The 72089-nt window shown below is 35.0% G+C and overlaps 2 protein-coding genes and 1 long non-coding RNA gene across 7 annotated transcripts; all 3 read left to right on the top strand.

Moving 5' to 3' along the window:
* The first annotated feature begins 26967 nt into the window (after positions 1-26967).
* LOC110908573 lies at positions 26968-30160 on the top strand. 4 transcript variants are annotated; one of them, XR_002574724.2, is made up of 6 exons: positions 26968-27244; positions 28092-28174; positions 28612-28745; positions 29065-29141; positions 29218-29346; positions 29662-30160. It is a non-coding gene; the product is annotated as an uncharacterized LOC110908573 (long non-coding RNA). The 4 variants fall into 4 exon arrangements; XR_004878893.1 differs by having other exon boundaries at positions 28616-29141; XR_002574723.2 differs by having other exon boundaries at positions 28612-29141.
* Positions 30161-44448: 14288 nt separating this feature from the next.
* LOC110908575 (cyclin-dependent kinase inhibitor 4) lies at positions 44449-47931 on the top strand. 2 transcript variants are annotated; one of them, XM_022153516.2, is made up of 3 exons: positions 44449-44931; positions 46513-46716; positions 47479-47931. In XM_022153516.2, the coding sequence occupies exons 1-3, from the start codon at positions 44561-44563 to the stop codon at positions 47561-47563; spliced, it is 660 nt and encodes a 219-aa protein (XP_022009208.1). In that variant the 5' UTR covers positions 44449-44560; the 3' UTR covers positions 47564-47931. The 2 variants fall into 2 exon arrangements, with proteins under 2 accessions (XP_022009208.1, XP_022009207.1); XM_022153515.2 differs by having other exon boundaries at positions 44452-44931; positions 46510-46716.
* A 23184-nt stretch (positions 47932-71115) lies between these two features.
* LOC110906860 lies at positions 71116-71613 on the top strand. The gene has a single exon (XM_022151928.1). It carries the CDS (start codon positions 71116-71118, stop codon positions 71611-71613), a length of 498 nt encoding a protein of 165 aa, XP_022007620.1.
* Positions 71614-72089: the final 476 nt, after the last annotated feature.

Below are 72089 nucleotides of genomic sequence, written 5' to 3'. Positions count from 1 at the left end.
GGTGGCCATCTTCCATGATATGATAGAAAAGACAATGGAAGTCTTCATGGACGACTTTTCTATCTTTGGGGATTCATACGACCAATGCCTCGATAACCTTGAACGAATGCTATCCCGCTGTGAGGAAACTAACCTCGCCCTTAACTGGGAAAAATGCCATTTCATGGTAACGGAGGGAATAGTACTCGGACACAAAATCTCAAGCGAAGGAATGGAGGTTGATCGAGCCAAAATAGACACTATTTCTCGATTGCCACCCCCATCCTCCGTTAGAGCTATCAGAAGTTTCCTAGGGTATGCCGGATTCTATAGACGGTTTATCAAGGACTTTTCAAAAATTTCAAGACCTCTAACAAAATTATTTGGAAAAGATGCCCCTTTCATCTTTGACAAGGATTGCAATCAAGCATTTCTAACCCTCAAGGAAATGCTAGTCAATGCACCTATCATGATAGCGCCTGATTAGAAATTACCTTTCGAAATTATGTGCGATGCAAGTGACTTTACAATTGGAGCTGTCTTGGGACAACGAAAAAAAAGGCATTTTCACCCAATTTATTATGCTAGTAAAACACTTAACGATGCACAAGAAAATTACACAACAACTGAAAAAGAATTACTAGCTGTGGTATTTGCTTTTGATAAATTTTGTTCTTATCTTGCTCTTTCTAAAACTATAGTCTATACAGATCATGCAGCCATTCGATATCTCTTCAAAAAGCAAGACGCAAAACCCCATTTGATTCGGTGGATTCTACTCCTCCAAGAATTTGATATTGAAATCAAAGACAAAAGAGGAGCAGAAAACACCATAGCAGATCACCTTTCACGCCTAGAAGACCCAGCTTTGGAGGCAACCAGGGACGAGCAAATCAATGAAAAGTTTCCAACGGAGTCCCTGGAAATGGTGGAGTACAAAGAAGAACCATGGTACGCCGACTATGCTAACTAGCTAGCGGTATAGTCACAAAAGGTTGGCCACATCATCAAAGAAAAAAAATTCTTTGCTAATGTAAAACATTATTTTTGGGAAGATCCTTATCTTTTCAAAATGTGTGCCGACCAACTCATCCGACGGTGCGTACATGGTATCGAAGCAAGAAGAATTCTCCGCCATTGTGATGAAGGTCCATACGGAGGACATCATGGTGCCGCTAGTAACGAAAGGTATTTGATTCAGGATTTTATTGGCCTTCCATTTACAAAGATGCCCAAAGTCTTATCAAGACATGTGATGCTTGCTAAAGAACAGGTAATATTTCTTCCAAAAACGAAATGCCCCAAAGTGGCATTCTTGTTTGTGAAATTTTTGATGTGTGGGGACTCGACTTCATGGGACCTTTCCCACCGTCAAAGGGAAACAAATATATACTTGTGGCGGTCGATTACTTGTCTAAATGGGCCGAGGCCGAGGCACTTCCAACAAATGATGGAAGAGTCGTGGTAAGATTTCTGAAAAAATTATTCTCTCGTTTTGGAACACCTAAAGCATTAATAAGTGATAGAGGTACCTATTTTTGTAATCATCAACTTGAAAAAATCTTAACAAGATATGGGGTCTATCACCAGGTCTCAACAGCATATCACCCTCAAACAAACGGACAAGCCGAAGTGACTAACAGAGGTTTAAAACGAATACTTGAAAAAACCGTATGGTTAAATAAAAAGGAATGGGCTGATAAATTAGATGACGCTTTATGGGCTTTTCGAACTGCTTATAAAACAACAATAGGTACAACCCCATATAAGCTCGTCTATGGAAAAAGCTATCACTTGCCGGTAGAAATAGCTCACAAGGCCTACTGGGCAATTAAAAATGTAAACTTAGATTTAGAATTTGCAGGTAAAAATCGATTTTGTCAATTAAATGAATTAGACGAATTAAGGAATTATGCATACTCTAACTCTGAAATTTATAAAGAAAGAATGAAAAATTTGCATGATAAACATATAAAACCTAATGAATTTCGAGTAGGGGATCAAGTTCTTTTGTTTAATTCACGACTTCGATTATTTCCTGGAAAATTAAAGTCTAGGTGGTCAGAACCTTTTTCTATCACCCATATTTTTCCCACACGGTGCAGTAGAAATTAAATCTCGGAATGGAATTCCATTCAAAGTCAATGGCCAACGGCTGAAACTCTACCAAGGATTCATTGAGGATGAGGAAGAAGAGATCTCGCTTCAAACAGTCGAAGAGTAAAAACATCAACATCATACCTGGTAAGTTACGAACAAGCGGATAAACATCAAAACCGGTAAGTCTTCTAACCAAGTTTTGGGAAAACAGGGCACTCACACGAGCACTTTAATAACTAAAAAAAAACTTTGCTCGGCATGGGGCAGTGTCCGCGTAACTGTCGGGATAAAACCCCTTTTCAAAACAGTTTCTTCTTTCCACACGCCCCGTTTCCCCACAAAACGCTCTGGTCCAGGCGATTTTCCGCAGAAATTCGACGTCTCCTCTCGTACATCAAGGTATGATTCTATCACCATTAGTAGTTAGATTAGTTACTTGCATGTAGTTAAAACATTAAAAATTTGGGGAAAAATCTAGGGTTCTTGAAGTTCATCCGGATCGAACCTCAAATTTTTGCTTAAATCTGTTAGCATTAGTTTAGATTAGTGTAATGGGAAGTAAATCCACTTGTATTGTTCATAGATTTGCCCGATTTCTCACAAAAACCCCAAACTCTTGTTTTTGAATCGAAAAAGATAAAATTGAAGGGGTAAACGGTTTGTTTTGGGAAAAACGGCACTCGGGGTTTCATTTTCAGGGGAAACCGCACCTACTTGACCAAAAATTTTCAAGTTTTCAGGACCGGGTCGAAAAATGAAAATTTTGAGTAACAGACGCCTAGACACGGGGTCGTGCCCGCTGAGCACGGGGCCGTGTCCAGCCCACTGTTTTCAGTTTTCTCCGAAAATTTCACCGTTTCATACTAACTTTTGGTGTATTCTTTCATATGTCGAAGAAATTCACAAGGTTCAACGCAAGTGAGCTCGATGCCAAGGCAAGATATGATTCACTTCGAACAAGACCGGAAGAATACCCAAGACAAGTGTGTTCGGATCTTTTGGGATTAGTAAATCAATGGGACCGCTTCAACAATCTAGTCACTGGGCCGCTGAGAGTCGCCCTTGCTACTCGCCTTCGTTCGGTTCCCGAATACACTTTGGAATTCTATAGCACATTTGTGTTCAACTCAAGGTGCGAGCCATTTGACAATAATGGTGTGGAGTTCCGATGTGGGGGAACCAAGTACTCAATTTCAATGGCGCAGTTTGGGTCAATGGAGGGGTTGTATGAGGAGGAAGATGCGGGCAATGAAGAAAACACTGGCGGGTTACGTGAACTTGATAAAACGAACGCCAAGCTGCATGGGGACAAATTGGAGATGGGCACTACAACCCAAGCAGCACTAAGAGTACTAGGTTGAGGGACCCTCTTTACCGTTACATCCATCGAGTCCTCACCTACTCTCTTAGTCAAAGGCATGATAGCAGTGGCGTCGTTGGGCTGCGAGATCTGATAGTTCTTCATTGCATCCATACCCGCAAACCTCTCGATGTTCCTTTCCTCCTACTCCGAAACATGCACTGGAACCGGCTTGCTGTTCCACCAACCCCTATATTCTTTGGGGGTTGGATATACCGTCTCTTCAAGCGCTTCGTGAACATGCCTCGATCTTTTGAAAGGAGTCCATGGTCGGGGAGAGTGGATATACACATCTGCCGATCCATGAACCTAATTTATGAGGTTGAAGACGGGTCAGTTAGCTTCCAGAGAATGCAGGGGCATGCATGGAACCCGCAAGAGGCGCTAGTCCTCCACTCTCCATAGTTTCAACAACCTCCCCATTACCAATACCAGCCTCACGGTGATCCGGGCCAATCCTCCTCACAAGGAGGTGGTTTTCCTAACTTCCAAAGTTTACATGATTTGTTGCAGGAAAACCTTATGTGCACTAGGAACACCTACAACCTCGCCAACAACACATACAACCGGGTCGGAGCCATTGAAAGAAATATCTCTGATATCCAAGATGACATCAGGAACATCCGGGAGTACATGGCAGGGCATGGAGGAGGAGGTGATAACGAGGATGAGGACATGGACTAGGCGGGTGGAGTAGGAGCAGGAGTAGCTGGTTGGTGATCCCACAGGTTAACCCCCTTTTCTATCGAACAATTTCCGGCCCGCGTGCCGAGTGTTGAACAATTTACTTTCCCTTTTACTCTTTTTATTTTCTGCTTTTGTTTTTATTTTTAACTTTGTGGTTTGGATGTTAAACTTGGTAATCTAGGATGTTTGCTATGGTTTGGTGTGGTGTTTATTGATAGAACAGGTACATACGAGGCTTAGAGTACTAAATATTAGTACTACTAAAGACGGGACAGGAAAACCGAAGCCAGAAACCTGTTTTTCACCACTGCAGATTGTCTACACGGGGTCATGTCCGGCCGACAAGCCCCCGCGCCCACCTCCCAGATCTGCTGTTTGTTTAAATTCTACAGATTTTTGCCAGACACGGGGTCGTGCCCAGCCAACACGCCCCTGTGTCCACCTTCTGTAAGTTTTCATTACTGGCACTCTGAACACGTGGTTGTGTTCACCCGACACGGGGCCGTGTCCAGACCACTAGTAACACAAATTTTTGTTTTTCACACCTTTTCACACATTCAATCAACCTAAAAACTTATTTTGGGACACAATGAGGACAATGTGTAATTTAAGTGTGGGGGGATGCTAAAACCTTGAATCTTGCAAGTCCTAATTAACAAGCCTTACACAAAACTCTATTGGAATCGCTAATCACCCCAATTTTTTTTCAAAAATTTTCATTTTTTTTACTTGTCTAAGTTTAAGTTGGGAATTTCAAAATTCTAAAAAAGTTATATTTTTACAAATTTACAACCGATAGCGTCGTGATAAAAAGAACCAACATAAGAAAATTATGAAACAGCATGACAAACTTAGTTAAAATTTGATTATATATACTTGATCACATAAAACCATTCCCACAAAAGTGAGTTTTGAGCCTTTATTGAGCATACAAATACATATCTTTAAACTAAATGCTCATTTTTCATTTCTTTTGTGAATAGCCGCTTGGTTCTTGCGACTGTAGAACTTGCCACGACGATACATTCCCGGTCCTTACCAACTTAAACCCGAGTAAGTAAATGATGGAGGCATTAGGACTAACCCTTTTTATTTCTACACCATTATTTTTCTTTTTTTTTTACCACCTACCCAAAATCCCCCTAGTTAACCCCTTTGAGCCTAAACCTTTTCATTTCATAACCCAATTCAAACACCCTTTACCCACCTAACCCTTTTTCCTTTTAAACCCTTTATTTTTAGTAACAAAGCTCGGTTTTCAGTATGACTTGAAAAAAATAATAATGATGAAGTCAAAGAAATAAACAAACAAGTTTATCAAAAATAACTTTGTTTGAAGGAAATACTTCATCAAAATAAAAAAAGTTTTGAAAAATATCGAGTCTTACGAAAACTGACGCTTTTTACGCTTTTCGCCCTTTTACTAACTACTAACCCAACCACCCACCTTTAGCCCAAGCCTAACCCTTCACCCAAAAAGTCCTCTTCATATTTACAAATGTATATATTTAAAAAGGAGGAGGATTGATTGCTTGGCAAGCCTATGGTAGAAGTAAGTTCCATGCCGCTCTCGAGTGATTCACTAAAAATACACCTTCGACCGAGTGTTGAGTGATCCCCCGTGAGGTATGTGAACTCGTATATAAATGGAATTTTAAAAAGGCATGTTATGCCCTAATAAGTAATTTCTCTTATGAAACGTTTTTAATAAATCATGACGAATAGGATTGTAAATAAATAAAAATAAAACTTAATAAAGAATCTTGGAAATCCCGACACTCTATGACAAGCCTAAAAACCTTCTCTTCTACCCATTCCATTTGGGAGTGTAAAGCCACATTATAAAGAGTTTTGCTTGAGGAGAAGCAAAGATTCAAGTGTGGGGATATTTGATGTGCACAAAATGCAACATATAAATTACATCAATTGTGGCGTAAAACTAACCCTTTTTAGTACTAATGTTGGAAAAAGTGTGTTTTTGTCTTCCTTTTGTATTTTCAGGATTAAATGAGCTCAAATGAACAAAAGAAGCAAAAAGGCAACTAAATCTAACACAGATACAAGAAAAGGAACAAACGTGGCATGCCCGACCCCCCGACAGTATCTTCCCAAGCAAAACAAAGAGAACAGAAGGCTGAACACGCCCCGTACTCAGTGAGCACGGGGGCGTGCCCAAGTGTCAGCAGAAAAGACAAAGTTGTAGAAGCTTCAATCGCCCACCACGGGGCCGTGCTCAGCGAACACGGGGCCGTGGTCAACTATAAGATTCGCAGAATCCAGGCAAATCTTGATAGTACAGATACGCTTCTGCACACGGGGTCGTGCTCAGCGGACACGGGGGCGTGGTCAACTAATGCAGACAAACTGCAATTAATGAAGAAAGAGAATAGGATGGACACGGGGCCGTCACCGAGCTTCTGTTCAGCCTATAAATAGGAGTGCTTGGATCACTTGCAACTCATCCCTTGGCACACCACCTCTCTCACACTTCACCCACCACCATCACAACACCATCATCCACCACCATCATCCATTGTCCATCATAGAGTGTGTGAGCCGTCTCGGGATCCAAGATTGATCGTAAGAGTTCTTGACAATCAAAGGCCATGTTTGCCTAAGTCTCTTACATCACTTGGTGAAGACAAGTGTCTAGTGTAATACTTTTTATTTTTAATCTTTTCGCACTTTTTACTTGGTTATGTATTAATGACTTTAATAACTAGTTTCTTATGTTGAAGGTGATTCTTCCTTATCGTTTTTCCGTGGTGTCTTGGCATTATTTTACTGTCTATATAAAATAATAAATTTTCACCATTCATATCTCCACGGTCTATATGGAGGTATGTTGGCTACCTGGTCGGGGGTTAAGGGAACGGTTTGGTAAGAGTCTTGCCATTGTTCAGTGTATAGATCCTGCAAAGGACCTGGGTCAAATTTAGTAGGACCTCCTTCAATACCCACCGGTATTGGATGGCGGGGGTCCAAACTCTTTGATCCCCTCCAAGTTAAACTACTATTAATATTTTAACCCGGCTACTTAGGACTGTATCCCTGCTGACTCAGGCTACTTAGCCGAGGGTAACGTCACCTTCAAAAGAGGGGCCTACCATAATATGCATTAATAACTTAATTAATTATCTTTCAATAATCCGACCCTTTAGGATTGTATCCTTGCTGACTCAAACTACTGGGTTGAGGGTAACGTCACCATCAAAAGAGGGGCCTACTACAGTAACTAAGATAATCTCTTAACATGTGCAAAAGTGCGGAAATAATCAAAGGTTACACTATACACGAGTCGGAGCCAAGTGATTCATCTTGTCTATCTGTTTTTATTTTTATTTTATTTTTCAGCATTTTAGTTAGTTTTTATTTTTCTAGTTTAAAACCTTTTTCTAAACTTTTGATTTGATTAGATGTTGAGGATAAACCGGTACTAAAAGCTCTTGTGTCCTTGGACGACCTCGGTATCTTGCCAACACTGTACTACGCTCACGATGGGTGCACTTGCCCATATGTGTGTTTGGTGTTAGTAAAATATCGTGTTTTATAAATTTAAAACTTGACTGACGTGTAAAAAGGTCTTAAAATATACTTAATTCCATATACACACCAACCCACATCAATAATCTTGATCTACAAAACGCCATTAAAATACAAAACGCCAAACTTGAAAGATGGGATGTGTTACATCCTTAATAAATAAAGCTGAACATACAGTAAATACAAAGACTAACTGAAACGACGGATACTTTATTACTAACATTTATTATAATAAAATCACCTAAACTATGCGCCAAAAACATCTTATATAAACAAATCTCTCAGGACCTTCCATTGGTCACACCCAAAAACAAACGTCATGTTTCCTAAACACCACTCACTTTAAAACGACAAAAAAGTTAACACAAGCACACTAATACTTAAATATTATTTACTGGATGAAAATGGTAAAATTTATAATCCCTATTTATGCAGTAACATCAATTTGAATCCATTCAAATTGAATTGGTATTTTCTGGCAAACGTCGTTTCTTGGATATTTAGTATTGTTCTGCATGAAGTTTCAATGAATGGATTCATAGTTGAGGGGTGTAACTCAATAAGATTTTGCTGAATGAGATGGACAAATCTTCAAGAAAAATAAACTGCAGTGATATGTCATTTTGTGTGCTTTGTTCTTGAAGAAGGTTTGGATGAGAAGAAGAGGCCGATACTAGTGTAAATGTTATTTTGGACTCCATTGTTAATCATGAAGAGTGGGATGAAGATAAAGATGAAGACCAAAGATCAACCAAGCAAAAAAAAACCACTCACAATCACACCCAGAAAATAGCATCCACACATACGGCTTCCATATATGTCTCCAACCATCCACAAAACAACTTCAACAATCAACAACAATATATCACACCAAAAACCAAAACGCCATATTTTACTGACTGATCAGCTTCGTCTAGAGCCGGGAGTTTCAGCTGTGTAGGGAAATCGGCATCTATCTAAGGTATTCAAAGGTTCAACGCACAAAAACTTCAAGAAGAATAGACTGATGACATTGAAGATTTGGATGAGAAATTGGATTAGGATTTTTATTTTTTTTTCTTTTCTATTTTTTGGTGTCATTTCCTGTGGTTAATTTTCTGATAATAAAATTCATTATTTCTGTAAATTGCTTATAAAACGCCAAGATGCCATAAACGACAAACGCCAAAACTATAATAAAATTACTTTAAACAAGTATAATTAAAAAACTCCAAAAATTTACTGAAATGTATAAAACAATGTGCAAGAGAATAGAAAAAAAGGTGTCTTAAAAAAGTTTTATTTTGCCATCTTTATCTAAATGCCATTAACTACAAAACGCCAAAATATAAAAGATGGGACGTGTTACAGCCTTAACAGATAAAGCTGAACAAACACTAACTACAAACAGTAACTGAAACGATGAAAACTTTATTACTAACATTTATTATATTAAAAACCACGCCATGGCAATTGAATTTTTTTATATTTTCAAAACGCCACCTGTCATATTATAGGTCTGCATCCTACATCGCACGACGAAAGATACAAAAAATACATATAAAAAATATAATTACTATTGTTTTTTAGCGGCAAAAACATATATCTACCTCGCGCCAAGAAAAAGGTCATTATATAAGTAGAACAAGTAAACAAACTTAACACTCCACGGATTGTCTAAGCACGCCACACATTGTCTAAAATGCCATACAACTTCAAAAAAATGGCTCAGGTTATTGCATGGAGGTTTGAGAGGTCGGAGAAACATTTCGTCCTAACGTTCTCTGACAGGAGAAGGGTGAAGGTCAAGACCATCAAGGCCATACTTAGAATGGATGAAGCCGTTCAGAGGGATATTCTGGCCCTTGGGGTTCCAAGGGTCGACAATTGTGAAAGCACTCAAACGGCAATAAGAAGATTGAAGAGAAAATTTCTAGCAAATGATGATTGATGTTGACGATACCGATCAACCAACAGTTACCAGTTGGAGTTTGGATGAACAATCAAGAACGGTGAAAGTGACTTATCAACACGTGGTGGATTATTCATTGATGATAGACGAAGTGCTGAACACAGATAGACTACACCTTCTTGAACAAATCTGTGATTTAGCACCTTCGAATGATGCAACATCCAGAGTTGTGATGATATTTAAAAATAGGATGCAACAGAGACGAAAGGCATTGTTATGGGTGAAATTTATGACCCATATCCTGATGGCGTATCTTGATATTATATGATGCTGCGACCAGGATACTAAACTAGGATGTTCGTAACATCATGCGGGGGTATCCTACTCGCTACTAATGTTGTTCTTTGGCTGCAAGGTACGAACGACTATGAGGACTTAGTCTCCCTGAAGACTCACTCAAGGAAGTTAGAAGACAAATGTTGGAGCTGGAGAAGAAGTCCACAACGGTCACAAAGGGAATATTCATGGCATCCCTAGAATGTAGGATAGTTAGTTACTTTCGGTTACTATATATAAGGGGCTGAATCAGTAGTAAGACACATCTAATCTCGTACACTTTCACTCACTTATTGCAGCTACGATCACAAACACTCGCAACACTCACATTACACAGTTATTGTAACACTTAGAGTTGATCCAAGCATTATCCTGAAGTTGTATCCTGCATTTGCAATCAATAAGAAGAACAAGGTAGCCGACGATTGTCAGCTCACGAGGTTTTATGCTGAAGATCTAGATTGATCAAGGGCTTTCCTCGTATATCCTGTGTCCATTTTCACTTTTACAGCTCATTGTTTGATCATTGGTATAGCTTAATATCGTGAAGCTATATCCTGAAATTGTTTTCACAAACGACCAACTTAACATATATTTTTGCAAACACCATTAGCACACTACCTCACCAACTAATTTGATCACTTAATTGCTTCGGTAATTTTTGACCAAAACAGGCGTTATACGCCAATGAACAAGACGATGATGATGAGTCTGAAGAAAGTGATGACCAAAGCGATGGGTACAACTCTGATGTAATATGTAACAATCCTCAAGAAAACCGACACCCTTATAATTTTTCCGACATCCTAAAATATTTTAAAATATCCTAAAATGTCTGTAAATACACCCCGTATGTGAAAACTGAGCCCGAAATGTAACATAGCATTAAAAATAAATAAAGAATTGAAAATTTAAGTTGAGGCGGGCCGCATAGACCCACCCCAACATTTACGCGGGCGGTGGATCAGAACCTGATCCCGTTTGTCTTCTTTAGTTCAGGCGGGCCACGTAAGCTTAAGCTTACTTTACGCGGGCCGACAAAGTCTTAGAATGTGGCACAGCTCGATGACGACACGTGTCATCAACGTGTTGAACCTATGCGTGACCCGGATCAGCTACGCCTAGACCCCTAGGCCACGCGGGCCGCGTAAGCCTTGTGCTTGTTTTACGCGGGCCGCGAGAGACCCAGTTTTCAGCCCTATATAAAGAGGCCTCGGGATTTCATTTCCGATCGTCCAATTTTGAAATCTTTCTATCAATTCTGAATAGTAGAAGTTATAGTCGGGTATTATACCCCCTAAATAGCGAGGTTCTGCTACGATGTAAGTATCATAACCCCTGGAGACATATTAGATACTCTGCCCGATTGATCTAGGGTTCCGTAACGGCTGTCGTGGTTCTGCCCGATGTAGTCGTTGGAATGCCGTCTCGGGGAGGGTATTACTAATGTTAAAATGAGTTATTATACTATCACACGTGCATTTGTGTAAATTATAGATTATTCCCAGGAAATCCTTACTGAAAACCCTAAAACAGCAATGTGAGTAATCCTCTTTTTATTAAACGTTTTTACAAAACCTCACTCAATTTAATATATATACGAAGCAGTTATTGAGTATTTGTAAGAATACAATTATAGTGGGTATGTTGGGATTTTGTATACAAAATTTGTTACTGGCGTGGTAACATTCCACAAATTGAGTATGACAGTACCACTGATGTTAATTGTTATATCTTGGAAACAAATGTAATTGCGGATGCGCCCTCAATACTGTAAAATGATTGGTATTTCAACTTGATTAAACTGGGATTCACTCACCAGTATTTCCCACTGACAAAATGTTTTTAAAACGCGTTTCAGGTAACAAAATGTGAAAGCCAAATAGAAGCCAGCTGGACAGCACTGAAGGCTTGGAAAAGTGGCAATAAAGTTACCTAAAAAGAAATAAATGTTTTTCTTAAATAAAATAGGGTGTATCCCTATGAAATTATGTGTACTGAAAACTTTGGCTTTACCCATATGTTTAATATTATAAAATGTGGTGGTTTACTCTGATAAAATATTTCCTAACTACGATCCTGATGAAAATTTCCACTGCCAAATTAGACAATAACGTGATACCACCGAAACTGGCTCGCGGCCGCCCGTTCCCGGGGATTTGGGATCGGGGGCTGTGACAGAAGGTGGTATCAGAGCTATGCCACTGATTCAGCCACAGAAGTGTTCTACTGACATCAAAATCCAAAGTGTTAGGAACTAAATTACGGAAATACGTGCATAATTGTATTTTCTTGTTATGTGTTATCTGACTATCTGTTAGTTTACAGTATGAGCGACCAAGGACCATCTGACGCGTATCGTCAATTGTCTGGTTCGCCTAGAAGCGAAGGCACCTCCTCTTCTCAGCCTGCCCTCTCGGGGTACTCTGCTGATACGGAAGAAGGAATCTTTGTATTTAAGGCTCAATATGAAGAGCCATTTCCTGAGAAAAAGAGGGGATGGTTCAGTAGGGGAGCACATGAGCGTAGAAAGCGTATGAAAAAGTTACAGGAACAGCGAGTGTTAGCCGCAGCGAAAAGAGAAACCGATGCCTATGCCCAGGATATGCTCAATAGGGGTATAGCTAATATCCATATCTTAGCAACCACTGCAGCTGACCCAAACCTGGAGCAAATGTTAGCACCCCAACCACAATCACAAATTCCTGGTCAACCCATGGAAATAGAAAACCTTGGAAATCAAGTAGAAATGCATGATTTCAACCTGGAGGAGATACCTAGGGTACCTGCACCAAATCCCCTAGACCCAAATTACGATCCCTGGTGGGATGATGTTAGGGACTATGTGCAACGCTACCCGATTCATGAAGATGTGCCAATGCAAAACCTAGGAGCCTACCCAGGGTTAGATACTCTAGATCCCTATTTTAATAACGATGCATACATTAGGGAGATCTTAGAAAATCCTTACCCATACCAGGCCCCTATACCCCCAAACCAGGAACCCACACCCCAGATTCCGAACCCAGTCCTAGAACCTGCACCCCCAATGAGTGCAGAAAACGTACAAGAACTTAGGACTTTCGGTGAGGAAATTTTAGAAAGAAGTGAGAGAATGCGACAGGTGGGAGAGCGTCTCGTATGGAAATACGACGAGCGCAATATGGATTTTTGAATGAATCTATATCCATGAATGTGATGGTGGAAATGGTAGTAATAATAATATAATATGATATAATAATAAAATATGTGTGTATGTGTTAGAAAAAAAAACTACGGATGCATATTACTAGTATTGTAGCTTTACATTTTAGTCGGTATTGTAATATTAATTTCAGTACTGGTGTGTAATAGATGCATAGTATAAGAAAGAGTAAAAGTCACAATGCTCGACGCTTTTGACCAAAAGTGCGTATCATGTGATTGGCTATATTCAAATATTATTTGTGATATTAATATGTGGTAAATGTTTAAAATTCAGATGGACAACGAAGTGAATCAGGAAAACCAGAATGATAATATCCAAAACGACAACCACTCGAATAACGATAATCTGAATAATGAAAATCCGAACAACAATGGAAACCAAATGGATGATAATGTCGTTCAGCATATAGTGGCACAAGGAATTATAGATGCAATGCCATTTATTATTCAAACGGTTCAAGAAGCTAATAATAAAAGTAAGCATAGCAGTAAGCGACCAACTGAATCGGAACACAGCGTGAACAATGGACCCGTACTTCAGGTGCCCATTCCCAAAAGAAGAAGAACCATGCCATATGGTTGTTCTTATAAAGAATTCTGGTCCCGCAAACCAATAGAATTCTTAGGCAATGAAGGACCCATTGCAGCTCTACGCTGGATAGAGAAAACTGAAGCTGTTCTGAAAATAAGCAAGTGTGCTGAAGAAGATAAAATAATGTTTGCTTTGAATCTGTTTAAGAACTCAGCTCTAGAATGGTGGAACATTATCCTCCAGTCAAGAGGAAGTGATAGGATATATAACATGGAATGGGAGGAGTTCAAAAATATGGTAGAAAGGAAGTTCTGCCCTCCCAATGAAAAGGAACAGATAGCAAACAAGTTCCTGAATCTTAGAATGACCGGGGTAGATAGTAAGGGTTATACTACCACATTCTTTGAATATGCTAGAATAGTACCAACCCTTGCATCACCTGAACCGGTATTAATCTCCCATTACATCTGGGGATTAATCGGAGAGATTAGACATGTAGTCAAGGTAGCTAGACCTCAAACCATAGAAGAAGCTGTAGAACTAGCTAATACCTTGACAGATGAGTTAATCCGTACTAGAGAAGAAGACCAGAGGAGAAACCTAACCCAAAGGCTTACTCAAGAATTCCGTTCTGGGAATTTCAACCGTAGGAATGTAGGTTCTACCTCTGCACCGTACTGCAAAGCCTGCAGAAAGAAGCATTCTGGAAGATGCTCTACTTACTGCAATTTTTGCAAGGCCCCGGGACACAAGGAAGAAGATTGCAAGAAGAAATCCAGTAATGGAATGTGTTTCAATTGTGGAGAAAAAGGTCACATCAGGACAAATTGTCCGAAATTGGCTCCAGCTGCAAACAACAAGAATCCTAAAAATGCTAGAGCATTTATTCTAACTGCAGATGAAGCCAAGATGATCCCGGACGTCATAGCCGGTACGTTTTTAGTTAATGATATTTTTACTAAAGTATTATTTGACTCTGGTGCAAACCAAAGTTTTATCAATACTTCGTTTTGCAAACTTCTAAATCAATCATTAACTAAACTACCACAAGAATGTCTAATAGAGACAGCAAATGGAGAAACCGTTAGGATTTCTGAAATCTTGGAGGGAGCAAGAATAGAAATTTTTAATCAAAAGTTTATTGCAAACCTTTACCCAATGAATCTAGCTGGATTCGATGTTGTGTTAGGAATAGATTGGTTAATAGCCAATAAAGCCAGTATTTTGTGTGATCAAAAGTCAATTCAAGTAAATTCACCAAGGGGTGAAAAGATCACAATTAAAGGAGATAAACCATCTAGATCCACTAAATTCATCTCTGTGATGAAAACTACAAGTTATATAAGAAAAGGATCTATAGTGTATTTGATTTCTATAATCACTAACACTAAAGAAAAAGAACTAAAAGACATTCCAGTAGTGTCCCAGTTTTCAGATGTCTTTCCAGAAGAATTGCAAGGACTACCGCCAGACAGGGAAGTGGAATTCAGAATCCATCTGCTACCAGGGACAGCACCGATTGCCAAAGCACCTTACCATTTGGCACCCGCTGAAATGCAGGAACTAAAGAACCAATTAGACGAATTGTTGGAGAAAGGATTCATACAACCAAGCTCATCGCCATGGGGAGCGCCGATTTTGTTTGTTAAAAAGAAGGACGGATCAATGCGTATGTGCATTGACTACAGTGAATTGAACAAGGTCACGATTAAGAATCGGTATCCATTACCAAGGATCGATGATATGTTCGATCAACTTCAAGGAGCTCGATTTTTCTCTAAAATCGATTTAAGATCAGGATATCATCAATTAAAGGTACAGGAAGAGGACATTCCTAAAACCGCATTTAGAACAAGGTATGGTCATTATGAATTTACTGTCATGCCATTTGGTTTAACTAATGCCCCAGCCGCATTTATGGACATGATGAACCGAATATGTAAGCCATATTTGGATAAATTCATAATTGTCTTCATAGATGATATTCTAATTTACTCTAAGAGTAAAGAAGAGCATGCAAAGCATTTGCACTTACTTTTAAGTCTGTTAAGAAAGGAAAAGTTGTATGCTAAGTTTTCAAGTGCGAGTTTTGGTTAAAACGGGTACAATTTCTTGGACATTTAGTTAACCATGAAGGAATCCATGTGGATCCAACAAAGATCGAGGCAATTACCAAATGGAAAACCCCTGAATCGCCAACCGAGGTTAGAAGTTTCTTAGGATTGGCCGGTTATTATAGAAGATTTATTCGAGATTTTTCTAGAATAGCCATTCCCTTAACCAAGTTAACCTGTAAATCCATTAAGTTTGAATGGGGACCAAAATAAGAAGAAGCATTTAGAATCCTTAAGCAAAGACTAACCCATGCACCTATACTAGCGTTACCAGAAGGAACTGAAGACTTTGTAGTCTTTTGTGACGCTTCTAAGTTAGGTTATGGATGTGTGCTGATGCAACGTCAAAAGGTTATAGCTTACGCATCTAGACAGCTTAAGACTCATGAAGAGAATTATTCAACCCATGATCTAGAATTAGGAGCTATAATTTTTGCTCTTAAGATTTGGAGACATTACCTTTATGGTAGTAAATTTACCATATTCACCGACCATAAGAGTTTAAGGTATGTTTTTGGGCAAAAAGAGTTAAATATGAGACAAAGACGTTGGATGGAAATGCTTAGTGATTATGATTGTGATATCCAGTATCATGCAGGGAAAGCAAATGTAGTGGCTGATGCTTTAAGTCGAAAGTATCATGAAAAGCCAAAAAGGGTACGTTCTCTTAAAATAAATCTACAAGTAGATTTAAACGATCAGATTAGAAAAGCACAAGAATCAGTAATCAAGGAAGATACTGAAAAATTAAAAGGAATGATTAAGGAATTAGAACAAGGAACAGATGAAATTTGGAGATTCCATAAAAAGAGAATGTGGATACCTAAATTAGAAAACCTACGTCACCTTATATTAGAAGAAACTCATAAGTCTAAATATACGATGCATCCAGGAAGTGATAAGATGTACCAGGATTTAAGGAAAAATTTCTGGTGGATAGGAATGAAGAAAGATATAGCAGCTTATGTTTCTAAATGTTTAACTTGTTCACAAGTCAAAGCTGAACACCAGAAACCCTTAGGATTGTTACAGCAATTAGAAATGCCAGTTTGGAAATGGGAATTGATAACAATGGATTTTGTTACCAAATTACCCAAAACAAGAAAAAGGTAATGATACAATCTGGGTGATTGTAGATAGGCTAACTAAATCAGCTCATTTCCTACCAATGAAGGAAACTTTTAGTATGGAACAATTAGCTAAATTGTATGTAAATGAAATTGTTTCATTACATGGAATACCTTTATCAATTGTTTCTGATGGGGATAGCCGTTTTACCTCTCATTTTTGGTCAAGTTTCCAAAAGGCAATGGGAACCAAGCTGAATCTAAGCACAACTTACCATCCTCAAACGGACGGACAAGGTGAAAGGACAATTCAGACAATGGAGGACATGCTTAGAGCTTGTGTAATTGATTTTGGAGGTAATTGGGATGATCACTTACCTTTAATAGAATTTTCTTATAATAACAGTTATCACACAAGTATCAATGCTGCACCATTCGAAGCAGTTTATGGACGAAAGTGCAGAACCCCAGTCTGTTGGGCAAAAATTGGGGAAAAGCAACTATCTGGACCTGAGATAGTACAGGAAACAACCAATAAAATCATTCAAGTCAAGGAACGACTGAAAGCAGCACGTGATCGACAGAAAAGCTACGCTGATAATAGGCGTAAGCCGTTAGAATTCCAAGTAGGTGATAAGGTATTGTTAAAAGTCTCTCCTTGGAAAGGAGTGGTAAGATTCATCAAAAGAGGAAAGCTAAGTCCCAGGTATATTGGACCTTTTGAAATTATTAGAAGAATAGGACCTGTAGCCTATCAGCTACAACTTCCAGAGGAAATGGCAGGAATACATGATGTATTTCATGTATCTAATCTCAAAAAGTGCCTAGCTGATGAATCACTCGTAGTACCTCTTAAGGATATAGAGGTAAATGAACAACTCAAGTTTGTAGAAAGACCTCTACAGATTGAAGACAGAAAAGTTAAAAATCTTAAGCATAGGAGATTAGTTCTGGTCAAAGTGAAGTGGGACTCCAAAAGAGGACCTGAGTACACATGGGAGCTTGAATCAGAAATGCAAAGGAAATATCCACACTTGTTCTAGTAGATCTCGAGTACGAGCTCTAAAACAAGGTGGGGAGGATGTAACAATCCTCAAGAAAACCGACACCCTTATAATTTTTCCGACATCCTAAAATATTTTAAAATATCCTAAAATGTCTGTAAATACACCCCGTATGTGAAAACCAAGCCCGAAATGTAACATAGCATTAAAAATAAATAAAGAATTGAAAATTTAAGTTGAGGTGGGCCGCGTAGACCCACCCCAACATTTACGCGGGCGGTATTAGGATCAGAACCTGATCCCGTTTGTTTTCTTTAGTTCAGGCGGGCCGCGTAAGCTTAAGCTTACTTTTACGCGGGCCGCTAGAGTCTTAGAATACCACAAAATATACATATTCCGAAATCAATACGTGTTGAACCTATGCGTGACCCGGATCAGCTACGCCTAGACCCCTAGGCCACGCGGGCCGCGTAAGCCTTGTGCTTGTTTTACGCGGCCGCGAGAGACCCAGTTTTCAGCCCTATATAAAGAGGCCTCGGGATTTCATTTCTGATCGTTCAATTTCAAAATCTTTCTCTCAATTCTGAATAGTAGAAGTTATAGTCGGGTATTATACCCCCTAAATAGCGAGGTTCTGCTACGATGTAAGTATCATAACCCCTGGAGACGTATTAGATACTCTGCCCGAACTATCTAGGGTTCCGTAACGGCTATCGTGGTTCTGCCCGACGTAGTCGTTGGAATGCCGTCTCGGGGAGGGTATTACTAATGTTAAAATGGGTTATTATACTAACACACGTGCATTTGTGTAAATTATAGATTATTCCCACGAAATCCTTACTGAAAACCCTAAAACAGCAATGTGAGTAATCCTCTTGTTATTAAACGTTTTTACAAAACCTCACTTAATTTAATATATATACGAAGCAGTTATTGAGTGTTTGTAAGAATACAATTATAGTGGGTATGTTGGGGTTTTGTATACAAAATTTGTTACTGGCGTGGTAACATTCCACAAGTTGAGTATGACAGTACCACTGATGTTAATTGTTATATCTTGTAAACAAATGTAATTGCGGATGCGCCCTCAATACTGTAAAATGATTGGTATTTCAACTTGATTAAACTGGGATTCACTCACCAGTATTTCCCACTGACAAAATGTTTTTAAAACGCCTTTCAGGTAATAAAATGTGAAAGCCAAATAGAAGCCAGCTGGACAGCACTGAAGGCTTGGAAAAGTGGCAATAAAGTTACCTAAAAAGAAATAAATGTTTTTCTTAAATAAAATAGGGTGTATCCCTATGAAATTATGTGTACTGAAAATTGGGCTTTACCCATGTGTTTAATATTATAAAATGTGGTGGTTTACTCTGATAAAATATTTCCTAACTACGGTCCTGATGAAAATTTCCGCTGCCAAATTAGACAATAACGTGATACCACCGAAATTGGCTCGCGGCCGCCCGTTCCCGGGGATTTGGGATCGGGGGCTGTGACATAATACCATCAACAGACGACTAATAGTTTAGTTTGATTTCATCTTAGTTGCAATGTTTTGAATTATTAAAGAATTATAATGAATTAAAGAACGCCATGAACGCCAAGACATTTACCTTTATAAGATATAAGGGATTAATTCAAGTGGTCAGATCTACGAAAATGCTAAGAAAAATTGTAATGTTTGAATTATTAAAGATATATCATGAATTTGGGAACGGCATAGACGCCAAGATGTTTGAATTATTAATTGATTTTAATGAATTTGGGAACGCCATAAACGCCAAAATATTTACTTTGTAACACAAAAACGATTAATTCATCAAGGCAGATCTAAAAAAACAATAAAACGCCAGGTAGTTATTGTTTCTAACTACACGCCAAAAAAATCCTACACACCAAAAATGACTTGTAAGTGTTTTTAAACGGATCACTATCCAGTCAACTCTTTTTGTATCCCATTTGAATCTACCATATCTAATTGTGAGAAATGCATTGGAAAAGTAGATAAAAGGAAAAAAAAGCCCCTCCGCCTTGATTATATCGCACTCCATGTGTTCGGTCAGGATCCGTTTTCACACTTCCAAGTGTTTTCTCCTGATCCCGTTTCTATATATATATATTAACTACTCGCCAAAAATGACAACAGTGTTGTGAGAAATGCATTGGAAAAGAAGATAAAACGACAAAAAAGCCCCTTCGCCTTGATTATATCGCGTTCCACATGTTCGGTCAGGATCTGTTCTCACAGTTTTCACACTTCCAAGAGTTTTCTCATGATCCCGTTTATATATATACATATAGGGTTAGGATTTAGAGAAACGGTGGAAAGTGTGAACCGGAGAGAACGCTTATGGATCGTCAAATCAAAACAATCCATGGACTAGATTGCGCGGTAGCGTTTTCGTAAATAACATCAATTTTATTACGTGGGACGCGCTTCATTAAGGGTAAAAGGGTCTTTTACCGCTCAAATTCAAAACGCCTTCAAATGATAACACGCCAATCAAAAAAATAAAATGCCATTAAAAACAAAACGCCAAAATTAGTGATAAAACGCGTTGGATATTACAGGAAGAGGAAACAACACAGTAACTGAATTTCAGTTATTAGCATTTATTAGAAGAAATTCCCTCCTAAATTATGCGCCAAAAACATCATTATATAAACGACGTAAAAACATCGCTTCCATAATCACTTCAATCTATCCATTTCTGCAAAAACTTCTTTAACCAAAAACGCCAATTTAACCAAAACGCCAAAAATGGTAACAATCGTTTGATGGAGATACACTCTGGCAATCAGGCGATTCGTCCTTCGTTTTGACAACAGAAGAAGGGTGTATGTTAGGACAATCAAGGCAATTTTGAAGATGGAACAAGAGGTACAAAGGGGTATCCTATCCCTTGGTATCGCTCTGGACAACGAATGCCATGAAACACATATGCTTATGAAAGCATTAACAAGGAAATTTGGACCAATCAAAGCATATGTAAAGTCGGACCCTGTCATGACATCATGGCGTTTTGATGATGAAACAGACATGGTGACCATTATATACGACAGCGGAGAGCATGAAGTCTACTGGCTTGAAAACATCATGACAAAGCAGGGGTTTGGTTTCATGGAAGAATTGCATAACGCCACTTGTTTGAACACAGAAATGGACTCAAAATTGGAGTTAATGCAAAACATGTTCAAGTGGAGGCTTCAGAATCTTCAGGAACAAGAAGCCGATGAAGGTGAAGGTGATGACATGGATGAAGATCCAGATGAAGACTCCGAGGAAGAAGATGACGCAAGTGATGGATACTTTTTGGATAAAGTACCTTCTGACGATGGGTTTTAATTTTTGTCTTTTTTTTCTTCTGTGTAATCTTTTTTAAGATAATTAAACGATATATTTCTCTATTTATTTGCAAAACGCCAAAAAATACTAAAAAATGTTATTGCTTACAAAATGCCAGAAATAACAAATAATATTTTTCCTGCTTAATATTTTATTTTCTCCGTTATTGTATTTTGTCATCTTGGTCTGCATAACGCCATTTAAAAAACGCCTAACTTAGAAGATGGGACGTCTATCACCTATAAACTTATAAAGCTGATCAAAACAGTAAATACAAAAACAGTAACTGAAAAGACAGTTACTTTATTACTCCCATTTATTACAATAAATTTTTTTTGCCTAAACTACGCGCCAAAAAAACTCCTATAAGAGAGGGGTCTATACACAATGAGTTGATCACACCCAGAAAAACAAACACCATATCCTCTAGAAACCACTCAGTTTAAAACGCCAAAAAATGTTAGTTAAAATAACCACAGATGGCAAAGCTTTCACTGAATGGATTCTTCTTCTGAGAAGGTTATTTCAATAATATTTTGCTGAATGAAATGGACAAATATTCAAAAAAAAAAAGAGACTGATGACAGTGATATGCCATTATGTGAGCTTTGTTCTTGATGAATATCAGCACGGAATAAAGGGATCAACACAAGTGTAAAATGCTATTTTGGACTCCATTATTATAAATAGCATCAAGCAAGAGTTGATCTTCAATGACATGCCACAAACAAGAATATCACACCAAAACACAGGATGCCACTAAGCAGCTTCGTCTGAAAAAGATGGGGTTTATGTAGGAAAGTTGGCATCTAGCTAAGGTATTCAAAAAGGTTCAAAACGCCAAAACAAAATCAAGAAGAAGAGGCTGATGACAGTGAAGATTCGGAAGAGAAATTAGATTACCATTTTTATTTTTTTATTTTCATTTTATATTGTTTTGTTATCAAGTTATCTGTTGTTTTGTTATCTAATTCTCTACAAATAAAATACATTATTATATAAAACGCCAAAAACTACAAACACCAAAACGCTAGTAGTATGAAAACTGTGAGAACGGGTGATGGCAAAGCACCTTGTTAAATGTATTAAACGCCAAAAAAATCACTAAACGCCAAAAAAACATTTGGTCTTATTGTAATCTTATGAAAATATTAATGCCAAAAAAAATTAACCAGAGAACGCCATAACGCCAAAAAATTATCTATATGACACAAAAACAATTAATTCAACGCCAAAAAGTTTAATAAATACAATTAACGCCAAAATAATCTTAGACGCCATAAAATGTTATAACGCGTTGGGAAAATAAAAGAAGATTGAAAAGACAAAAAACCCCTCGGACCCTGATCATGTCTCGCGCCACATGTTTGGTCAGAATGCATTCTCACTGTTCTCACACTTTTGGGCGTTTTCTCCTGGTCCCATTTATATATATATATATATATATATATATATATATATATATATATATATATATATTAAAAAATAATTCAAGCCAATCGAGTTGAACAGAACTGAGCGGACCTTTTCTCGTGCTCGGTTCATTTCAAACCGAACCGATTCGAACCGAGCGCCTTTTTCAATCGAGCTGAATCGAACAAGCAAATTCCGATCATTTTTTGATCGAGCGTCGATCAATTTGAACACCCCTACTTTTAACACATAAAATCCTTTTAAAACTAATTTAAATCCTTAATTTGGTTTTTACAATGGAATAGAATGTCCCTACTGAAAAACCTAAACTCTGATTTCCCTTATTCTTTCGATTCGATGGCATCTAGGGGCAGGGCCAATGTAGTAATAGGGGTAGCACGGGCTACGGGTCAACCCCATATTCATAGTGTATTTTTGTTTTTGGTTTTATACAAAGGATAGCCCGAAATAAATACAAGGACATCCCTGACAAAAAATAGGATAGTTGATATTATTAAAATCCTAAGTTTTTATAAGCCCGAACCATTACGACCCAAAAGTTGTAAAATAAATTAAGCCCTAATTATATAGTAAGCCCAAATTAACAATGATATAATTGAAAGGAGTCCAATGAGTAAAAGACAAAGCTTAGTCCAATACCCAAAACATTAAAATAAACCTTTTTCATTACGGGCGGCAATTGGAAAGTGGAAACAAACGTCAAACTTGAACTATCGAACAGAAGCAAGCATTGAATCGCTGATCATCGACCCTGCTATAAATCGAGCATGCTGAAATCATCCCTTGACACTCCGTGCAGAAAATCGATTTCGTCTGATGTCCCTGCTGAAAATCGATTTCGTCCGACTCGTTTGTGAGCAATAGGTCAAAACGTAGACAAACTGAAAAGTACATAAAAATAACCACGAAAATGTATTAAATTTTATTAAACTTATTTGCGAAAGAAATTTATGGCGAAACGTTAACCAACTTGAATTTATATTACCCGACTTATTTGTAAAAGAAATTTACGTCAAAACGTTAACCAACTTGAACTTATACCGATACGTACATAATAATAAGCACGTAAGAAAATTACGTTTTTTTAAGTTAAAGAATGGCACAACGCGTTTATGAGTGCATAGTGTCTGCAGCTTACGTCAACGTATCGTGTCATGTTTATTGTATAGAATAGCGTGTTTGAAAGTGTCGGTTTGGATTGTAATTGTCCCTTCGCACGAAGGAGTCCTTCGTACGAAGGGAACTAGGTCACTTCGCACGAGAGAGCCCACTCACTCCTAGGTCTTTCGCACGAAGGGTTCTGGTGCGTGTCGAGCGTGCTATGATTTTATTAATATTTTAAGTTCGTTTTACGCATTAGTCAAGTTTTAAATTTATAAAACACGATATTGTACTAACACTAAACACACACTAGGGCAAGTGCACCCATCACGAGCGTAGTACAGTGTTGGTAAGATACCGAGGTCGTCTAAGGACACAAGAGCTTTTAATACCGGTTTATTGTCAACGTCTAATCGATCTAAATTTTTGATAAAAGTTTTTAAACATGAAAGTAAATCTAAAAATTAAAATATAAATAAAATGAAAAATAAATAGACAAGATAGAATATCCAACTCCTCTTTAATGTACCCTTTAATGATTTTTGCACTATCGGACTTTTTAAGAGATTATCTTAGTTATAGCAGTAGGCTCCTCTTTTGAAGGTGACGTTACCCTCGACTCAGTGGTTTTACCCTCGACTCAGTGGTTTGAGTCAGCAGGAATACAATCCCAAAGGGTCGGAATATTGAAAGATAATTAAATAAGTTATTAATGCGAAAAGTGGTAGGCCCCTCTTTTGAAGGTGACGTTACCCTCGGCTAAGTGGTTTGAGTCAGCAAGGATACAATCCCAAGAAGCCGGTTTAATGTTCTAATAGTAGTTTACATGTGAGGGGTTCAAGCTATTCGCACCCCCGCCATCCAATACCTTTGGGCATTGAAGGAGGTCCTAGTAAGCTTGAACCAAGTCCTCACAGGATCTATACACTGAACGAGACAAGAACTTTACCAAACCACCCTTCTAACCCCCTTCCAAGTAGTTATCGCGCTTTGAGCAAATCAAGGACATCGTGAAGAAATGGTTAGGAAAATTCACTTTCAACATAAGAAACTAATTATTAAAGTCATTAATACATACCCAATTAAAAAGTGCCGAAAGATTAAAAATCAAAAGTAATACATTAAAGACTTGTCTTCACCAAGTGATGTAAGAGATTAGCCAAGCATGGCCTTTGATTGACAAGAACTCTTACTATCAATCTTGGATCCCGAGACTACTACACACTCTAAAGATGAAAGATGGATGATGGTGGTGGGTGTCGGTGTTGTAGTGGTGGTGGAATGGTGGCAAAGTGAGAGAGAAGTGGTTTGCCAAGGGATGCCTTTGAAGTGAACCAAGCACCCCTATTTATAGTCAGAACAGTACCCTGGCAACGGCCCCGTGTCTATTGGGCATGACCCGTGGCTAGCTCCTTCTCTTCCTTCATTAATTGTAGCTGTCAGCAGAGGGCCCCACACGACCCCGTGGCTTCTGTACACGACCCCGTGGTCAACTCTTCGCTCTACTATCAAGATTCTACAAATCTGAGAGTTGACCACGCCCCATGGTGAGTTGGACACGGCCTCGTGGTGGGCGTAGAAGCTTCTGCAGTCTTTGTCTTGATGTGTGAGGTTTGACCATGGCCCATGCCTGGCTGGGCACGGCCCCGTGGTCATCTTCTGTTTTCTTGTTTTTGTCTTGGGAGATGCTGCCAAGGGGTCGGGCATGTCACGTTATTCCTTCTTCTTGTATTTATGTTGGTTTTTGGCTGCTTATTTGTTCCTTTTGTTCTTTTAAGCTCATTTGGTCCTGTAAATTCAAAAGGAAGATAGAAACACGATTTTTCCAACATTAGTACTAAAAAAGGGTTGGTTTTATGCTTCTATTGATGTAATTTATATGTTGCATTTTGTACACATCAGGTTCTCACTATAAATAGGTGAGTGAGTGTTGGCATTTGTAACTTTTGGCAAATTGGTTTCTCAGTAATTGAAATCTACCAATGAAACCAGTGTTTATGAATGATATCTTGTGTGTGTCATTTTTCTAATTGGATTCCGCACAATAGGGAGAGCTATTTGAATCGGCCGGAGCACTTACGAGAGCGAAGCGGTCCTCACAGCGTTGCAGCAGCATCAAAACATAAAGTAACAGCTTATACCATCTAATGAAAACTATTATATTTTACCGACTGACTTTAGAATAAAATTTATGTCGAAATGTAGACTAACTAAAAACTTACATAAAAATAATATCCGAGCCTTCTCATTTGCAAAAAGAAAAAGAAAAGAAAAATTGTCGAAACGTAAATCAACTTGAATTTATATCAACACTTATATAAAATAAACACGTAAAACTTGATTACATAATCTTTAGAAAGTTAAGTAGTTATAAGTGTCAATGCTGAAAGTTGAAAGGTAAAAATAAAGAAAAAAGTTAACCAACTTAGATTTATACCGACACGTACATAAAAAATAAGCATGTGAGATAATTATGTTTTTTTAGGTTAAAGAATGGTACGACGTGTTGCGGCGGCGTCGAAACGTAAAGTAACTCGAATTTATACCGTCTAATGAAAGCGTATTATACTTGACCCGACTCATTTTAGAATATTTTTTGTCAAAACATAGACAACTGAAAACGTACATAAAAATCCAAAAAACGTGTAATATCTAAGCCTACTCATTTGCAAAAAAATAAAAAATAAAAAAATAAATACATTAAAACGTAAATCAACTTAAATTTATACCAAAACTTATATAAAAATAATCACATAAAACTTGATTACAAATTCTTTATATAGTTGAGGGGTTGTAATTTTAATTATAATTATCCATACAACTAGTAGGTGAGTTTTAATTATACTCACTTCTATTAACAAAACTTCCTGGTAAGTTAATATTCAATTATTCATGGCTAAATATTTACTTTAATATACTATATATTTAGCTTTTTTTATATGTCATAAGTAATAAAACTAAATTATATTTATACATATTAACTTAAATCAAAATTGAATGAAAACAAAACTATGTTCCACATATTAGAGAATTTAAATTTAATGAATTTGATGATTAATCATCACATTATAAAATGTAATAAAGAACATAAGATATATACTGAAATAAGATTTAGTATACTTAGTTTTTTATATGTCATAAGTAAATATAATAAATTATATAATACTCTAATTTACAACAATTCTATGCAACAGAGGTTGTACATTTTGCTTCCAATGTTGTACAGTGGTTTTGAGAAAACTGTCTGCTGCTGGGCTGTTTGGGTTTTGCTTCTCTATCATCACTTCACCTTCATCACCACTCAGACACCACCCCTTCACCCCACATCAGCCAAAACACTCATCCCTTCCCTTCCTCCTCAATCTCTTGTCTGCGATACAAAACACCGGCGAAGGAGAGAGAGAACCATGTTTGAAGAGATACGCGCCGTGAGAGTAGATATAGAAAGAGGGAGCCAACAATCGACGACTAAGAAGGTCATAGCGGTGGTTCTATGTTTTGGCGATGGTGGTGACTTCAAGAAACGAAGACCCGATTAAGGTTCAAGCGACATTCCCGCTACCCCTTTTTACACTATAAGTTTGACGTTTTTTTGAAGGTTGAAGGACATTCTTCGTAATACATCTCCGTTCATCTCCACACATTTGCATTAGGCCTTTTTTCTATCCATAACCCTAATTATATTAGATATTATTCTGATATGGTTAACATTTAAAAAAATTAATAAACTATTTATTTAAATAAAAGTCTCATTAACGTAATAATGTGCTTGAAGCTGTATATTATTGATTGGAAATTTGGAATCAATTTCACAGAATCATTTTTTTTCGTGTAGGGCATATTTATTTCATATGCATTTAAATTAATTAGGCAGCTGGTATTGAATAAATTATAAAGTGGTGTTAGGCAGTGTTTGATTGGGCTGCCAAGAGAGAACCAAAACACAATAGATTAGGCAGTGTTTTTGACGGCAGAAGGTTTTCAAACTTCGAAGCTGTGAATCGAGTACGAGACGGAAAAGATTAAAACTATTTATTTTTTTTTTCGTTTTCGTTGTATGATCGATATAAGCGCTATGTCTATGAGACGGAAAAGATTAAAACTATTTACTTATTTTTCGTTTTCGTTGACTGCTGTGCTGTGAATCGAGTACGAGACGGAAAAGATTAAAACTATTTATTTATCGTGTTTCACCGAGTTACAAAGCTACTTATATTACAATGTTTCCAAAAATTGGTAATGTAGGAAACCAAGTGCTGCAAGTAGCATATGATATTTCCTTGATATGGCATTAACTGTTATTTTGACTTGATATGCATATGATATTTCCTTTAGTTATGCCTCTCGATTTAGATTATAACACTGTTCCTTCTACTTGATGTTCTAGATACCTTAACAAATTGAGCCGTTCTATGCTTTTTGGAGGTGTTTAATCGTGTTTTCATCTCGCCTTTGTGCTCGACTACTCATGTAAGTTCTCGATTTTTTTTCGTTTTCATAATTATGCAGTTTTACATTTTGGTTGCTGCACACCAACTGTTTGGTTTTATTTCTCAGAAACTGATACAAAGGATTTAAGTGTTCCGATGTTTAATTTGTGATTTGAGTTATGATTTTTCCGTTTTTGTATATGTCTTTTAGTTCTAAATTTTTAACTTCATGCAGGTTTTTCCCGATTTGCAATACTATATAAGCTTAAGTTATTACATGAGGTTATTGGGTTTTTACTTGGTTGAGATTGATTTGAGTTTACTTTTGATGATCTTGGGCTTTAAATGTTTTGGTGTTAACCCACTTAGAGCATGAGACACTTTCAGTTATCTTATTTATATATAATAAATAGTGAATGTAAGTTATGAACGGTAGTTGATGAATGTTGCTGATGATAGTATATCATGCTGCTGTAGTTAGTCAGATGTAGCAAGTCTTGACTTATAAAAGTGGACAATATAAAACAAAGCAAAAGCCACTTTCACAGTCATCTCGGGTTTACCGGCCAAGAGTTGATGATCTCTACTACTAAGAAATCCACGCCCGATAGGTTATAATTTTCTTTTCTAACTTACCTTTCATTAAAAGCACTTTCACATGTTTTTATTTGTAGCATACTGCTTTGCAACTTGGACTAGAAATGAGGGGTTTTTTTTTTGTATTTTTCTTGCTCAGTAATTTGGTATGTTTGGATACTGGATTGGGTACGAGTCGCTATAAAGATGAGATGCTATCAATATAACACAAGGGTTTTCGCTTTTCATGTAACAAGTGAAAATTCTGTAATTGTAATCTACTAGGCTGCTCATTCTGCTAAGGGTTACTGGGAAATATTTGATAATGTTTTGTTATTTAATTTTCATGTTTAGCGGAAGGTAAACATAGTTATCACATATGTTTGATGGAAGATTGAACAATATGGTGAAGGGTCCTCGCGTTTTTAGTTGTAAGTGTGTGAAAATTGTGAGAGAAAATGTGTAGCTTTTACTAATTTGTTATAACTAGATTTGATTCTGTTTTAGTTTGGGCAACTAGAAAAGCCGCAGGACGAGGACGACTAGCTCAACGATGCTAACGACTCAACGATGCTAACGACTCAACGATGCTAGCGGCGTGAATCGTCTACGACTTTCAAAGATTTCAATCAATAAGTAAGTGTGTAGGCACACTGTTTATGATTTCGATTAACATTAAATGTGTATCTGTTTGTATCCATTCGTTATTGTTTTTTCAAATAAATTGATCGATGATGGCAGGTAAAAGCCATCAATGATGGCATGTATAGAAATGAAAGTTTACATTGGTGAAAAATATCAATGACTAATTGATGTTTAATCTTGAGGATTTACTGACCTTCAAAAAACCACAAGTTGAGCTGTGTTTTTTTCTTATTTTATTTACAACATGATTAATTTCCTTAATTTTTATTTTATGTTGAAATGAGATGTTTCCTGTTTTGTTTGCAGTTGGAAAAAGAGAAACCTAAGGCGACTTCAAGTGCTAAAAAAACACCAAAACCGCCACGATCCCAGGCGCACAAAGCTTTTTAACTGTATGTTGCAGACCCGTAGCTGATCAGGGAGCTTGCCATGGTTAAGAGTGCGAGAATGGAGCGTATGAAAGGCTACCTCATCCTCATCCTCGCATATTCAAAGAAGGGATGTCAAGATTGATGGGAAGGAGAAACACCTTTTGAAAAGCTGCCTACTAGGAAACAACCGCATTTGGAAGCTGTAGTTCAAGAAGCCACGTCGCCTAGGACAATGTCTTTTGCGCAAGTCCTGCAACTAACATGCATAATGTTAGTCACGTAACTTGCAACCAAAACATTTGTATAAAACCTAGATACTAACTTTTTGCTCCATCTTATGTGATTAACCATATCGATGTAACTCAATGATAACTAGCTGGATGTAAATATAAATCTAGCACCCGCCGCATCGCGGCGGGTTACATTTCTAGTTATATTTATACATATTAACTTAAATCAAAATTGAATGAAAACAAAACTATGTTCCACATATTAGAGAGTTTAAATTTAATGAATTTGATGATTAATCATTACAATATAAAATGTAATACAGAACATAAGATATATACTGAAATAAGATTTAGCATTTTAAGGTTAACTAGATTTGTTGACGTCGCACGTTGCTGCGAAACAGAGCAAATGATAAGGTAAAACAAACGTTATTTGAAAAAGTAGCATAGAAAGCCCAACCGTCAGAATCGGTTCAGTTTACCATTGCACTGTTTTATGATACCAAATAAATACTCTATTTTAAATACATATTTACTTTTAACAAAATTTATACGGGATTGTTAAGGGAAAAATTAACGAACGTAAGTTATTAAAAGAATATCAAATTAACTAAAAAAGGAAATATAATTCAAAAACAAATTTTTTTTATTAAAAGTAGAAAATAAATGAAAGAGAAAATATGGTTTAAGGAAAGGAAAAAATGAAAATATGTAAAAAAAGTTAATAGTAAATATAATAATCAAGTATTACAATATTAAAATAATAAATAATTAAAAAAACATATATTATTATAAATTTAAAATTACTATTCATGGTTGTTCGTCAACAATATATATATATATATATATATATATAATATAATAAGAAATATTATAACAGTTATTATTGATATATATACATATTAACAGGGTTTTAATAACACTGAAGTTATGATATATTAATAAGAGTAAATTTCTGTTTTTGTCCATAAGGTTTATCTATTTTAGTTAGTTTAGTCCAAAAATCTAATTTATAACAAAACCATTCATGAGGTTTGCATTTCTTAACGCTTTTCATCCCTAAGAATTAAATGAAAAAAAATGTATTTGGTTATTAATGTTTACAAAGCAAAAAAATTGTATTCGGTTATACTGTCATTGAACTTTTCGATTTTTTTTTTTTGAAATAACACTATTAACTAAAATAAATAATCTTAGACTATTTACTTATCTATATATATATATATATATATATATATAGTGGAGGGTTCAAATGAGAAGAAAAATTTTGTAAGAATAAAAACAATAAGTTTTAAACCAATAGAAATGCTCTATTTTAGTTCATTTAATATATGTATTAAATGTTATTAATAAGGGCATATATGTAAATTTCTAATTGTAATTAATTAGCTAACTTATTAAACTTGTAACTCCCATTTTAAATATACTCTTTCAAGGTAAAATAATTTAGGGTGAAGGATAATTTTCGACATGTGTAGGATAAATTTTAGTATGTGCAGTATAAATTTTAGTATGTGTAGGATAAATTCTTAAATGTGTATGATAAATTTAGATATGTGTAGGGTAAATTTCGGTAAGTGTAAGATATATGTAGGATAAAATGTGTAGGATAAAATGTTTTTTGCTTTATTAATGAGAGATAACATAATTAATGGAAGAAGTTATAAACTATTTAATGTTTTACCATTATGCTCTTTCTTCTCACGTTAAATTTCTTCTCAAATGAATCTTCCCCTATATATATATATATATATATATATATATATATATATATATATATGAGATGGATTTGGGCTATGTGTCCTTTGTCTTTGGCCATCTAGGCTGATGTGGCAATTTGGTTTAGGAGGGAAATCCCAATTAGCTTTCAACAATCACGATTCCAAGGAAAAAAGGCGGGATCCGAATTGAGTTGGGTCGAGTCAACAGAAAATGGATCCTATATGTTATTTTCCAAAACCCTAGACACCACATTCATCTCCATTTTCCTTTCATCTCCCTTCTGGTTCAAGCATACGATTCAAGCATTGCCATTCCGAGTCAATAATCTTCATTCTCCTTCATCTTTATTATAAGGTATCTTCGATCTCCCTAAAATAATACCCGCAAAAATGGCCAAAATTGTTCACCGAAATCATACCTACCGAATCTCCCTTCTCTATCTTCTTTTTCTTCTACAATTGTTCATCGTCTCATTGGATCTTCAAGATTTTATCAAGATCAAAGGTAAATATACCTAATCGAACCTAGATCTGCGTTGTTTATGTTATTATATATACAAAGTTGTTTTTATAAAGATTGTTTCGATTGCTAAAAACATTTGTTTTCTCATTTCTATAGATCCGATAAAAGAAATTAAAGGTGTGTTGTTATTTATGTTATTCGATTGTATTATACAAAGTTGTTTTTATGAATATTGTTTTGATTGCTAAAAAACATTTTTGTTCTGATTTCTGTAGATCTGATTAAAGAAATTAAAGGTATGTTGTTATTTATGTTGTTCAATTGTATATAAAGTTCATTTTATAAAGATTCTTTCGATTTCTAATAACGTTTTCTTTGTTCTGATTTCAGTAGATCCAATCAAACTTTATCTTTTTCTTTCTTTGGATTTCTAATAATCTTTGTTCTGATTTGTAATAACTTTTTCTTTGTTCTGATTTCTGTAGATCTGATTTCGGACTCCGATAATTCGTCAATCAAAAGAGCTTAGTTAAGTGTTATAGTTGTTTTATCTTTTTTAAGTTTGTAATATGTAATTTTATATCCTTTCTGTTCATTATTTTTTTTACTTATTAATATATGTTCTGAATGATTTATGGTTTGTATTTTCTCATGGTGAACCCTCAATCTTTTTTGAAATTCGGACTCGGATTGTTAGTCTACCAAAATAAGTTATGTTGTTCTGAATTTTGTAGATCCGATCATAAAATTGAAGGTATGTTGTTTTAGTTTGTTGTTTATCTACTGTGCATCTTTAATCTAAGCGATTGAACATTTATATTTTTTTTGCAAACAATATCAAGATCAGAGGTTTTGTTATCATCATCTACATTCTCTTATTTATGTAGTGTCTATGAACGTTAATCATGTATTGGACATTTATCAAACTTACTGATTTTTGTTTATTTTGATTTTCATGTGAATCCCTAAATCTTGGATAACAATCGGACTCCGATCATTCAACAAGCAACAGAGGTTAGTTGAATCTTATAGTTGTTTTCTCTTTTTTAAGTTTGTAATATTGTTTTGTCAGAATCTTTGCTCCACGTTTCTATTGTTTTGTTTGAAGCTTGATTGAATATCATATTTGTTCTTGGAGTTTAATGGTTTGATCCTTGATGTTTGACAATTGAATTTCGGATCATGATAACGGTTCGGTGCTATCCATCCGTTTGTTCCAAAATTATTATTGTTAATTTTTATTTCCTTATTTAGAGGATATATAATAACTTGATTTTAAATTCAAATTTTTGATTTGGAGTATAATATGGAAGTAAAGGATTTGGAGTTAATAACATTAATTGGATTTCCTTTTTAGGTGAGTTCAATGTACCTAGACATGTTAATGGTTTAAAATTTAGAGTTTTATATATAATTTTGATTAAATTCTTCCAACATATTATAGTATTTTTAAATTTAAATTATATTTGATTTATTTTTAAATAAAGTTACCTGAAATAGAAGTTGACTACATTCATTTTTTATAATTGCTAATTATCCTAATTTTTAATAACCTCTAATCAACAATTATTGGTTTCTATATAACTAATTAGATTAGATTCAAATTATTCAACAATCATATTAAAAAATTTATTGGTTTTTACCGTATATGCTTTAAATCATTAAAATAATAGATACGGAATTGAGTTTTGAACTTTCACTGTATTTTAGATGATTATGTCCTTTAAGATGCTAACATTTGTATGTTTTCTAATATCGTTTTAATTATTAGAAGCCTGTTTTAAGAATATATTAATATTTTTTAAAAACGTCAACAAATGTGTTTTTAGTATATTTGGCTGATAATTTCCTTATTTAGATGATAGATAATAACTTGATTTAAAATTCAAAATTTTGATTTGGAGGATATTATGGAAGTAAACGATTTGGAGTTAATAACATTAATTGGATTTCCTTTTTAAATGGGTTCAATGTACAAAGACATGTTAGTGGTTTAAAATTCTATATATAATTTTGATTAAATCTTCCAACATATTATAGTAATTTTAAATTTAAATTATATTTGGCTTATTTTTAAATAAAGTTACCTAAAATAGAAGTTGACTATATTCATTTTGTATAATTGTTAATTATCCTAATTTTTAATAAACTTTAATCAACAATTATTGGTTTCTATATAGCTAATTAGATTCAAATTATTCAACAATCATATTAAAAATATTTATTGGTTGTTACATATAAGTTTTACATCATTAAAATTAAATTTTAAGCTTATATGTTTTTTGTTTCGATTCATAGGAAATACCGTATGATTTTGCAAGCTTATTGTGGGAAGGAAAAGTTCCATATGGTCAATGTCTTGAACTTATTGATGATGACTTATGCAACTGCATGAGTCTGAATCTTTTTCGAATACAAGAGGTAAGTTTAATTTTATCGTTTTTTGGTGTTTTTTGATCCGGTATAATGATAGTCAATTATTATTTTAAATTTATATTTTGAGGTAAACCATTATTGTGTGTGATTTTAAATTTTTAATTTCGAAGTCAATCATTATCTTAAATTTAAATTTTGAAGTTTGCCATTAATGTGTTTGATTTTAAATTTGGAAGTCAATCATTTTTTTAAATTTAAATTTAGAAGTAAACCATTAATGTGTTTCATCCATTTAGCCATTCCTTTTTCAATTAACTTAATTCATTTTTAATGTGACAGAATTGATGGAGTGATATAAGAAGGTTTCTTTGTTAATTGATTATTCTCTTCCGCTTACAGGGGATAGCGCTAAGGTAATTAACATCAAAATTCAATATTTCTATTACTTGAATTCTCTTGCTTTATAATTTCTTTCAATGTATTATTTTGTGTTTTGACTTGGATATAAAACATAATGTGAAGGTATATTTTAAACTTATTTTACCGAGTTTTTTTATTTGGATTGCAGAATAAGTGCTTTGATGAACTAATAGGTGTTTGAATTTTGTGTTTACTTTGCTCTGCATAGGGCTCCTTCAGTTTTTTTTATTCTTTTACTTCGCTCAGTAATTATTCTATTTTCAAGATAAGAATACAAGCTGCATCTGCATTGGCTACCCTACCAACAATAGTGGGTGAATCAGTAATAACAAAACTATTGAGATAAGTTTTAAAGCTTATTGAGAAATATTGATTGTGTTTCTATAAATACTTTACCGTTTAATTTTGTAAAAAACCTTCATATTTAATTTTCAGATATGGATCCAATGAACAACAGTCCTTCATTTTTAAAGCTTATTCAGGAAGATGACCAGATATTTTTGGTACGGTTATTGGTATTCTAAATACTAATCATATTTTTAGTAAACTGATGTTTGTCTTTTTTTTATTTTTTTTAAACTCATAGCAAATACCTAATGACTTTGCTTCAATGATTTGGGGAGACCAACCACCTTACAAAGATCCAGTTAAGATTGTTGATGGCAACAAGTTATGGTTTGTAAGACTGAAAAAAACTGATGTTGGCCATGTTCTTGCTGATGGCTTCACCAAAGTTGTTCGGGATAGTTGTATAAGAAAAAATAACTATCTTATGTTTCAGTCATTTGGACAATCATCATTCTTTCTAATGGTGTTTAAATCATTTGTTCATCAATACTGCTTTATATCCAAAATCACACCTGACAAAGACGTTATTGTAAGTAGTATATTATACAATCAGTATGATGAATAATGTTTTCTTTCTGTATATTGGTTTTTAAATTAATTTTTAATTATCACTGCCTATGCAGGTCATGGCTGATGAATTTTGGAGGCAATTTTATGGGAAAAATTTCAAAGGTGGTCAATCAACTCTTTATTTAGGAGATAGATTTTGGAACGTTAAGATGGACGGATTAACTGACAGCTGTGTTTTTACTCATGGATGTTCTAAGATGGTAAATGATCTTGCCTTAGACAGCCGATCTATCTTTGTCTTTTCAATGGTTGGAAATAAAATTTTCGAGCTTTCAGTCTTTAATCATCAAACCAGTACTCAAATTCAGAACAACAAGGTTGAGTTAGTTGTTTTGGATGACTCCATCTATGGTGATGATTTGGTTATTGCGGTTAGAATTATACATCTATACTATTATTTAGTTATTAACGCGAGCTTACAAGTAGATCTTGAATTTCACACACTGTTATTTTTTATCTTTTTTTGTAGTCCGAACATAAGGAGAAGTGTAGTACTGCCGAAACTGACTTTCAGGAAAGTGTTGTTGTGGAATGTGAAGACGACAAATTTCAGTTGGCAAGTTTTGAGTCTGTGTTCAATGTAAACCCCTATATTTTAATCTAATTTATTAAAACTTATCATAAATATTTTTTTTTGTATTTATACATTTTTTTATTGTTAATTGTGTAGGATATTGATGATTCGAAGTTTGATAACTTTTTCTCATCTCTACTTGAAATGGAAGACCTTAAGAAGAAGGTAATTTTTTGTCATTGTTTTTTTTCGTATTTTATTAAATTTAATTATTATTCTTAGTATATTGTTAAATACTTTTCCCTTATATGTAGTTCAAAGATGATTGAGATAAAAAAAACCGATCCGATATGCAAAGCAAGTGTTGTTTGTGATAAAAATCAAAGTTTAAAAGTTTGTGTTCATTTATAGGAGTTTGTAATTAACTGAATTGTTTTACCTATATTTTTTCATTTTAAACCGTTAATGTTTTATGTTTCTTACGATGATCCGAATGGGAAAACAAATGTTGTTGTTGATGAAAATCTAAGTTTAAAGGTTTTGGTTCAGTTACTTAATTATATTTTTATGAATTTAAGTTGATTACTTTACATTTTTTTTATTTATACGTTTACCTTTTTTCAGGACAAAAGCAACTTTGAGATGGACCTGGACAAATTTTTGATACCGAAGAATAACTCCCATGTATATCTGATTACTTAAGTATTATATAATTCAATGTATTAATTCATTCTATATTAATAATTTTTATACTCTTTTGTTTTATAGGTTGATCCTACACGAAAAACAAATATTTTTATTTCTGAACCGAGTCTGTCCTCCATAGTTGTTTTTGATGTGAGTATTTCCGATTCGATATTTTGTTCGAATTATGATAGTTACTTATGTATTTATTTACCTGTTTTAGACCATTCCGAAATATAAAGTTGATGTTGGTCAAATTGTTTTGCCGATAAAGAGGAAGGTATAGTATCATATATAACTTTTTTACTTTTAATTTTATTTCTTAAAAAAGAACTAATTATTATTTTATTTGAACTTATTAGGCCACTCAGAAATGTAAAGCAGTTATGTTGGAGTCCGATGAGTCTCTTATCGCTCATCGTACACGTTCAAAGTTTAGAAACAAAAATGAATCTGTGGTTGTTGATAAGTTTATGGCTGCTGAAACCACATCTGTTAGCCGTAAACGTTCTACATTGAAAAGGTCGAAAACAATTTCAATCATTGAGTTCACCAAAGTCGGCGAGAACAGAATGGTATGTGTTTTCATATTATTAAAATTTATATATTTTATTCAAGTAATAAGCATATGTTTTAGATTACTTTGACAATTTTTTGTTTTGTGACTTTCAGCGTTTACCGTCTGCTATTTCCGATGAGTTGTCTCTTTCTTTTCACAACCTCCGTGATGTTTCAATCCAAAACATTAGATGTGAGGTAACAAACATGATGACGATAGCGGAAAAGAATGGAGATGGTTACAGGTATGGTTTTTCCAAGTGGTCGGCTTTCTTGAAATCAAATCAAATACACATGGCGCTACTCTTTTCTTTAAATATGTCAAGTCTTCGCAGCTTTTGATTTTGACCAAATTTGTACACAAGACGACAAAGAAAAGAGGCCGTCCGTGACTGTTTGCATTTGTGGTTGTTAGTTGGTTTTGTATATGTTTTCGTGAACTGGTAGTTATTAGTTGATGGTGGGTTTACAGTTGTTTGCATAGTTTCTACTTGATCTTCGTATGGCCCAAGTTGGATGTCAGTTATGTTTTCTGTTTGGACAATTAGTACTTAAACATGCCCTCTTTTGTAAGAAAGTTTACAAGTTAATTTTTGTTTTAATTTAGAACATAATTTTGGTACTACTCTTTTTCCAATTTTATTATTAGCTTTGCACAACCAATCATATTACTTTTTTAATATCCAAATATCCAACGCAAACATCCGAACCTCTACATATATTATTTTAATACGAATATATAATTTTTTTCAATACGAATGTTAGTTTTGTATATTTTTATTAAAAAATATAACAACTGAATACTCCCTCTGTCCCATTTTAGATGTCATGGGACCCACATTCACATAATTTAAGAAATATTTGAGTATTTTATTTTTTGAGTTGTAAAATGACAATAATGTCCTTAGAAATGACAATTAAATTGGGACAACAAAAAATGGAAGTTTGTAATGGTAAGGGCAAAACTGAAAATTATATTTACATTTTTGGAAATGACAATTAAATTAGGACAACCAAAAATGGAAATTTGGACATTTAAAATGGGACGGAGGGAGTATATCTTACACACGATAAAACATAACAGTCAAATTACCAAATAAGTTGATGTTTGAATTTGTATGTTGACTTATTTCTAGATGTATATCTTATATTTTTATTAACTTATTATTTATTTTAGGAAACTTATAAATATTTATAATAATTAACAAAACAATGATAATTTATTTATGTTAAATTATTTGGTCGATTTTGTCTATTCGTAATTTCCAAAGTTTTGTAAATTAATATTTCCATTTATAATGCAATAACATATCCAAATTAATTTTAGATAAATTTGTTTCTTTATTAATTGACAATCATTTTTAAGTAAAATGGAAACTACAATAGAATGACAAATAATTTTGATGTAGATATTTTATTTTTTATCAAAATAAATATAATATTTGTTTTGTTCTATGGTATTACACTTTTAATTAATTATTTAACGATCATTTGTTGAGTACTAATAAAAAAATCCTTATTTTTATTGTCACGGTTTTCTATTTGAAAATGAGGTTTTGTTTTGATCAAAGTTGGGTTATGCAGGTAAGTGTTAAATCTCATGTTAATTTGAAAACGCCTCAATCTTAAGCTTCAAGATCTCGAGTAATACAATTTACATTTTTTTTCTTTATATTTTATAAATATTACCTAATTTTGTTAATCTGAAATTAATTGCCTATATTCTTTTTTTAGAGATGTTGAGGTTGATTTAACTCTTTGGGATGATTATGCGAAGGACATAGTTCGTACATGCTTAGTCAAGATCTTGAAGCCCATGTTGTCAAATCTGTTCATTTTGGTGCTGTTAAAACCTAAAAAGGTATCTTATTAAGTCTAGGATTTAAAAATGTATCTTATTAAATTTCTCATCATAAAAGAACATTCCATTTATAATATCATTTTATATAAACTACAACATACATCTCCATTACATATCAACTTTCAATCTATTCTTTGGTTTCTTCAACCAGGTACTTTGCAAAATTTCTAAGTAATACACAATCTCTTTTTCATGTATCAATACAAACTAATATCATTTATGTTTTATTATACGTTTCCATTTTACTAGGTGTTTCGTATAATGGATCAAATTCCGTTTGATGTTGTGATCATGGAAATTTTTGTATCAATACAAACTAATATCATTTATGTTTTATTATACAAAAACAAGTCATTTGGATACAACGTTTTATTTGATCAATACATGAATATTTTTTTACACAAACAATTTGAATTTCCAAATTAATTTATTTTTAAAAACAAACAAATTGAATTTAAAACCATCAATAACGTAACCGTGAGTACTTTCTTATATTTTTAAAATCAAAGTAGGTAAAAATTTAAGGTTTCGAATTTGTTAATAAACTAAACATTAATAATTTATATTTTATCTTTATTTTTTCCCGTTTGTTAATATCAATTTATAAAATATTTTGCAAATCAAACAAACTATTGAAATTTGTCTCTGTAATTTTGAGAATGTCGTGTATGTTTACCAATGCATAATCCATAGATAGATTTATTTTATAATTTTGAGTTAATAATTTTGTTTACAAATTGACAATCTATTATTATGAAGTAAGATTTTACCTCATATGTTTAACTTTTAAAGTTTCAAAAACCACTTTTAGTATGTTTTGTAAATAATAATTAACAGGTCAAATATAGTTACGTAAATAATATTATAACAATAATAAATACATTTGAAAACTATGCATTTGAAATTTCGATTGCACTACAGTCAACTTTCAACCTGTTTGGCCTATATGTGTGGTACTCAACCAATGTGATTGTGCATATCAAAAGATATTGTGTTTGTGTGTTTCAAAGGTTGGTGACAATGGTGGTGTTAAAGGCTTGGAGAATTCATTATAGTTTTTTTTTTTTTTTTTTTTTTTTTGTACATGTTATGTGTTATAATAAATAACGGACAAAATATTAATAAAGTTCTAATAATCTGTTATAATAAATAAAAGTTTTTTTTTTGTCGTGGGTCATTCAGTGAGGCAAATTTCTGCCTCCGGTTCTTGCCCAAAGTTTCTAACCTTACTCGCAACCCTAACGACTACAACTTTCAATTCAAAACAATTAAAAAACAAGTTTGTTCGCAACCCTAATGACTACAACTTTCAATTCAAAACAATTATAAAACAACTTTCTAACATAGTTTGATTAATATAAAGTAAATTTTCCTACCCGCGAAGTTCGCGGGTGATAACCTAGTTTAGCACATATATAAAAATCCTTTTAAATTTTCGGGCTCTTCTCAGTGTATCCATAAGCATCCATTTACATATGAAAAACGTTCAAAACAATAAAAGGTTGTGGAGTACTATCCTTTGACGCATGTATCACTAGTCATGACCGAACCTAACTTCAAGTATTAACATAACACGAAAATAATAAAAATTTTGAGTTATCATACATAGAGTTAATATGTTTAACCACATAACAAGAAAGTTAATATGTTTAACCACATAACACGAAAATAAAAAAAGTTTTGAGTTATCATACCTAGAGTTAATATGTTTAACCCAAATAATTCTGCTTGTGATAACCAATTTAATCAAACAAGCCGGCCATCAACCTATATATTAACCTCTAACTAAATCCATTTAACCACATTTAATACAACACACAACTCTATAGGGAAAAAAACACTTGGGTAGTTAAGTCATAAGTGGTGCTCATAACCAATATCTTTGAGACTTAAAATCCTACAGTTATCCTGAAAAATCTAGATTGTATTGTTTAAAATAAATCACAACTTTAACCTGTTAAAAATTAACCCTTTTATTACAACTCACAACCATTTCCGATAAACAAACTACACAAAACGTATTCAAGTCACACAATATCAAATCTGCCCAAACAGTGGCGTCTCACAATGTAATTACTGTTTAAAGTTTAAACCCTAAAATGGGCTCACTAAACCAAGATGGGTGTGTATGTGTGAGTGTGGGTGGTGGGGTGGGGGGGGGGAGGGGGGGGGGGGGTTGATCCTCACACATCATAAGGGCTGCCCATGCACCCAAACCATAGTTTAACAAACATAAACCATATCCAATTTAAGAGTTTTTCCCACTAAATTGGGTGATTTTAAAAATATTTACCAAAATGAGTATTTTCTTGTATTTCTTTGCTTTTAACTAATCTATTGTATTATTTTATTCAGTCAACCTATTATTATTTACTTTGCATTTTTTTTCTTCAATCAACTCATTTTATATTATTTTATGAACAAATTGTTAGATGTTTGTATGTATCTTGTTAGAATTGATAAATTCATCACTAAACAAGTTTCAGTATCAAGTATAACTTATCTTTGAACAACATTATTGAAAGAAACTATAGTGAATAATAATATGATGATGAACTATTCTTTGGAATCATTATTAAACATTTTTAAAGAAAAACTAATAGCAAAAATGTTGTGATACATGAATCTATCAAACGAGAAAACCATTTTCAAAGTTGAAAAATAAATAAGAGTACCTCTAATGGAACTGCTCCAATAGAGATTTGAGATTCTTAAATGTGCATTTTATGATTTACAAAGAAGGTGACTCAAACTTGCTTGAAGGAAAAGAACTGAATCACATGAAATTTTGTTTTTATTTAAAAAATTGATTCGAATACCAAACTTCGAGCATTTATATGTTAATACCGACCGTATAAAAAATATGTAATAACCGAATACATTTTTTTTGCTTTGTAAACGACAGTATATGGTGATGCCATATCCACCACTGGACTATTATATTTTTATATTTTAAAGCTGAAAGAACGATTTGAAAAATAAGAATCAAACGTATACTTATTTAGTGTTTGTGTAAGTTACTGCTGTTGCCACATTATTATATATATATCAATTTACATTGTGGGTTTGCGCCAGGACACTTTAAGAATTTGTATTTTGGCCACACTTTTTTACTCTTATAAAAAAAGTCCTCTGCAACAACTAAATAACGGCTGCATCTCAATTTACATTGTGGGTTTGACCATCTCATGGATCCAAACACCCACACATCATACCATCTTCTCAACTATAATCTGTAAAGGTTGTATCATGCACATACAATCAACATCATGCAATCATAACTAATTAATATAATAATAATCCCCACCACACTCCAACACTCCATGAAAACTTTAGAGCAAACAAACAGCTTCTTCCTAAAACGTGGCTTCATGAACAATCCATAAGTCGTGACTTCATGAACTATCCAAGGTGTATCACCAAACTCCCAAAGCCGAGACCCCAACTAGACCCTTCAATGGTTTTTTTTTTCACGCCACCAAAACGTGTCCCACAAACCAATCGCGACCCGCCATAACCCGTAACTTCAAGGAAAAGAAGATATACCTGGACTGTGATAACTACCGTCACGGTACCGAGCTTAACTCCTGATCCGAAAATTGACTTTGAACTCCAACAAGATCCATACGACATCCTTTATTTCTCACAACTAATCCATACGTGATCGTTACTTTTATGTATGGTTTCGGTTGATCTAAGTTTTGGTAAAAGATTTCCGTGCTTATGTTTACGTATGGTTTCAGTTGTTCTACGTTATACGTTTTCACTAGACGAGAAAAATTCGAATTACTTTTCGTTTCAAAGTTGGCGCAACGTGCAATACCATTTTTTAACTTATAAAATATTATTTTCTTACGTGCTTTATTAAAGTACATTTCGGTATAAATCAAAGTTGGTTTACGTTTTGACGTATGTTTTTCTCGGTAATGAGTGGGGTGAAATATAATACATTTTTGTGCTTATATTATGTATGTTTTAGTTGGTCTACGCTTTGACGTAAGTTATGTTCAGAAACGATTCGGGTGTGACATTTGGCGGTACAAATTCAAGTTACTTTAGGTTTTGAAGCCGCCGCAACGCGCGGCGGGTCAAAAATTCTAGTTTTTACAATATATAAACTTTTAATTACAAAACAAAAAACTATAGTGAGTTCGTTAAAATACATCCCTTTTAATTAAAAAAGCAATAGTAATAAGTTAGTTAAAAAATGAAAAAAAAAACTTTAATGAGTTAATTAAAGAATAAAATTAAAAAACAACGATAAATTTGCTTGATTAAAAAAAAGTAAACTTCTATTTTGCTTCCTGTAGTTTGGTCGTTTTAATGGTTTTGCCCCAATCTTTTAAAAATAGTCATTTTACTTCCTGATCTATGAAGCTCATCACGATTTCACTCCCCGTCCCAAACAACATCTATTATAAACATTAAAAATCGTCACGTGCTTAACACATGATGGACAATTATGACCATAATTAGATCAATACCTAGGCTGAAACCTGACAGTTTTTAACGTTTAAAATGGATTATGTTTTTGGCAGGGAGTGAAATCATGGTAAGCTTATGGTCATGGACTAAAATGACTATTTTTAAAGGATTGAGACAAGACCGTTAAAACGACTAAACCACATAGAGTAAAATGAAAGTTTACTCTTAAAAAATTAAAAGAATAAATAACAATGATAATAATAGATAGTTTAAAAATAAACAAATACAAGAAAACACCCATTTTAATAAGTATTTTCCAAACCATCCATTTTAATAAATATTTATTCCAACAACACCTAATTTTAAGAAAAAAACCTCTCCAATTTCATTAAAATCAATTCATCAAAATACTAAACCCAAAACCCAAAATCATATGATCATATCCAAAATAATAATAAAAAAATAAAAATAAAAACTATTTTGTACATTAAATTTGAGAGTATTTTTTCTTGCCCTGGTCCCATTCCCAATAAATTAAGCTTCAAATAGTTAAACCCTCAAATCATCTTTTTCCCCCAATCCTCTCTCTCTCAATGAGCTTCTTCAAACCATAAAATCAATCAAAACCCCACAAAAACCACACCGAAAAACAAAAAACCAAAAAATGGGCAAATACATCAACCGGAACTCAAAACCCACCGGTGAACTTTCTCTAATCGACATCCCAACTCACGGCGGCGTCCGTACACGCGCCAAAACTCTTGCTCTTCAAAACGCCACCGTTTCATCCACCGCCGGCTCCTACATTCAGCTCCGCAGCCGCCGCCTCGTCAAGCCGACCCCCCCTAAACGACGCCGTGTTAAACCCAAATCGAATAAGAGTTCTTACAAAGGAGCTGGTTCGTATAAAGGGGCTAATTTATCTGGGGTTAGGGTTAGGGTTCGTTCTGCAAGCTCTTCTGGGTCTGTTAAGAATTTGGGTGATGATGAAGGTTCGTTTGGGGAGAACGTTCTTGAAATTGAAGGAAAAGGAAGGTTAGCTTTTAATATATTGTGGTTAATTTGATTCAAATTAGTCAATTTCTGAATTTGTAAATTAGGGTTTTTTTTGTTTTTCCCCAAATTTTGAATTAGGGTTTTTTTTTATTGAAAATTTTGTGGGTTTTTTGTGGGTTTTTTCTCTAGTTGGGTCTTTAAGTTGAAAGTTTTGATTTTGATTGTTTTTCTTGAAGTTGAGATAAAAGTTTTTTTAATTGTGCCAGTATTCAGTATTGTGATTATTTGATTGAAATTTACAAATTAGGGTTTTTTTTTGTTTTTCTCCAATTTTTATAGGTTGTTTTTTCAACTTACTAATTGGGTATTTTTTCATAGATTTTTTTTGGTGATTTTTTGGGGCTTTTTATTAGTAATTGTTTTTTTTTTTAACTTAAAGATTTGATTTTGATTTAGTTTCTGTTGAAGTTGTTGAGATAAAAGATTTCTTAATGGTGCCACTTTTGGTTAAAAGTGTACAAGATCTTGAATCTGTCAGCCGGTTTGGATTAATATTTTTGTTTGAAATGATTAATGTTTGCATTAATAAAAGTGAGGTTTTTCACTTCTGGTTTCTGATCGAGTATATTTTTCTTTCTCTGAAAAAAGTCTCTTCCAAAAGGGCTTTTTCTGCTCCCTGTCACTCGTTGGTTGTTTCAGTCTCTGCAATGAAAAAGAAAGTAAATTTTAAATAAAAATCTTATTTTTTTCAATATTTTCCCCAAATGTTAAAAAGGGGTTTCAACTTTCACTGGTTCATATAAGGAATCATGTTTTATTTCAACTTCCATATAAGAAATCATGTGTTTTTTTTTTGTTCAGAATTATTATTCTTTTGGTGGAATCATGTTTTATTTCAACTTTCATATATCATGTGTTTTTTTGTTCAGAATTATTATTCTTTTGGTACGACTGTGAGGTCACCGCCTCGTGTCTAGGTGCGCTCGAGACGCGCTTTTTAGAACCAAGATCGCGTCTCGGTGCACCTGCGACGCAGTTTTTAGAACAAAGATACGGAGTACCTATTTAGTATGGATTTTTTCATAGACCTTTCTGTTATATGGTTTGATCATAGTGCTAAATTTCTGAACTTGTTAGATTTTTTTTTTAAATCTTGAATTACAAATTAAACACTTTTGATTCTTGAAATGGTGGTGAACTTATGGTAGTTATTTGGATTGTAGAATTTACATATTCAGTCTTAAATTGATATTAGAATTTAGAATGCTCTTTTGGCTCTTGTGTTTGACTTCTATGATATTAGAAAGAATTTAGAAGTCATGGAATAGTTACCAAATGAACCACTTTAGTGACATCATTTCATTGGATACCTTTGTGCTATATCAATCATGCACAATTATGTTTTGTGATTTGTTATTGGGATCATAATTTTCTATATGTTATTTGACACTGGTAGGACCCTTGGGGCCCAAGCAAGAATCTTATTTTAGTTTATCTTATAACAACACTTTTTCTTTATGTAATTAGGTGTAGTGGTTGCAACTTGCAAGTTGTAACACTTATTTGGAATCTTATGCTAAGAAAAAATTAAATCAGTTTTAATTGTTCTTGTGACAGAAGCACCCGAGAGACCACACCGTGCAATTTGATTAGGGATCCGGATACTATAACCACTCCTGGTTCGTCTACAAAACGGGCTTCTTATTCTAATAATGCTAATTACCGAGTTCAAACTTCAGCACCGAGTCACATCCCCTTGACAGTTGAAATGGACGAGTTCTTCACCGAGCCAGAAAGGCAGCAGCAACAACTGTTTATTGAAAAGTATATGCTCTTAACTTATTCAATATAATTGCATAATTCTATATGTGACAGGTTAGTGGGGGGTCGGATGGGTCGGGTTGGGTTGGTTGACGGGTCAAATCATATTTGGTTTATAACATGGGAGTCCGGGTTGACCAGTAAACACTTATTGGTTGATTTTTCAATTTTTTTTCTATAAAATTAATATGTTAATAATGATTATTATAATATAATGAATTCTTGTAAACATTGTAATCAGGGCCGTTCCGAGAATCCTAAAATATCTTTGGGCCGTGGGGGAGTAGTGAAAATTGGGCCTTAAAATATATATTTAAAAAATATATATATAAAAAAAGCTTGAAATGTATTGAAAAAGCTTAATATATATAATAAAAATTAAAATACGTATATATAAGAAACTATTTTTTTTAAACGGGCCCTAAAATATAACTATTTAAAAAAAATATAATTAAAAAAGCTTAAAATATATAAGAAAAATTTAAAAATATATAAAAAATCGTATTTTTTAAATTTTAGGTCCTTTGGAGATTTGGGCCTCGGGCAGTCACCCGACCCGCCAGCCCCAAAACCGGCCCTGACTGTAATAGACTCTGGTCAGCTGTCAAACCTGTTTTGACCCGTTTCCCTTTCACTTCATTAAATTTTTTGGTTGATCGTTCAAGATTAAACAAAAACCAACTCAACCCGTTTCTTAAACAAGTCAAATTACGAGCTTTACATGATCTTGGCTTGGTTATTTATTTCTTTTGAATTGTTTTGTAGGTATAACTTTGACCCTGTGAACGACAAGCCTCTCCCTGGGCGTTACGAATGGGTGAAAATGGACGGAACGAAAGATATTGATTAACCACCCGTCTGGTCGTCGGGTCGGGTCGTCTTTTGTTATAGTTTTTCAGTTAATTATTAATCTTAAGTTTAACTTAGTTGAAGATATGGGTAGAAATGACATGACCTTTGTAAAGAAAGAAGTAAGAAGTAGGACCCATAGTTTAGTATGTAGAAGATTAATGATCTGCAACATAAGAAAACAGGTTTCTAACAGATCATCTACTAACAGGGGTAGAAGATGGTGGTGGTGGTCTAATATGACTTTAGGTTAGTTTTCCTTAATTGACCTTTATTGTCTATACTTTTGTACTACTACTAATGCAAAGATTGGAAACACCCCCCCTCCCCTTAATAAATTATTATTATTATTATTATATGACTTTATTCTCTTGTGCTTTTTTCATCATTAGATTTTGTTTGTTTTAACGTTAGATCTTGATCTTGTAAATGAGGATACTTTGCAGTCTTGTTTCAGCTCCTTGTGGAAATGGTTGGTGAGTGATGATGTGGTGTAGCAGCTTTTTTTTCATTTGTATAGAGTTGGGAAGATTCTTGTCTTTCGTAACAATTGTGTCAGTCTTTAGAGAATCTTGTTATTTATTTTTAAAGCGCAACGAATAAAAGCTCGGCTATCCGGAATAATCCAATGACAAAATGTGACCCTATACGCCTGTGAACAAAGACGACGCTAGGTTACCCAAGCCCACTATCTCCAGTTCCAGGGAAAACCCGTCGTCTGAAGGCTTACTGTGGTAAAACCCAGTTGGGATCAGATTCGAACTTGAGACATGTGGCCTTCAACCCCGAATCTTCAGTTCCCCTTCAATGTCAGCTGAGTTATAGCTCATTGGCGAGAATCTTGTTATTTACTTCATTTTTTAAACAATCTTTTTGGTAAGTTCAAGGCAAAAAGTTTATGAGACTCTACTGATACTCTGTTAACCAATTGGATCAGATAAACGCAACTCTTAGGGTTATTTCTTCCAAGGGAAGTTAATCAATTTTTACATGATTTAGAAAAAAAGGTTTGTTTTTGTTAAAAAAATTACTTTTTAAAAGCTTGAAATGGTTAATGGGGTGAAATTAGGTTTTACTGAGGTAAATCTTGAAGTTACCCACCATAACATGCTGTAAAAACAGTCATTTTCCAGAAAAAGATTGAAACCCTACAAATGCTCCCCTTTTCCTAGTGGTGCACATAGAACATGACAGTTGAGCTAATTAAATTTTTGTGCTAGTGGGATTGAACAGTTCTTTAAGTGTAATAATAATGACAGTTGAAAAAAAAATAGTTAGCTTTATCTTTACCGCTCTTTTGTTGTTAATGTCTAATATATAATTATTTGGGTTTTTAGTGGGTGTTTATGGAGAGTGGATAAAATGATAATATTGGGGTGTGGGAGGCAGGTTGACCCCTCTTTTAGATTGGGTTTGTTTTTGCATAGCAACTGATCCAGGTCTGTGAAAAGAGAAAATGGTGTAGAACACAAAATCAGATATAGAAAGCAACCCATCATCAAGAGTGTAGCATAGGTGAAAGTGCAACAGGTAACATGTGGTTTGCTGCTCCCATTTTTGTCCATATAGCTCCTGGTCCTACTGGCAACAATGATGGTAATCATCAACCTGTCATCAAACTTAGTATTATATATTTTAATATATATATATATATATATATATATATATATATATATATATATATATATATATATATATATATATATATAACGGGGTAGGGGTACTGTCTTAAGGTACCCTGACTCCCTCCAATCCTACACTGTCACGTCGTTTTTACCCGTAACAACCATAAAACATGTTAATAAGTGGTAAAACTACCGTAAACCAAGGGCCCACCGTTTTTACACTACACTCTCTCTACGCTCTCAATGTCTCTCTCTATCTCTCTCATCAACACATACAACTTCTTCGGTTTCCACAACCTCAAACCAGATAACCAATACCCGAGTACCCCTACCCGAATGACCGACGCCGGTGTTGCCTGTTGGGTAGGGGCTACCCGAATTGATTTCGATGAGTGGCGCCACCCCCTAATGAAAGGATAATGCAAATCATCGTGTATGGTGAAAACATAACTATTTATTTTTTCAATTTCAGAAAGAAAAAAATAAAAATTAAAAGGGTATAATATATATGTTTATTGTTTCTCATTCAGCTCTAATAAAATTCCTAACATAAAAAATTATAGAAAAATTAGTTTGGTTGGTATATCAGGGTTCAAATTCTGCAAAGTGCTGACGTATGAGTATTTAAAAATAGGCTAGTTTGCCGTTTCAAAAAGAAAATATGTATATCTAGGTACAAAATTAAGAATGTTATGAACAAATCAGGTTGGTGGGTTTTAATATTATTAACACATATAGTCGTCAAGATTTATCTTTTAAAAATGAACTTTAATGTACTATTACTTATTATAACATGTTACTTTGTTAAATATGTATTCTTAACTAATTTTTTGCTTAAAATTATTACTATTATTTAATATGATCATAAAAATAAGCATTTATATTCTTATCTAATTTTTTGTTTAAAATTATTATTATTATTTAATATGATAAAAATAAAAACAAATGTTTATCCTTATCTAAATATTTATTCTTATCTAATATTTTTGTTTAAAACTATTATTATTATTATTATTATTATTATTATTATTTAATATGAGGGATAAATAGGAAAATAAGGTGAGAAAGCATGAGGAAGTGACACGTGTCCAAAAAAAATTTTATTTATTAATATAGAAAGATTAGCAACAAGTTGTTGCATAATAGTGTTGTACCCCATTCATTGGGGGTTTCACAAAAAAAAATAGCATTAAACTTTTAACCCATAACTTTTTGATTTTTTTTACTTTCAACCAAAACTTTTCATCTTTTTCAATTTAACCTCACAACTTTTTTACTTTCAACTTTTGTCCCCTATACTTTATATACTTCTCAAAACTTTTGTTTTACGTTTCGTTCTAAATTTTACGAGCTGACACGGCACAACGTACGTGTGTTGTTCAACGTTTGCACGTTTTGTTTTGCACTACGCTCTAAATTTTGCGAGTTAACATGGTGCAACGATGCGTGTGTGGTTCAACGTTTTTACATCATCTATTTTTCCTGTTTGATAGGTTTTGTTGCAACGTGCGGGTGCAAAATCGAATTAGTTATTATTTTTTATGTTTTACTTTTCGGTCTAGTTTCTCCGCATTAACACACGCAACTTCAGTGTTGGTGGTCGCAGGTGGTGGTGTGACATTAATGCTATTTGTCATGGTTTTATGCCCCCGCCGCAACGCAGGGGACTTAATACTAGTTCTAATAAAAAACTTCAAATAACGCATTTTCTTATTCAAAATTTAAACTAAAGTTACGGTTAAGAATACTGTAAAAAGGGCCTAAAGTGTGATACGTATAAGAAGTGTTTTAAACCATTAGATCTTTGATCTAATGGTTGAGATCAATAGGGACCAAATTGTAAATTGTGTTTTAATTATTTGGGCTGATTTGAAAATTGTAGGGGTAATCGTGTCTACTACCAGAAATATATAACACTATATAACACTATATAATACCATATAAACACCATATAACACCATATAACGCTATGTAACACTATATAACACTATACATCTATCATAGACCTGCTACCCGAAAAATATAACACTATACATCCATCATAGACCTGCTACCAGAAAATATAACACTATAACACTATATAACACTATACATCATCATAGACTGCTACCAGAAAATATAACACTATAACACTATATAACACTGTATAAAACTTTCATTCTGCATCCATCACTATATAACACTCTATAAAACCTTCATTCTGCGAATTTCAGAAAGTTATAAATGATGAACGATAAAAAAAATACAAATTCGTAAATTACTTCGTATTCCTAAAATAAAGGGTGTCGGTTATGGAAGGTTATCAATTAATTGAATCAATGAGAAAATTACTTGTTTACCCTTTTGAATTAATTTAGATTGAGGACACATGTCATCTCCACAATATTTCTCACACTTCTCACACTTTTGAATTAATGTACAAGATCTTCAATCCTAATGTTACATGGCATTTTATTTTTCAAATCATTAATAAGATTATTTAATTAATGATTATTAATAATATTATGCTATTAATATTAATATTAATTAAAATTCAAGATTGATGATTAAAAAAATAATGATTATTTTTTTAAGTTTTTATTAAAAAATACTTCCATTTTTTAACGGTAGTTTTTCTATGATTGTAAAACCTATGATTTTAATAATTTTTAAAATGAATAATTATGCTTAAGTTTTTCATATAATCAATAATTTTCATATTTCACATATTAGTTGTGGTTTCCGATTTATTCTTGTATTTCACAATAATTTATGCTTAAGGTGAATATTATGAACTACTCAATTCAATTACATATTTGTAATATGATTTTTGTTTATCTTTTAATGGGAAGTGTTTGAATCTTATTTATCCTTCTTTTTCAGGTTGTAACGGGTTCATGTCAAAACAAGTGATTTTTTACGGGTCAAAAGGATTTGAGTCATGTTAGGTCAACGTTTCAACACCTTTTGTGCATTCTATTTTTATATATATATATATTTTGTAATGTTTGATGTATATTTATGAGTATCAAAAACATATTATTAAAAGTATGATATAAGATTTCTTTTTAATAAAACGATTAAGAATATTTAAGCTTTCAAATACTTTTGACACATTTGGTCATTTCATTTTTTTCCTTTTTTTTTAAAAATGAAACATATTACTCAGTTGAATATTTCCGACAAAATGCGATTCTAATTGATCGTTTCCACTATCATATGTAAAAATGTAATTTCAATCCTTTGATGTATTTAGAGATTTATAAATATTATATATATATATATATATATATATATATATATATATATGTATATATATAGGGTAAGGATAGTGTAAAAAGGGCCTAAAGTGTGAGAAGTGTATTATAACACTATATATAATACTATATAACACCATATAAACACCGTATAATAATATGTAACACTATATAATACCATATAACATTATGTAACACTATATAACATTATATAACAAATATAACACTATACATCTATCATAGACATGCTATCAGACAACCTATAGTGTTATATTTGTTATATAATGATATATAGTGTTACATAGTGTTATATGGTATTATATGGTGTTACATATTGTTATACGGTGTTTATATGGTGTTATATAGTATTATATATAGTGTTATAATACACTTCTCACACTTTGAGCAATTTTTATAGGATCCTCTACCTCTCTCTCTCTCTCTCTATATAGGGGAGGTTAATTTGAAAAGAATTTTCTTGTAAGAAGAAAAATAAAATAATCTAGGCCCTATATTTTTTTGATCAATGGTTGTGAGTTAAGATATAATTTTTATCTAATTTTAATTAATCCTTTAATTAATAAGGGTAGAAGAGACATTTTGATTTAAAATATTAATAAATATTATAAAGGGTTACTCAAGTATTATTAATGTCACCATAATTTTCTCCTTCACCACCATTAATACACCAATTTTATTAGAAGTGACAAAACTATTTAAAAGTGTTGTGTCCTACACATATTTTATTATGAGTCGCAAAATTATTTAAAAGTGTTGGGGTTATACACATTTTGTACCTTAGACCAAAACATTGTCTTTATAGTGTAGGAAACGTTGTTTTTATGGTGTAGGAAATGTTGAATATGTAGGATCATGTGCAGGATTGTTTTTATTGTGTAAAGTGCAAAAATATTTTATAGGACGACTCATTAAATGATTTGTTCAAATTACCTTTGTACCCTTTATTCTTTTTATTCTTAATTTGTAATTTCTTCTCATTTGAACTCTCCACTATATATATATATATATAGAGAGAGAGAGAGAGAGAGAAAGGATATCGTACATTATGGCTTAACGTACTTCACGTACAACAACGTGCGTGATTTTTTCTATAACATGCGTGATTAATGTTTTCATTATGCGTGATTATTGTGTTTCAACATGCGTGATTTTGGATTTTTGAATTATAACGTGCGTGATTTCAAAATGAACGTGCGTAATTATCTGTCGTACGTGATGTACGTTAAGCCGTAATGTACATTAACCTTCCTCTCTCTCTCTCTCCATATATATATATATATATATATATATATATATATATATATATATATATATAGAGTAGGAGTTGGGTGGAAAGTGTGTTTTTCCTAGAAAGTCTAGGAAGCAATAAGAACGCGACATGTGGCATTGAAGGATTTTATCTAAAAGGGCATTTATGTACTTTCACAATCTATTTTTATTTTAGGAAATTATCTTCAATAACTAACTATCCATAAATTTCGGAATTTTTTGTTTTCGATTTTTGATCTCACTTAATATCAACCATTCCTTCGTTTTCTTGCTGGAATCTATCAGCATGTTCTTGGTACTGTGTTTTAACATTCAGATTCATACAGCTGTGTTTTAACAGCAAGCAGATTCATACAGTTGTGTTTTAGCATTCAGATTCAAACAGTTGTGTTTTAACAGCAAGCAGATGCATACAGTTGTGTTTTAGCATTCAGATTCATACAGTTGTGTTTTAACAGCAAGCAGATTCATACAGTTGTGTTTTAGCATTCAGATTCATACAACCGTGTTTTAACAGCAAGCAGATTCATACAAATGTGTTTTATCATTCAAATTCATACAACTGTGTTTTAACAGCAATTCAGATTCATACAGCAGTGTTTTAACAGCAAGCAGATTCATACAAATGTGTTTTATCATTTAGATTCATACAGCTGTGTTTTAACAGCAAGCAGATTCTTGACGCTGTGTTTTAACAGCAAGCAGATTCTTGACGCTGTGTTTTAACAGCAAGCAGATTCTTGATGCTGTGTTTTAACAGCAAGCAGATTCTTGACGATGTGTTTTAACAGCAAGCAGATTCTCGACGCTGTGTTTTAACAGCAAGCAGATTCTTGACGCTGTGTTTTAACAGCAAGCAGATTCTTGACGCTGTGTTTTAACAGCAAGCAGATTCTTGACGCTGTGTTTTAACAGCAAGCAGATTCTTGACGCTGTGTTTTACATGCCTCTCTACAATCATCAATTCAAACAGAAAAAACACAGCCAAGTTACAAGCATATTAAGACCGAAAACATATATGCACTACAAGAACGTTAATCACAACACAAGATATGAATACCTAGTGAAAAAAAGGGGTATCAACAAGCCTTGGAACCGAAACCTGAATGCTTTTGGATCCTGTTTTGCGTCGCCAACAGCAAAGGGGAGTAGAGATCGCAGGTTTTATTATGTTTAGGGTTGGATTGGAGAGAGAAAGAGAGAAAATCAAATCAATAATGGAGAGAGAGAAAGGGAAAATCCCATGAAAGTAGGGATTGCAGTTATCTAATTGATTTAAAAAAGGTCATTTGACAAATTTGCCCCTATTCATTTAAAATAATCAATTAATTAAACTCAAATATTACAAGATTGCCATTGATTTAATCTCAACCATTAAACACACCAATCGAATGGACCAGATCGCTTCCTAGACTTTCTAGGAAAAACACACTTTCCGTGCGAACCCTACTCTATATATATATATATATATATATATATATATATATATATATATATATATATATATATATATATATATATATATATATATATATAGGGGAAGGTTCATTTGAGAAGAAATTCAATATGAGAAGAAAAAGAAGAAAGGGCATATTAGTAAAATACTATTTCATTTATAACTCATATCATTAATTTTTCTCTCTTTAATTAACTAGTCAACAAATCATTAATTGTCCTACATATAATCTACAAAACCTACACATAACAAAATTTTCCTATATATACCCTACACATTATACAATTTTATCTTACACATTCGAAATTTATCCTACACACCTCGAAATATATCCTACACAACTCGTAACTTATCCTACACAATTAGCAATTTATTCTACACTTTGAATTAATTTGTTTTTTTAATTTGGAAAAAGTATATATTTTGAAAAGGAGTTACAAATTCAATTTAGTTAGTTATTAAAGGGGAAGAATACAAATTAATGATTTATGTAAGTTTACCAAAATACCCTTATATTAAAATTAAATGCAAATATTAAATGAAGTAAAATGAAGCATTCTTATTGGTTGAAACTTTTTCTTTTTTCTTCTTACAAAAAAATTCTTCTCATTTGAACCTTCCACTATATATATATATGGGATGGTTCAAATGAAAACCACTTTTATTGTGAAAACTCGAAAACTAACTAAAAAAAGCCTAAAAAACACACAAAAATTTTTTTTTTCAATTTTTTTTTATAAAAATCGCTGGTTTTTATTTATAAAAAAACTTTTTTTTCAAAAAAAAAAAAATTGTAGTACACATGTGTAATAATACACATGTGTAGTACACATACACATGTGTAGTATTACACATGTGCACTACACAAATTTTTTTTTTTTTGAAATTTTTTTTATATATAAAAACCTGCGAAATTTGGTTTGCAAAAAAAAAAATAAAATAAAAAAAAATTTTGTATGTTTTTTTTGGCTTTTTTAATTAGTTTTCGAGTTTTCACAATAATAGTGGTTTTCATTTGAACCTTCCCATATATATATATAGGGTAAGGATCATTACAGAACCTTTAATTTTTTCAGAACTTACAGAACTCATGTTGACCATTGGCTCATTTAATCAATGGCTCAAAAGGATAGTGTCATTTTTGTAATTAAATCTAAAAGAAGGTAGATTAAATAACAAAAGTAAGGGAATTATAGGGATTTTAACCTTAATACTTAATCAACTTCTCCTATAATCACTCATTTTCTTTATCTTAAATCATGTTTTTGAGATTAATCCGAATCTCTTCATACCAGTTCAAAATCTACCTAGAAATCCAGTTTATGCAAGTTATTATTTGTGAAATTAATGTTGAAAATTTGATGAATTAAAGATTTCTATGCTCGTCAATTCATGTGAGTAGATTTTAAGTTTCAGCATGTTAAAATGATTTCATTGCAAGAAAAAATGTAAACGGGTAAAAGAGATCAATACTTTGTTTCTTGTTTTATTTTTAGCAATGGATTTGTTTTTTTTTTTTTTCATGAACATTTTATTTATATATAAACAACTGGCCGAGTTATATCAATATCGCAGGTAAGCGAGCAACAAGCTGCGCCGCTACCCCTTTCTGGATTTGTTATATTATAATTTTTATTTATATTGTTTTTTCCGTTTTTTGGTTTATGGTTTCTTCATGACTTCCTTTATTTTCTTTTCTTGATCGTAGCAAAAATAAATATGATGTGAAAATATCCATATATGTATCAAGATATATGCACATATGTGAAAATACATAATCAATTTGAATTTCAAGCTAATGATAAGTCTTTACATAGATATAAATAGACAATCAACATAGAAAAATTAATGTTGAACATTTGATGATCATTTTCAAAGTTGAGTTTGAAGAAAATTATGACCAGATTGAATATTTACATATATGTAAATACTATATTTACACGTATGTAGAATATGTACATATATGCAAATGTACATTCAGGTTGAAGAAATTGATAATTAGTTTGAATAGTTACACACATGTAAATATTATAGTTACACATAGATAAAACATTTGCATATATGTAATATTGTAATTAGACAGTTAAGTAAATAAACAAAAATAGATGGTCATTATCAAAGTTTACTTATAAGTAAATAAACGATCAATATAAAGGTTCAAAGATTTACACATGTAAAAAAAGAGACGATACATATTGAGTTTGATCCTTAATAGGTGTGATAAAATGGAAGATCAATGTCTTCAAGATATGTGTAAATCTGTAAAACTTGAATGAATGAAAGATGAGAGATTTAAATAAATTGAGAAAAAAAGGATGAAAAAAGAATTTGTTAATTAATAATAGGAGAGAGAAACAACTTAGTTGTTTACTATGATACCCTTTTTAATTTATTTCAAACTTTTTAATATTAAAAATAATGATTGGTACAGATTAGTTCTGTTAGTTCTAAACAAAAATGAGGTTCTGTAAAGAACCCATCCCTACACACACATATATATATATATATATATATATATATATAGTGGAGAGTTCAAATGAGAAGAAATTTTTTGTAAGAAGAAAAAAGAAGAAATTTCAACCAATAAGAATGCTTCATTTTACTTCATTTAATATAAGTATTTAATGTTACTATAAAGGTAATATGGTAAACCTATAAAGATCATTAATTAGTAGTATTCCTCTTTAATAGCTAACTACATTAAAAGTTGTAACTTATCTTCAAAATATATATTTTTTCAAAAAAAAAAATAAAATAATTTAGAGTGTAGGATAAATTACTGTGACACTCGAGGTTTTTCCGAACGATCACCTTGTAATATTTTGTGTGTATATATATATTATTAAATGGAAACGTGATTTTTGCATGATATGTGTGATATGTATGTATTATGTATATATTTATATGAGAGCCGAAACCACGACCCGAGACCATGACTCGCAACCGGGCGGTTGCGAGTGGGCCTCTTGGTTTCGAGTGGGCCTTTGGGCCGTAACCGGTTTGGGTCGAAACCCCCAAGCCCAACCCGAAACACCCTATGAATATATATCCCACCTCCTCCTCATTTCCTTCATTTGTTACACCAAACAAACACACACCTCTTCTATTTTCTCTCAACTAAAAACCCCAAGCCAACAACATCCAAACTCTTCCAAACTTTCGGTTCAAGCTCAAGGATCTCGGACAAGGAAACTCGGTCAAGACCAATTCGGACACTCCATCTTCTCGGTTCTCTTTTCTTTGTTTTCGGCTCCTCCTTTCATAACCGGTTAGTGTTATCTTTGTGTATCTTTTGTGTATAAGATTTATGTTGGTTAAATGAACTAGAAGTATTATGCTTGGTTAGAAATACTATGCATGATTTTTAGGAAGATTGTGAAGTTTTGACTATGTGTGTTAAACCCTATGTATGATACTTGCTAACATGCTTAAATGGTTATGGAATAATGGTTTAAGGATGTTTAGGGCCAACCGAGTTATGTTAATGCCACTAAGTGTATGTTTTACTTGTTCTTGCATATTAATCTTGTTAGAAATAGGTGATTTTCGGTCCAAAATGTGTGATTATGTTGGCATGAAAACCCTAGAAAAAAACTATGAACTTGATGAACTTGTTGAAGATAGTTTGAAGATTTTAAAATGGTAATGTTTGATCTATTGTTGTATATGGTCAAAATTAGGAAAAGTGTTTGTAGAAACCCTATTGGCTGTTTCCAAATATGGGTCTGATTTCATATGTACAATTTGGACTGTCTTTTCTGCATCATCACGTGTATATGAAAGTGACAGATTACGACTCGCAACGACAGCATTCCGACTCGCAACGACAGCATTCCGACTCGCAACGACGGCATTACGACTCGAAACCACACGGTTGCGACTCGCAACCAAAGCATGACAAGTCGAAACCACGAGATTTCGACTCGAGACTACGACGGTTGCGACTCGCAACCAACACGTGACAACTCGAGACCACGATTGCGACTCGCAACCATAACGAGACAAGCCGAGACCACCTGGTTGCGACTCGAGACAAGCTGGTTGCGAGTGGGCTGTCCATTTTGGTTATTGGGCCATTCTGTGTTAACTTGGACTATCTGTTAAATGGACTATGTGATGCGGATGACTGTTTAATTGTTTAGGCCGGCCCAATAACCCAATGACTGTTTACTTATATGCTTGATACGTGCCTATATGTGTTTTACGTGAATGCTTGTGCACCGAACCTGACCTATACCGGTAACCATGTTAGGACGTGGTGACCAACGTGATTGACAAGTAACCTAAACCTACCGAGCAACCCAAGGTGAGTTCACAACTTAAAAGCATGCGTCCCGGTGGTTTGGGACACGAGACTAAAACAATCCTATCCCCTGGTAAAAGGGGATACCATTTACATACCTTCCCTAGTCATTGGGAACAAAACTTACTTTTCCTTCCCGGGTATTGGGAAACCTTTTGGTTAATTACTGTTTATACGGATTGCAACTAACGGCACTAAACGAAACTCTATCACTCAAGTCCCTACTACAGATACCGATTAGTCGCCGGGTTAGGCGAGCGGGTTATTAGTTGATAGCGCTATTTAGGTGTTTACCAGCCTCACACCGTGCCCTGGTTTGGGACGGGCGTGAACTAATGTACTCAGATATTCGTCAATGATGATAGAACATTGACATCGGGGCATCCTGCGGATACGCAACGGTTACCTAGTGTTCGGTATTGGAAAAACAGTTTAGTCGCTAACTTTTGGGGTAGCTCCCCAGGGCATGTATAAACGGATAAATTAACCGGTGAAACAAAGTTTTTGGTAATTAAAACTGGACAACTAGTGAACTCACTCAGCATTATTGTTGACCCCTTACTGCATGCTTTGCAGGTAACCAGTGACGATGGAGCTTGCAGCTTGGGAACGTGTAGTGTCTGTTCACCCTTGTGTTGGGTGTTACCTTATTTTGAATCATGAACTTTGTTTTAAACTACCTTACCTATGCTTCCGCTACTTATTACTGTTTTGAACTTAAAACTTTAAACTCTGAACTTAATATTTGCTAAGCTTATGAATAGTAAGTATTACTTTTGTTAACAACTTAAGTATTCGGTATAATTGGTGGCTGGATCCTGGTCAGTCACGCCCCCGAAGCGGGTGTTATCCGCAGGTGGATTTTGGGGGTGTGACAGATTGGTATCAGAGCCATTGGTTATAGTGAACTTGGTTTTAAAAAGGAAAAATCTTTTTGGAGAAAACCAGACTATAACCCGTGACTCGTAACGACACTACGCTCCAAGTGCAAGGCTCGACACTTTTGACCTCATAGCTCGGACCAGTGTTTACTTGTTTGCTTTATGTTCCTGTTATGCTATACGTACTAGTGTGCCTAAACTAGATAGATACACCTCTCTCTTCTATCTCATTCTCGCTACACTACGACATCACACTCATACTATGTTTTCTGGTTATGAAGACAATGAGTGGACGCGGAAGAGGAAACATTAACATGACGCAGGCTCAGTTCACTAACCTGCTCAACACAGTGGCTGCGGCTTTTGCAGCTCACCCTATAGGTCAGCATGCACCTGCGCAACCACCAGTGTGTACTTTCAAAACTTTCATGGATTGCAAGCCTCTCCCTTTCAACGGCACTGAGGGTGCCATAGGTCTTCTGCATTGGATTGAGAAAATTGAAGCTGTTTTTGCTGTTTGCGAGTGTCCGCCTGCAAATTGGGTGAAATTTGCTACTGCTACGCTTGAAGGAAGCGCGCTTTCTTGGTGGAAGGCGCAGATTCAGATGTTTGGTTTGGAAACTGCAAATGCTACGGCATGGGAGGATTTCAAGGATATGATTAAGGATGAATACTGTCACCGGGATGACATCCACAAGCTTGAGAACGAGTACTATGAACTCAAGATGGTTGGGTCGGAAATTGAAACTTACACCAAGTTGTCCAATGACTATGCTGCTCTTTGCCCGAACATGTCTCGACCAATGTACCGAAGGATCGAACTGTACATCAAGGGTTTGGCTCCAGAGATTCGAAGCCATGTAACTTCAGCCAACCACACTACCATTCAGCCGATTGTTCGACTTGCTCACAAACTTACAGATCAGGCCGTAGAAGAGGGCCGGTTGCCCAAAAGGATTAGTGCCACTGTTGGAACTTCTAGTGACAGCAAGCGTAAGTGGGAAGGAAGTCAAAGCAAGGATGCTAACCCCACTCAGGCCCCAGCACAGCAAAGGAAAACTGAAAACAGCAAAGGCACCCAGCAACAGGGTGGCTACCGGGGAAGCTACCCAAAGTGCAACAAGTGTAACAGACACCACCATGGGACGTGTAACAAGGGCCAGTGTCAGCGATGCCACAAGATGGGGCACGAAGCCAAGGATTGTAGAAGTCAGTTCCCAGCTAGACAGAATCAGCAACAACCCCAACAGCAACAGCAGCAGGGAAACAACCGGGCATGTTTTAAGTGTGGAGCTGAGGGACACTTTAAGAAGGATTGCCCTGAACTGAATCAGAACCGCAACAATAATCAGGGAGCTGGGAACAACAATCAGAACAACAATGCTGGGAATGGTGCTAGAGGAAGAGCTTTCGTGATTGGAGCTGGTGAAGCAAGGAATGACCCCAATGTCGTGGCGGGTAAGTTCCTACTCGATGATCGTTATGTTTCTGTGTTATTTGATTCCGGTGCCGATGCTAGTTATGTATCCCTACGTATTAGTAAGAAGCTTAAGCGTCCGCTTTCGTTACTAAGTTCTCCTCATGTCGTCGAGTTAGCTAATGGTAGAAACATCGAGGCCTCACACGTTGTCAAGGGTTGCAAACTAGAGTTGTCTGGTCAGACATTTAGTATCGACCTTTTCCCTGTTACTCTTGGAAGCTTCGACGTCGTTATTGGTATGGATTGGTTATCCAAGCATCGCGCTGAGATCCTTTGTCAAGAGAAAGCAGTTCGTATTCCTCGCCGTTCTGGCAAACCCCTCATTGTACAAGGTGGCAAAGGCGGAGAAGTCTCAGGCGTTATCTCGTTCTTGAAGGCCCAGAAGTGTTTACGGAAAGGGCACACCGCTATCTTGGCACTTGTTACCAACACGCAGGAAAAGGAAAAGAGGATTGAAGACTTTCCAGTAGTACGCGACTATCCCGAGGTATTTCCTGAGGAATTACCTGGACTCCCTCCCCATCGTCAGGTCGAATTCCAAATCGAGCTAGCTCCCGGAGCAGCGCCTATAGCTCGTGCGCCTTATCGACTAGCCCCCGCAGAATTGAAGGAACTCTCGACGCAACTACAAGAACTATTGGATAAAGGATTTATCCGCCCTAGTTCATCACCCTGGGGAGCACCGGTACTCTTTGTTAAGAAGAAGGATGGCACGTTCCGAATGTGCATTGACTATCGTGAGTTGAACAAGGTTACCATCAAGAATCGTTACCCTCTCCCTCGAATCGACGATTTGTTTGATCAACTGCAAGGATCGAGCTACTACTCTAAGATTGACCTGCGATCCGGCTACCATCAGTTAAGGGTCCGTAACGAAGACATCTCCAAAACTGCATTCAGAACTCGTTATGGTCATTATGAATTCCTCGTTATGCCCTTCGGAATGACCAACGCCCCTGCAGTGTTCATGGATCTTATGAACCGAGTATGCAAACCCTACCTCGACAAATTCGTGATTGTGTTTATAGACGACATCTTGATCTACTCGAAAAGTCAGGAAGAGCATGAACAACACCTACGCCTTATCCTCGAACTCCTTCGCAATGAGCAACTGTATGCCAAGTTCTCGAAATGCGACTTCTGGCTTCGAGAAGTCCATTTCCTTGGGCACGTGGTTAACAAGGACGGAATCCACGTCGACCCTGCAAAGATCGACTCTATAAAGAATTGGCCTACCCCTAAGACTCCCACTGAAGTTCGCCAATTCTTAGGATTGGCAGGTTACTACCGCAGATTTATTCAGGGATTCTCTAAGATTGCACAACCTCTCACGACACTCACTCAGAAAGGCATCACCTACAAGTGGAATGAAGCACAGGAATCTGCTTTTCAGAGGCTTAAGGATAACCTCTGCAGTGCTCCTATTCTCTCGTTACCTGAAGGAACGGACGACTTTGTGGTTTACTGCGATGCGTCTATTCATGGGCTCGGTTGCGTGTTGATGCAACGCGAGAAAGTTATTGCTTACGCCTCTCGACAACTTAAGACACATGAAAGGAACTACACAACGCATGATTTGGAACTGGGAGCGGTAATATTTGCGCTTAAGATATGGAGACATTACCTGTACGGTACCAAGTGCACCATTTACACCGATCACAGGAGTCTCGAGCATATCTTCAAGCAGAAGGAGTTAAACATGCGACAACGTCGATGGGTCGAACTTCTGAATGATTATGAATGCGCCATCAAGTACCATCCGGGCAAGGCCAATGTCGTGGCAGACGCCCTCAGCCGAAAGGACACTATACCACGGCGCGTGCGAGCATTACAACTTACCATCCAGTCTAGTCTCCCTACCCAGATTCGAAATGCTCAGATTGAAGCTCTGAAACCGGAAAACATCAGGGCTGAGTCCCTGCGAGGATCAAGACAACAGCTAGAACAGAAAGAGGACGGCGCCTACTATGTGGCAGGGCGCATTTGGGTCCCACTTTACGGAGACCTACGAGAGCTTGTGATGGACGAAGCCCATAAGTCCCGTTATTCAGTACATCCTGGTGCAGATAAGATGTACCACGACTTGAAAACCACATACTGGTGGCCTGGCATGAAAGCCCACATAGCAACCTATGTTGGCAAATGTTTGACCTGTGCAAGAGTCAAGATCGAGTATCAGAAACCAGCAGGCCTACTACAGCAACCCGAAATCCCGAAATGGAAATGGGAACAGATTTCCATGGATTTTGTTACAGGGCTACCTAGATCTCAACGCGGGAATGATACTATTTGGGTGATAGTAGATCGTTTGACTAAGTCTGCACACTTTCTGGCCATTAAGGAAACAGACAAGTTTTCTACCTTGGCAGAAATCTATTTAAAGGAAGTAGTCTCCAGGCACGGGGTGCCAACTTCTATTATTTCCGATCGAGACGCTCGTTTTACTTCCGAATTGTGGCAAGCTATGCACAAATCCTTTGGCTCACGTTTGGACATGAGCACCGCTTATCATCCGCAAACGGATGGGCAGTCTGAACGCACCATCCAAACCCTGGAAGACATGCTTAGAGCATGTGTGATCGATTTTGGCAAGAACTGGGAGAAGCATCTACCGTTGGTGGAATTCTCCTACAACAACAGCTACCACACTAGTATTCAGGCGGCACCTTTTGAGGCATTGTACGGTCGTAAATGCCGATCACCTCTTTGCTGGGCGGAAATAGGTGACAGTCAACTCACAGGCCCAGAACTAGTGGTAGACACAACAGAAAAGATTTCCCAGATCAGTCAACGCATGGCGGCAGCTCGTGACCGTCAGAAAAGCTACGCTGACAAGCGTAAGAGACCGTTAGAATTCCAGGTCGGGGACCGGGTTCTACTTAAAGTCTCACCCTGGAAGGGTGTGGTCCGTTTCGGTAAACGGGGCAAGCTGAATCCAAGATATGTTGGACCATTCGAAATTACCGAGAAGATCGGTAAGGTTGCTTATAGATTAAACCTGCCTGCAGAGCTGAGTGCAGTGCACAACGTTTTTCACGTATCTAACCTGAAGAAGTGTTTGTCGGATGAGACACTTGTAATTCCTTTTAAGGAACTGACGATTGATGAACAGCTACACTTTACTGAGGAACCGATTGAGATCATGGATCGAGAGATCAAAACCCTCAAACGTAGCCAGATACCCCTTGTACGAGTTCGTTGGAACTCACGGCGCGGCCCAGAGTTTACCTGGGAGCGGGAGGACCAGATGAAGTCCAAGTATCCCCAGTTATTCCCAAACGAAAACCCCAGCACTGAAGCTACAGCCGAATTTCGGGACGAAATTCCAAACTAACGGGGGGATGATGTGACACCCCGTTGAAACACGCTAGCTTGGCAGTGGCTGCTTCAACTTTCGGGACGAAAGTTCTTAAAACTTGGGGATAATGTGACACTCGAGGTTTTTCCGAACGATCACCTTGTAATATTTTGTGTGTATATATATATTATTAAATGGAAACGTGATTTTTGCATGATATGTGTGATATGTATGTATTATGTATATATTTATATGAGAGCCGAAACCACGACCCGAGACCATGACTCGCAACCGGGCGGTTGCGAGTGGGCCTCTTGGTTTCGAGTGGGCCTTTGGGCCGTAACCGGTTTGGGTCGAAACCCCCAAGCCCAACCCGAAACACCCTATGAATATATATCCCACCTCCTCCTCATTTCCTTCATTTGTTACACCAAACAAACACACACCTCTTCTATTTTCTCTCAACTAAAAACCCCAAGCCAACAACATCCAAACTCTTCCAAACTTTCGGTTCAAGCTCAAGGATCTCGGACAAGGAAACTCGGTCAAGACCAATTCGGACACTCCATCTTCTCGGTTCTCTTTTCTTTGTTTTCGGCTCCTCCTTTCATAACCGGTTAGTGTTATCTTTGTGTATCTTTTGTGTATAAGATTTATGTTGGTTAAATGAACTAGAAGTATTATGCTTGGTTAGAAATACTATGCATGATTTTTAGGAAGATTGTGAAGTTTTGACTATGTGTGTTAAACCCTATGTATGATACTTGCTAACATGCTTAAATGGTTATGGAATAATGGTTTAAGGATGTTTAGGGCCAACCGAGTTATGTTAATGCCACTAAGTGTATGTTTTACTTGTTCTTGCATATTAATCTTGTTAGAAATAGGTGATTTTCGGTCCAAAATGTGTGATTATGTTGGCATGAAAACCCTAGAAAAAAACTATGAACTTGATGAACTTGTTGAAGATAGTTTGAAGATTTTAAAATGGTAATGTTTGATCTATTGTTGTATATGGTCAAAATTAGGAAAAGTGTTTGTAGAAACCCTATTGGCTGTTTCCAAATATGGGTCTGATTTCATATGTACAATTTGGACTGTCTTTTCTGCATCATCACGTGTATATGAAAGTGACAGATTACGACTCGCAACGACAGCATTCCGACTCGCAACGACAGCATTCCGACTCGCAACGACGGCATTACGACTCGAAACCACACGGTTGCGACTCGCAACCAAAGCATGACAAGTCGAAACCACGAGATTTCGACTCGAGACTACGACGGTTGCGACTCGCAACCAACACGTGACAACTCGAGACCACGATTGCGACTCGCAACCATAACGAGACAAGCCGAGACCACCTGGTTGCGACTCGAGACAAGCTGGTTGCGAGTGGGCTGTCCATTTTGGTTATTGGGCCATTCTGTGTTAACTTGGACTATCTGTTAAATGGACTATGTGATGCGGATGACTGTTTAATTGTTTAGGCCGGCCCAATAACCCAATGACTGTTTACTTATATGCTTGATACGTGCCTATATGTGTTTTACGTGAATGCTTGTGCACCGAACCTGACCTATACCGGTAACCATGTTAGGACGTGGTGACCAACGTGATTGACAAGTAACCTAAACCTACCGAGCAACCCAAGGTGAGTTCACAACTTAAAAGCATGCGTCCCGGTGGTTTGGGACACGAGACTAAAACAATCCTATCCCCTGGTAAAAGGGGATACCATTTACATACCTTCCCTAGTCATTGGGAACAAAACTTACTTTTCCTTCCCGGGTATTGGGAAACCTTTTGGTTAATTACTGTTTATACGGATTGCAACTAACGGCACTAAACGAAACTCTATCACTCAAGTCCCTACTACAGATACCGATTAGTCGCCGGGTTAGGCGAGCGGGTTATTAGTTGATAGCGCTATTTAGGTGTTTACCAGCCTCACACCGTGCCCTGGTTTGGGACGGGCGTGAACTAATGTACTCAGATATTCGTCAATGATGATAGAACATTGACATCGGGGCATCCTGCGGATACGCAACGGTTACCTAGTGTTCGGTATTGGAAAAACAGTTTAGTCGCTAACTTTTGGGGTAGCTCCCCAGGGCATGTATAAACGGATAAATTAACCGGTGAAACAAAGTTTTTGGTAATTAAAACTGGACAACTAGTGAACTCACTCAGCATTATTGTTGACCCCTTACTGCATGCTTTGCAGGTAACCAGTGACGATGGAGCTTGCAGCTTGGGAACGTGTAGTGTCTGTTCACCCTTGTGTTGGGTGTTACCTTATTTTGAATCATGAACTTTGTTTTAAACTACCTTACCTATGCTTCCGCTACTTATTACTGTTTTGAACTTAAAACTTTAAACTCTGAACTTAATATTTGCTAAGCTTATGAATAGTAAGTATTACTTTTGTTAACAACTTAAGTATTCGGTATAATTGGTGGCTGGATCCTGGTCAGTCACGCCCCCGAAGCGGGTGTTATCCGCAGGTGGATTTTGGGGGTGTGACAATTACAATGTGTATATGATAAATTACGGATTGTGTAGGATAAATTTCAACATGTGTAGGGTAAATTTCGAAAGATGTAGGGTAACTTTTGATGTGTGTAGTAAAAAACATTAGTGTGAAGGATGATAGTTTTTATGACTAATTAATTAGTCAAAGATGATAATAAATGAGATAAGTGAAAAAGTATTTAATGTTTTACAGTTGTGTCCTTTGTTCTTTTTGTTCTCAATTAAATTTTCTTCTTAAATGAACCTTCCATTATATATATATATATATGGATGCTAAAATAAAAACCACCCCAAGTTAAAAGAACCACGAGAACCACTTTCCAACCATTGATCTCTGGAAATAGATGGATGAGATTAAAATTTATAAAAACAATATTAAATTCTTTTTGTCTTATCATGTTTTTAATATTTTAATGTCAAAAACGCAGTTTAGTAAATTTGTTTGTTTTGTCTTATTGTATGTATTGTTTTTTATTACTTTTTTTTTGTCTTATTAAATTAATAATAATTATTTTTTATTATAATCAGATTTTTAATTAAAAAACATTTTAAAATCTGATTTTTTTTACAAAAAAAAAAAAAAAAATAAATTTGTCAGGATTTTTTTTTTTGCAAAAACCATTTTTACGAGCCGGCTTTTTTACGAGCCGTATTTTACGCCCCGTTTTTTACGTGCCCTTTTTACGCACCGTTTTTACGTGCCGTTTTTTCCGCCCCGTTTTTTACGAGCCGTTTTTTACGCCCCGCTCACACAGCCATCACCGGTTGAAAAATCTGATTATAGTGGTGGATCCAAAAAACTCACCGGTTGAAAAAACTTGTGGGTGGCCGGAGACACCAGTTTCTCATTGATCTAGGGAGTTGCAAGTCTTCGACGGTGGTGTTTGGGGGTCGCCGGAGAAAACGAGGTGGTTGCCGATGCGGGTGTGGGGTTTCGGGGGTCGCCGGTGTGGGTGTGGTGCCGGTAACAGAGATTGCCGGTGTGGGTGTGGTGCTGAAGATGATGAAGATGATGATTTTCTTCATCAGGTGAAGAGAGAGAGAGATGAGAGGATGAAAGTTTCAAAGAGACTTTAAAGAGGAGAGAGAGATGATTTGATGTTTTTGATTAAATTACTATATTACCCTTTTGGTTGTCATTATCTGATTGGTGGAGAGTGTTTTCACGGTTCTTACAACTGGGGATGGTTTTCATTTTAGCGACCCCCTATATATATATATATATATATATATATATATATATATATATATATAGGGAGGGGCTCATGCGAGAACCACCCTTATTGTGAGAACTTAAGAACCAATGTGAACACAACCTAAAATAGCTAAAAAAAACCTAAAAAAACCTAACCCCCATCCCCCCCCCAAACCTAAACCCCCCTCCCCCACCCCCCAAAAACCTAACCCCCCCCCCCCCCCCCAAGCTAAAATGCTAAAAACTAAACCTCCAAAAAACCTAAAAAAATAAAAAAAATCTAATTTTTTTTTAATATTTTTTATGCTCAAATCGCTACTTTTAGTGGCAAAAAAAAATTTTTTTTTTGGCTTCAAAAAGTAGCGATTTTTATATAAAAAATATTAAAAAAAAAATTTGTGTGATTTTTAGCTATTTTTAGGCATTTTTGGTGTGTTCACATTGGTTCTCGCGGTTCTCACAATAAGAGGTGGTTCTCGCATGATCTTCTCCCTTTATATATATATATACACACAACTCGTGTAATACGTGGGTCTATAACCTAGTATTTTGAATAAATGGTTAGTAAAAAGACTTGTTTTATATTTATACTAGTATATTAATTTCTTTCTTTATATGGATGTTTTGAATTATCATTTTATAAAAAAGTAAATTTATTGCAACTTTTTTTAAGTTTGCTTGTAACTATCAATTTACAGGTCAGTTATATTGCTTCAAGTATGTTTAATATAATTATATAATTATTTAACTCTTATTATAAGGTTTCTGATCAGGAGAGTGTCGATTTCATACAAGTTAAAAATGCATACGGTAGAAAAATTTGAGAAACTTTAAAGTAAAAAATTTCGAGATTTTTTGTCAGCTTCAAATGTGATAAAAGACTTTCAAAACAACCTTAAATGTTATTGGAAGTTTTTGAGCAGTTTGACATATTAAAATGGATGAGACAACCTTAAAAAGTTACAAGGAACTTTTATGAAAATAACGTGACATCCTATTAAAGCCGAAACCTATGGCCTACGGGGTTCTTAAAGTTACATAGCTTCTCATTTATCTATTACATTACACACGTTGGCGAAATTTGAGATTTCTGACTGAGGGGTCGAAAACGTATATACCTAAACGAATTATAAAACCGGGGGTCGAAAACGTATATACCTAAAAAATTCTATATGAAAACTACATACCAGACACTACTGAGCGAAAAGTTCGGGGGATCGGACACCCCTGACCTCTTCTATCCAGCCCTGATTACACATAATACATATATGATTGATATATGATAGGATAATAATCATTAGGGCACTTGGGGAGCTTCGTTATGGGAGTCGTGATGCCGTGATCACACTGGTGCAAACCATGTGCAAACCATGTGATCACGGCTGCACCGGTGTGATTACGGTGATGATCATGGTGGGTGTGGTGTTTGTCACGGTTGTAAAGTGTGAGTTTGTGTGTATTCAAAGAGTGATATGACCGTTACATTTAAAAAAAATCATTTTCACCTCATTAAATTTCTAACCTTTTTTAACTTTTTAAACACACTTACTCTACAAATTTCCTCACAACTTTTAAAATCCTTCTACAAATTTTCTCACAACTTTAAAAAAATACTGTCTAAGTTCATTTCAAACCGATTCATTTAGCTCGTCCCACTCAATGGGTTCTACTCTTTGCTTTTTTTTTTTGCAATGGTTTGCGAAGCAACAAAACTTGAAGATACGAGACGATTAAAGAAAAAAATGTGTGTCGTGATCAGGGAGCGGCTCATGAAGTTCTAATGAACGATTACATGGTCGAACATCCAAAGTACAATGCTGAGATGTTTAGAGCGAAGTTCCATTTATCGAAAGATTTATTTTTAAAGATTGTGTGAGACATTGAAGCTCACTTGAAATGGTTTCAAGAAGGTTACGACGATAGGGAAAAAAGAGTTTTACGGCGCTACGAACATGTACATCCGCGATTCATCAAGTTGCAACCGATAACGTTTCTGGCGAATATGATGCATATTTAGCAATGTCTTACAAGACTTCAAGTTAATCTCCTGATTAGTTTGCAATGCGATTATTAAGTTACAAGGTACAGAGTTTCTACAAAGACCAACTATACACGACATAACACTTTTGTACGCCGGACATGAAGCTAGATGACACCTTCCAGGGATGCTCGGTAGCATCTGTTGTATGCGTATTGTTTGGAGAAATTGTCCAACAAGTTTGTGAGACAAGTTTATGAGATGTGACCATAAAAAATGACGGTCATGCTGGAAGCAGTTGCGTCGAATGATTTATGGATTTGGCATGCGTACTTTGGTGCTCGCGGTTCAAACAACAACATTAATTTGCTACATCAATCACCGTTATTCATAACGAAATACATGGAACCACCCTACCGTATCCGTTTGTGGTCAACGAGAGACATTATAGACACGACTTCTATCTTATTGATGGGATTTACTCGGCTTGGTCTGTTTTTTGTAAAAGCTATTTCGTATCCGACCGAAGCCAAAGAGAAATTGTTCAAGAAGTTGTACGAATCGACAAGAAAAGATGATGAACAAGCTTTAGCTGTTTTGAAAGGTAAATGGGGTATGCTTAATAGACCAGTACATGCAATAAAGCATTCGAAAATAAAGAGCTTGGTGTATGCATGTATCATATTGCACAATATGATGATAAAAGATAAGGGGCATACAATATCGCCAGACTATGTGATGGACCCTCCGACACATGTAGCCACTTTCGACTGAGATATGATATAATAGAACACATTGGCGATTTGGATATCCAATTTCCCGATTCCAATTCCAACTAAATTTTTTATATTAGTTTTTAAATTTGAGTTATGATTTTTTCTTGTTGGTTGTTTTTTTTTAAATTTTAGTTAGACTTTCTTATTTAATTTATGTATTTAAAAAATGTTGGTTTTTAGTTTATTTTATATTATATTAAAAAAAAGTTAAGTGATGGAATGTGATGGGTGTTGCAAGTGTTTCACTAATAATGTGATGGAATGAGTTGTTAAATGGTGATTGGGTGCGATAGTGTGATATAGTGATGGGTGCCTCTAGTGTCCTTACAAAATACTTAGTTACTACCAAATCTTCGCCCATGTTTCTAACACTTGATGACAACCCTTTCAAATCGTCGATAGTATACTAACATGTGCCCCCACAAATCTTGAGCGAAACCTTTAAAGTTTTTCTCTGGTTATTATGGATGACAA

Source organism: Helianthus annuus, chromosome 14 (assembly GCF_002127325.2).
Source record: "Helianthus annuus cultivar XRQ/B chromosome 14, HanXRQr2.0-SUNRISE, whole genome shotgun sequence".
Lineage (NCBI taxonomy): Eukaryota > Viridiplantae > Streptophyta > Magnoliopsida > Asterales > Asteraceae > Helianthus > Helianthus annuus.
The sequence above is the reverse complement of the archived record's forward strand: the minus strand, read 5'-3'. Positions and strand labels throughout refer to the sequence as shown.

Bases quoted from the DNA above. Each gene is read 5' to 3' on its own strand.
- LOC110906860 (XM_022151928.1), top strand. From the start codon at position 71,116: ATGACGGTCATGCTGGAAGCAGTTGCGTCGAATGATTTATGGATTTGG.
- LOC110908575 (XM_022153515.2), top strand. From the start codon at position 44,561: ATGGGCAAATACATCAACCGGAACTCAAAACCCACCGGTGAACTTTCT. The intron at 44,932-46,509 runs GTTAGCTTTTAA...TTCTTGTGACAG, and splicing joins GAAATTGAAGGAAAAGGAAG to AAGCACCCGAGAGACCACAC. The intron at 46,717-47,478 runs GTATATGCTCTT...ATTGTTTTGTAG, and splicing joins CAACAACTGTTTATTGAAAA to GTATAACTTTGACCCTGTGA.